This window comes from Rhinolophus ferrumequinum, chromosome X, assembly GCF_004115265.2.
Source record: "Rhinolophus ferrumequinum isolate MPI-CBG mRhiFer1 chromosome X, mRhiFer1_v1.p, whole genome shotgun sequence".
Lineage (NCBI taxonomy): Eukaryota > Metazoa > Chordata > Mammalia > Chiroptera > Rhinolophidae > Rhinolophus > Rhinolophus ferrumequinum.
In genome coordinates, this window is record NC_046284.1 from 123,616,924 (window position 1) to 123,688,393 (window position 71,470).

Sequence of the window (71,470 nt, forward strand, 5' to 3'; positions counted from 1 at the left end):
ACTGATGGGAACCCCTTTGAGCAACCCTTGTCATTGCAGAAGTCACACGTGACTTGTAGTCCTCTTTTGTTATCGGTATATATTGAGTATTACAATTAATACAGCTATTTCCTTTCTTAAAATGTGTATATACATTTTTTTTTTTGGCACTCTATCATGCAGGGTCTCAGCTTCCGCTCCCCGCATAAGAACGCAGGACATGCGGAGGCCAAAAAGGAACACCCACGGAGCCATGGATAGGGGAGTCGTACCAAGATATTCTCGCTGGCGGCTGGGTTGGAGATACAAACGCATTCATTCACCAGTACCCCAACAAGGGGTCTTCCTACACCCCAGTCTCTCTGGCCCCAGGTGAGACACAGGAAGTAGGATCCACACGTTGTGCAATCCGCCCTCCGCTTCTCTGCCTGCCAACAACCAACCAACGCAGCCGCGGCAGGTATATCAGTGGCTAATTGGCTCACTGGTCACAGCTGACGGCCAACCAGCCACAGCTGACGGCCATCTACTACCCCAGCCAGCACCTTTCCACGTGAGGCCGAGAGCCTGGAAACTGCTCTCTGGGGCTCTGTCCCCATGCACCCTCTGTATATAGCAAGTCAGATGATTAGATTTCTGTTACCATAATCAGTTTTTCCAAAGCACCCATTTACAGGATTACGTATAAAAACCTTAACATTTCATTAGGTCTACAATTGAGGAAGTTAGTTGTAACGTATGGTTTATTTCTTATGATATTCCTCCCCAAACCAGAACTTTTGACCAATTTACATTAAAAGCTTCATTTGCCCTTTATTGGAGGTGAAAGCACAAAAAGCTCTTAAACTCTCCCTGGAACTACCTAAGGAATAAAGCTACTTAAAGCTACAGATGTCTGTACCAAACTAGCTATGGACGTAAACCATCGTGTACCGTGTTTCCCCGAAAATAAGACCTAGCCGGACCATCAGCTCTAAGGCGTCTTTTGGAGCAAAAATTAACATAAGACCTGGAATTAATCAGTCCTGTAGTCAACGACACCTGCTTTCTTGTTGTCTTTGCAAATAGCTCTTTGGAACACCAGGTTGCTAAGGCCCCGTCCTGAGGTGACTTTGTCCTGTTATAAGAACATCCAAGGTTTGAGAAGACAGGCAAGGCCATTCCTCTGGGATGGCAGCTCCGGCTCCATATTAAATGGGTTCCATGTATATTATTCTGACATTGGGCAAAGTCAACTAGAATTTTTTTTTTTAATTGTAGCATTCAACCCTAAATCTCCTGGCTCAGAAAAATTGGGAAGGATTGTAGAAATCTATAATTTAAACACTTCCTCAGGCCATTCTGGCCCAGAGCCAAGTCGTAAAAACCCTGGTTTCGAGTTTTGTACAATGAAGGGTATGGATCCAATTCCTTTGATGGCACAGAATATGTCTCTATGAGGTTTCCATGTGGTTTTCAACAAAGACCTCTTAGGGAGCCTTTTCTCTTCCCAATTTCCCCTCTTGGTAAAACCAGGAATGTGACCACAGCTGGTTTAAATTCCAGTGTCTGACTTCCCGTGTTCAGTTCTCTTATGTTTCGTTGTGATGAACATGAGTCTGTTATTCATTCATCTGGTAGGACATTTTACTCCATATTTGAAAGTACCAACCCTTTTTCCTTTTCTTCTCTTTTCTTGTGTTTTATTATTGGGGACTATTAGGGCACAGTGTGTTTTCCCAGGATGTCCAGTCGTTTTTTTTGTTGTTGTTTTGTTTTTGGTTTTGTTTCAATCTAGCTGTAGGGGGCGCAGCTGAGCTCCAAGTCAAGTCCATGTTTTTCAGGCTAGTTGTGGAGGGCGCAGCTCCCTGGCCCATGTAGGAATCAAACCCGAGACCTTGGTGTTATGAGCACCCCGCTCCAACCACGGAGCCAACCGGCCGCCCCCTTTTTCTTGAGGTGCTTGAAAGGCAATGTAAGTGCAAGAAACGTTTGGCTATTTACAAACCAGGAGCAAGCACGCCTAGCATGCTATTCTGCCTCAGAAATGGATGAGGGACTACATTCCAAAGAGATTAGAAAAGTCAGTAATTATCAGGAAAAAAAAACAGTGGGGGCAAAATTTCAGTAAGACAGGTTGGGCCGTGTTTTAAAATAGAGGATGATAGCTGACATTAAAAACAGCTTTTACACCTTTTTTTTTTTCTTAAAAATAGCCCGCCATATATAAGACATTTCCTTATGGGAACAAACCATTCATTTTTCCCTGACAGGCATTCTCTCTCTCTCTCTCTCTCTCTCTCTCTCTCTCTCTCTCTCTCTCTCTCTCTCTCTCTCAATAACATAAGAGTTGAGCTCAGTGCTTTAGGAAGGTGGATTTCAAGATTGTCTTCTTGTGTGTGACCCATAGAAAACTTTCAGTCTCCACGAAAACATCCGAGCGTTGCCTGTGCAAGGGAAATGAGGAGGGCTGGCTGACCGGAGGAAGAGAATTCTTACTCAGAAAGCGGTATTCCCTTTACAATCCTTAACAGTAAAACTTTAAACTACAACCCAGGATAAAGCCAGTACAAACAGGACGACAAAAAGGAGAAGTAGAAGAGGAGGAAAGGGGAGGAGGAAAAAGGGAGGGAAGGAGGAAAGATAAAGATAAACGCAGAAAGTTCTAAGTCTAGAGTCCAGCTGTCAGGGCTCAGACCTTCATTCTGCCACCAGCTCAGGTCTGAGGAAGCCTGAGAAAAAAAACACGGAGCTGAGATCGGACCGCCAGCCGTGGTGGATGGAAATTCAGTGTTCTCCAGCCATCTATAAATGACTTGACCACCAGGATTGTGGACTATAGTGGATTTCAAGAGTGAATGAGCTGTGCACCAGGATTCTCGCCCAGGGCGATTTTGCCCCCGTGTGGCATTCAGCAAAGTGTGGAGGCAGTTTTGCTTGTCCAAAGTGGGAGTGATGTCATTCCGGTGGCAGCTGGTGGGTGGAGGCCAGGGGTGGGTTTCGGTATGGACTCCTGAGATGTCTTCCTGTTTGTCTGAACTGATGCAAACAAGAATTGCCAGGTTCTTGACGGCCTCCCCGCTTCGCGATCCCATTCCGTAGACCTGGCACAGAGTAGCAGGTATCCCTAAAGAAATGGCCCCCACGCTTCATTGCGTTCGTTTGTTAGATCCATAAAGGAATTTTGCGGCTACAACAGGGTCAGTGGTCATGTTGGGTCCGAAATCAAAATCAGGCAACATCCAGGGCAGGCAGTGTGAACATGCAAGAGGGGCTTTCCGATAAACGTCTTCACGTGATTCAACACCGAGACGCAGGCAGAAATTGCTGCTTCTTTGGACAAACACCGAATCTTGGCAAAGAACGATTTTTACCTCTGATGTTGCCTGAAATATAGGTTCCGCTACCATATGAAAAAAAAAAAAAAGGAACTGCTTAGCAAGTGAAAAAAAAAAAAACACACATGTTGATACATCGCCCGAAATGAGTTTCTATATATGTGTCATATGTGTATACTGACTGCTGTCATTATTTCTAAGGCCGGTGTCAGAGGGGACGGAGGTGGGGAGGGGCAGCTGAAATTTTCAGGGCAACGGCTTCCTGGGTTGAAGGAAAGCCAGACAATATTCCTTTGACTTGGGGAAAGGGCTGGAGAACTTCCGCCAACTTCTAAATAAAGGAGTCACTGTTTGAGGAAGAGCTGGGTGGCGTTCTCCTGCAAGGGATACATTTCGTAAACACATGCAGACCACGTCCTGGGCGGAGAGCTGGAACGGCGCTGCGAGCAGAAACCTGGGGTGGGCGTAGTGGGGGCAGGGGAGCTCCCTGTTTATTTTCTGGACAACCTAGCTTGGCTTGAGTGCACCATTGTGGATTTCAAGAGTGAATGAGCTGTGCACATGCGTGCACCGGCCAGAGACACTGTGGCTCAGAGCCAGCCCGGCCCGTCTCCTGGCAAGGACAAGACGTTTCTTCCCTTGCAGAAGCCGCCACACACTGACCTCCAGCCAGCGCAGCCCTGACAGCACGGTCATTCAGGTAAGTGGCTTTTCTTGGGTGACTGCTGAGGGGATCACGCCCATCCAGGCACACCAGGCAGCTGTCCTCAATGACGGGGCACCCTGCATCTTCCGGCAGCGGTTTACAAGAAATCGTAAGAAGGAGATGTGAAGAGAAATCACCGTAACCGAGTTGGTCCCTGGATGATCGCTAAAAGAAATGCAGCGTGGCATCAGGCAGAGGAAGGGTTTAGAGGGAGAAAACCTAACTGCGTGTGGTCTTTACAGACTTGAGAGCCTGTGCACTGGATTTTGAGGAGATGTTGGAGACTACAAAGGAAATGTGTTGGGGGCACAGCCAAACGTAGTGGTGCAGGCGGGCTGGCTGCCCTGGTCTGGACAGCTGTCTGGACACAGCCAATTCCTTCTCTCCGGCAGGGGAGGCAAAGGGTAAATGATGAGTTGTACTTCATTGGAGGTCTTTTCTTTCTCTTTTTCTGTATTTTTTTTTTAACAGGTCCCTTTATTTTTATTTTTTAATGATTTTTTTTTAAACTTTTCAGTGACAGTTGACATGCAATATTATATTAGTGTGAGGTGTACAGCATAGTGGTCAGACATTTATATAATTTAGGCAGTGATCCCCCTGACTAGCTTAGTCCCCACCTGGCACCATACACAGTTATGACCATATTATTGACTATATTCCCTGTGCTGTGTTTTACGTCCCCGTGACTATTTTGTAACTGCCAATTGTACCAATTGTGCTTCTTAATCTTTTCCCCTTTACACCCATTTCCTCAACCCCTTCCCGTCTGGCAACCATCAAAGTCTTCTCTGTAGCTATGAGTCTGTTGCTGTTTCACTTGTTTATTTTGTCCTTTAGATTCCACATATAGGTGACTTCATATGGCATTTGTCTCTCTCTGTCTGATATACGACACTCAGCACAATACCCTCCAGGTCCATCCATGTTGTCACAAATGGCAAGATTTCATTCTTTTTTACAGCCGAGCAATATTCCATTGTATATTTGAGCCCCTTCTTTTCTATCTGTTCATCCACTGTCAGACAAGAAGCTAAAGGAGTTCATCACCACCAAACCACTCTTACAAGAAATGTTCAAGGGACTTCTTTAAGAAGAAAAAAAACCCAAAATATGAATAATAATAAAATGGCAGCAACTACACAGTTATTAACAATTCTTTTAAACGTAAATGGATTAAATACTCCAATCAAAAGATAGGGAAGCTGAATGGATAAGACAACAAGACCCTTACATATGCTGCCTACAAGAGACTCACTTCAGATGGAAAGACACACAAGTAAAGGGATTTCATAAAAATGAAAATGAAAAAAAGAAAGCTGGGGTAGCAATACTTATACCAGACAAAATAGACTAAAACAAAGGCTATATATAACAAGAGACAATGAAGGACCCAGCAATCCCACTTCTGGGTATTTATCTGAAGAAACCCAAATGCAACTTCGAGGGGATATGCACACCCATATGTTCACTGCAGCATTGTTTACAGTGGCCAAGGTGTGGAGGCAGCCTGGGTGCCCATCCATGTATCTTTTTTCAATTGAGATATAATTGGCAAATAACACTGTATACATTTGATTATACAAAATGCTGCTTTGACACATTCATGTTTTCCAAGATGATTGCAACAGTTGCTTCGGCAAACACCTTTGTCATGCAACAGACTTACTGTTTATTCTGTGTGTGTGCTGAGAACAAATACCATCTAGTCTCTTGGCAACTCTGTGGTTGACAATACAGGTGGGTGACTGCAATCTGTAGGCCGTGCGTTAGATCTGCAGACCTTATTCATCTTGTCCTTGCACGTTTGCACCCGTAAACAACATGTCCCCGATTCTCCCATCACCACCCTCCCTCACCCCTGGGAGCCACCATCCTACTCTCTGCTCTTTTTCTGTATTTTTCTTATGGAATGTTTTGTCTGGTACCAACGAGCCAATCCGAAACAAAGTATGCAGCATTGTAAGAAATGAATTCCTGACTCCATTGGATGGTTAAAATGGGCTCCTTTGGGGTAGCTAAATAGATAGAATGTACCGTGTAAGAGGTAGGCCAACGATTTGATGGAATTAAACCTCACGACTTTTCAATCATGATTGAGTGTCATATGTGGAGACTTATCTCTAACCCGAACGATGCAACAATAACCAAACACCTTCCCCAGAAAAATCAGAAACACCCCATGATGTGCTTTTCCTGAAAAAAAAGTTAAGATAAATACAAAGGAAAAATCATATCTACCTTATCGTATGTTATAGATTCATAACATACAATACATGTGTCCTGTGTATTCTACAATGTAGAACACAGTATATCCTATAGAAATATATATAAATTAAAACATTCATACAGACTCCATAACAGGTCATGATTTAATATTTGTAGCCCCCCAAAAAAAATTGCAAAAAAGGAGCAAGGGAAACATAGGGTGGGTTCGTGGTGTGAAAAGGAGACGTGTCCTCCTCTGCTCATTTTTCAACACGCCACCCGAACCGTCCCCTTGTAGAAACAAGTCGGTGGTGCAGTATTGTCCGAGGTCCAGCCTCCATCACAGAAGTGCACGGCTTTCATCCACAATCTGCCCACTGCAGGGTTCCAACTCTAGGAAATTCTGGAAGAGGCAAAACTATGGTGTCCGTCAAAGGATCCACGGTTGCCAGGCATTAGGAGAGAGGGACGAACAGCGGGAGCACAGAGTATTTTAGCGTGTGACATGTGGACACGCATCAGACACGCATTGTCGTCCACTTGTCCAAACCCACAGAACGCACAACGGCAAGATGAACTGTGATGTCACCCATGCACTGGGGGTGATACAGAAAACAGACAGCCACCATCACCATGCATGAAACCAGCCATGGATACATAACCTTCCAGAAGCAAAAACTGGGCCCCACACTGGACAGCTCACACGTCAGGCACATGCGTCCCTGACACATGCAAAGTGAATGGACAGCCCACGCTGTGTCACTAGATTGGGCCCAGCTACGTCGGGGCTCGTCGTGAGTGACCCCACCTATCAGAGCTTTCCCGGCTGTGCTTGCAGTGACACACACAGTCCACCTAGTACACCTGTGCGCTGGGCTCTTCTTGCCAAGCTGTGCCCTGTCCCAGCTGCACGCACGGCTCTCAGGCTGACCACAGGCTCATCATTCTGTCCCTAAACGGAGGAGAGCACGGCTTCAGAAGGTGTGAAAAACCACCCACAATGTTTGGGCAGCTTGGGAATGAACCCCCACCATCTGGTGGCCAAGGGCTGACGTCCAGAGAATGTGAAGCACGAGGAGACATCAGGCTGGTTCAGAAGACAAGGATGGAAGCACAGCGGGGTACCTCTTCTCAAAGGGGGGCACCCTCCATCCAGCGGTCCACTCCACTGCATACACAGCCAGGCAGAGCCAGTCTGCACCGCCCCAGGGAACAGCTCAGATGGCAGAGGGTGACGCGTACAACAGGGCTGGATGTCCCCTGGCTCAGACGCGCCCCCACTGCGGAACCTGACCTCTCTTCAAACACATATGTCTCGCCCTCTCTTCTTGTTTTACGCAGGTTCTAGCATGCCACCCACTACCTCCTGACTCTTACCCCTTTCGTTTAAAATACATGCGACCTAAACAACTTGAGGTCCATTCGTCCAGTGGAATATTATTCAGCCCCAAAAAGCAACACAGTTCTGACAGATGCTCCAGCATAGGTGAACCTTGGAGACATGATGGTCAGCGCACTAAGCTGGTCCCAAAAGGGCAAAGTCTGCACGATTCCACTTACATGAGGTCCCCAGAGTCACACATTCATAGAGACAGAGAGTAGAAGGGTTGGTGCCAGCAGGAGGGGAAATGTGAGTGTTTAATGGGGGCAGATGTTCCCTTTTGCAAGATGCAAAACAGTTCTGGAGACGGATGGCGGTGATGGTCACCCAACACTGAATGTCACTGAAATGAACACTTAAAAAACGGTCAAGGCGGTAAGTGGTGTGCCATGCATTTCAGAGCAATGAAAAATCAATACCTGTCGGATACTATTTCCGATCACTATTCTTGTCGCTTAATTTTGCATCTTCTTTCTTTTATACTTGTACCTTCTCTCTGAGGGATCAAAAATTGATGGTCTGAGCACAAGCCCCACCAGTTTTCGTAAAGGAAGGTTTATTGGAAAACGGCAATGCCGATTCGTTTGTGCGTTTCCCAGCTTTCACAAGCAGCATGGAGAAGAAGCAACAAGGGCCCCCTGGGCAGAAAAGCCCCGAATATTGACCCTGTAGCCCTTGACAGACACACATTCCGTCCAGCATGTTTAAAGCCTGTTCGGTAGGGTAGCGTGTCCTTTTATGAGTTTTTAGTGGTCATTTCAAGGTTTTCTTGATCACATCAAGAGGCAATCAAAGTGTCCCTTTTGTCACATACTTACTACTTTACTTAGTGCATGAGGACATTGTCTGCTGCCTACGAGGTCGGACAATGAAGTTCGCGAACTCACCCTAGAAAAAGTGCTACATCCCTCATTGCTGGATATCACTACGGTCACCTGTGAAGCACTCACTCCCCTTGGGAAGCTGTGCACCGATGCCAGCACCTAGTCCACCCTTCAAAGCCATTTGGGAGCTCTTTTTCTGGAATGGCCATCAGAGCTGTCATCATATTACCCTTGATGTCCTGAATGTCATCAAAATGTCTTCCTTTCAGTATTTCCTTTACCTTCAGGTAAAGAAAGAAGTCATTGGGGGCCAGATCAGGTGAGTAGGGAGGGTGTTCCAATACAGTTATTTGTTTACTGGCTAAAAACTCCCTCCCAGACAGTGCCCTGTGAGCTGGTGCATTGTCGTGATAAAGAGCCATGAATTGTTGGTGAAAAGTTTAGGTCGTTTTCATCTAACATTTTCACGCAGCCTCAGCACTTCCAACTAGCCAACTTGGCTAACCGTTTGTCCAGTTGGTACAAATTCATCATGAATAATCCCCCTGATATCAAAATAGGTTAGCAACAGCATTGCAACAAGCTCGAGAACATAATTGTCAGACCTCGCATGTGATTACGGACCTGTTTGTTTCTTCCAGGAACTAAAAGGATAGAGAAGACATGGGCCGTCTGGAACATGCTTGGTAAGATAGGCGTCTGCACAGTTGTCAGCCCTCTGCGTCTGCCTCTGCATTTCTGCATGTCGGTTCCTGAGAATGTACTGATAGCCGACTGGTCTTCCTCCACTAGTCCCTGGGTACGAGTCACGGGAACTAGGCATGGCTCTCAAAGTTACTATTAGGTTGATGCGAAAGGAATTGCGGTTTACAAGATGAAAAATAATTGCAAAAACTTCAATTACTTTTGCACCAACCTAGTAGACATATTCATGCTCCTTACCTGGGGTTGTCCCAGACATTTTCAGAAGGAACTACATCTCACTCTTGCCCATCCAGATGGGCGCCAAGCCCTGCCATGGGCTAGGAGGGTGTGTGCTTTTCCAGGGAGTCCCTATTACACAGCATCCCCAGAGATGCAGGTCACACCTTAATTGCATGACCCTGGGGGTTAGGACACTACCGTCCTGGTGTTTATATGCACACCCTGGGCAGCACACGTAAGAGCATCAGTTGTTTCTAACTGGAAAAAAGAAAAAATCGCGGGTGGCCGGTTAGCTCAGTCGGTTAGAGCGTGGTGTGGATAAACACCAAAGTTGCCGGTTCGATTCCCACGTGGGCCACTGTGAGAGGTGTGCCCTCCTTAAAAACAAACAAACAAACAAAACACTGAAAAAAAATCAAATTCTAACAGTCGTCCTCCCACTCTGGCAAGGGGGCAATCATATCAAAGTGCCCTAAAATAGTGACCGTGGTGCCCACGTAGAGAAAGGACAGTGAACGAAAGGGAGCGCGGCATGAAGCGTTCTTTGGGCAGCTTGTCTTTCAGGAGCTGGCTGGCTGTGACAGCCGCTGCGTTCCTCCTGGGCGTGAGGCCCTCTGCGTGCAGCGATTTGACTGGCTCCCGTCCCAACATCCTGCTTCTCATGGCTGATGACCTCGGCATTGCAGACATCGGCTGCTACGGCAACGCCACCATCAGGCAAGCGGTTGCTCGTGGCTCGGGGGTTGTCCCCATGCACAGACAACTCGCAATGCATCTAGCCCCTGAGAGGTGCCATCCAAGCTTTCACAGAACGCTGTACAGCTCCTTTCTGCCCACAGCCCTCGTCGTGCCTTCTCCCCATGCCAGCAGGAACCCCAGCGCAAATCTATCCCACGTGTCAGCAATGATTTCATTTTTAAAAAACGATGATTGCCATTAGTACAGTTCTTCCCAACACTGTTGGGTGTAAGCCCAAGGCCAAAGCTTACCTGGCTCTGCAGACCCTCCATCTGTCAAGCCAAGAAGGCTCAAATCCACACAGACAATTCCAGCCTGTCGTCACCCCAAGAGACGGCGTGCGCTGCTGTCCTTGCAGGTCTGCCTCCCGCAGCATGAGCTCGTCTCCTGGGTCACATTCTAACTGCACTTGCAGACCCATCTCAGGACCTGTTGCACAAGCCCAGCAAATGATCTTGGATCACGCGATCATTTCTTGAACCGTTCAGAACGCCCTTGAGTTTCTCCCCATTGCCTTTTGCTCATTCATCTGAGAATGCTTTGATGGATGGATTTAAACGAGGACTGGCAGATCCCCTGTGCGTACGTAGTTGCACATAGAGAAAGGCCTGTGTGTGTTAAGGGATAAATAACTATGATCGTTCTTCCGCTCCACAGGACTCCAAATATCGACCGCCTGGCAGCCCGAGGCATCAGGCTCACCCAACACATCGCGGCGGCTTCTGTGTGCACGCCCAGCAGGGCTGCCTTCCTCACGGGCAGGTACCCCATCCGATCAGGTGTGTGTCTTCCTTCTGTCCACCTGGGATGCTGGACATTCTCCCTTCTGCTCCCCTAATACACACACTAAAGTGTGGGTTCCCCAGGCCCAGGGGAAGGGGCTGGTCTAAGTCTCCCATAGTTTTATCCATCAGATTGGAGTCAGTAAGTCATACGGCCCCATAGATACTGCGGTGAGACAGGCAGGGGTTTACCTAGTTGGTCATGTCCTCTAATGTGGACGATTGTGTAAGGAAGGAGTTGATAGACATTTTCTGGAAAGGGCAAGACAGTCAATCCTCGCGGCTTTGAGGCCCATACAAATCTCTGGACCCAGTACTCGCATGTGTTGTAACCTGAAAGCCTCTGTAGACAATACGTGCACACACGGCATGGCCGTGTCCCACTAAAACTGTATTTATGAACACTGGAATGTAAATGTCGGATCATTTCACAGGTCAGGCAATGTCCTTCTTTTTTCATTGTGTTCCCAACCGTGTAAAAACGTGCAGACAAGTCACAGAACCTTTGGATTATATCCGAGCGTTTGGTGAAATCATAAAACCACTGTTAACTCACCCTCCCTCTGTAGTTAAGTCTCTTTTTGTTTATAACCTTCACACAACAGGATAGCAAGTCTTCTCACGAACTCTTTCAATCCTTTTATTTGCTGCCGAAAATGCGATCCCCGAAGCAAAGCCGTGTCAGACGTAAATTGTCGATTTAATTTTGGCTCATGGAGAGTTTGCACCAAGCCTTCTAAATTTACAAGGCATAAGAATGATAAAAATCAGTGTGTGGTGGTAACATTTCTTTGAAACTGATTGATCGAAGGTATGGTTTCCAGCAACGGTTATCGAGTTCTCCAGTGGACTGCAGCGTCGGGAGGCTTTCCGACAAACGAGACAACTTTTGCGAAAATATTACAGGATAAAGGCTATGCCACTGGACTGATAGGTACGTACATTTCAAAGCTTTCAAACCATTACTTGTCTGTGGCGATTCTATTCAACCACAAGGTTTGGAAGTGAAGTGGGTGTGATGCAGTGGGATTTTTCCACCAGACAGAAAGCTCCAGGAATGATGGACGTGCAGGAAGCACGTTCCAACCCAGGCTGCTTGGTACAAAGCAATGCTCAAGAAATCGCAGCTTAATGAAATAGTGGGTATTTCACACAATTTGCTGATGCACCATGATAAAAAAAAAAAAAGGAACACTTTTATCTAATTTTAGCAAATTGCCGACTCTTTTCATAATGCTGTTTTCTCTCTTTTCTGAGTAGAAATGTGACGGACTGTAAGGCTTAGTACTCCCTTCGCTGCTTCTATAAATAGCATGTTTATGTTTCTATATGTCAGTGTGCCATGGCACACATACAATGAAATAACATTAAGGGCAAGCGTGTCTTGAGAGGAGACCAAGTTGTCATCATTTCCACGTTAATCACTTTTATTCACAGTACGATGTATTGGCCACCAAGAGCAAAACTAGCTGTTACCCTCAATATAAAACCCAAAAGACTCTTCATTATCATTTTTTTAAGACAGAAGAGCAGGATATCCCTTGGGAAATCACATGACGTTTTCTGGATGACAAACGCCATGGGGGTGAAAGCACACAGATCTCTTCAGCAACACTCCAGTGCATGATGACGGCCCAAAAGCTAAAGCATCTTACATTGGTTGAACGTTAAAGGTGGATTCTGTAAAATCCAGCACGACCTTCGCCAGCATTCTGGTGGATTGGCAAAATGAGGGATAATTCCAAGGTCAGGAAAACTTTTGCCCATCCTGATTCTATCAGATTGAGTTTTGGGGAGCAATCTGATGACGCTGAGCCTTCCCTAATCTCTGCTGTAGATTGCTGCAAAATCAGGTGTAGAGTGGAGTCAATAATGGGTATCGAAGATATCAGGTCCTGAACCCTGGAACCTGCAAAGTTCCAGGAGGCAGCCACCAGTCCAGAAGGAGGCAGCCACCAGTCCAGGGACGCCTGGAGCCCCCAGGAGCTGGAAGAGGCAGGAGGGACCGTCCCCTGGAGCCTCCGGGGGAGCGTGGCCCTGGAATACCATGATGGCACACTCCTGGTCTCTATGACTGTGAGAACATAAATTACTGAACATAAGCAATCAAGTTATGGTAATTTGAGACTATAGCACAGGAAACAATACACCACGTGGCGCTGCCACAAAGGGTCCCATTTCCCTGAAACAAAGAGACCAGGCTGTGGAGCCCATCACACACTACCAGCATCTCCGTGCATCCCCACCCCATTCCAGCGATGTGCCTGGAACATGACACGCACGCCATACCTACCTCCCAAGGGATGGATGTGCAGCCAACTGTCACCGTGACCTATGTCTTTGCCTTTCAGGAAAATGGCATCTGGGTCTCAACTGTGAGTCCTCCGACGATCACTGTCACCATCCACTCCACCACGGATTCGACCATTTCTACGGAATGCCGTTCTCTTTGATGGGAGATTGTGCCCAGTGGGACATGTCGGAGAAGCGTGCGGGCCTGGAGCGCAAACTCAACTTGTGCTTTCACATCGTGGCTTTTGCTGCCCTCACGCTTACCGCTGGGAAACTCACCCGCCTCCTGTCCATCTCGTGGACGCCGGTCATCGGGTCGACCATGGTGGCCATCTTGCTCTTGACGACCTCGTACTTCGTCAGCCCTCTGATTGTTCATGCGGACTGTTTTCTGATGAGAAATCACAGCATCACTGAGCAGCCCATGCACTTCCAGAGGACGACGTCTCGCTTTCTCAAGGAGGTCTCGTCCTTTGTCAGAAGGTGGGTGTCAAAGGGCCAGCGTCACCCGAGGCCTCTGTTTCACGATGAAAATGCATTCAGATTAGTCTTCTGTAACGGGTATTCGAATGGTGACATGGCCGTAGCCCAGAAAGACGTTTTTGGTAAAATGGGCCATGGACGATGTGTAGCTGAGCCCACCTTGGTCGTGTGCATTGAAACTAGGGACCACAAGTTTGCAGCTGCCTCTTCCTACGTGGGGGCCAGTCCCAATCCATTAGCACCGCAGGGCTATATTTAACTAATACATCAACATGAATCACCTCAAGAATCTTCACAGTAAATTCTAAGTAGTTTTAAACCTCTATTATCAGGATGAGATGCTTTGCTGTTAACTTCAGATTCGATGTAAATTTGAGTGACGAGGGGACTTACTCTGTCAAACCAAGAGGGACATGATGAAAAGCGACACTAAATAGAAACTGTTCCAAGCTCTCCAAGAATGTTCCAGTCAAGTGGGTGACACCACCAACCCCCACCTTACCTGGTGGCGATGAGGTTAGGATCATGTTCTAGAACATTCCGACAGAGTTCTTGAAAGAATTGCCTGACATGGGTCACGCATGAAGCTGATGATTAGCTTGCAGATTAAAAGAGGGGAGCCCGATTACGTCTAAGTCCCTTCTTGATTATACGAATTAGAATTAAATTCTATTAAATGAGAATTTAAATGTATAAAATATACATAGATTAGACCATAAAAATCACACAGAGAAAGGTGAAGATGAGGCAATGCCTAGCTAGGGGGGCACCAAACTGGATATAATAACCGAATATACATCATTTTTAACACGTGTTTTTCCATCCCAATTTCATGTCTTAAAGTTCATTGCTTGAGACCCGTTATAAAGAAAACTGAAGGTGCAATATCACTTATCCCATAAGCTACGTCTCGAGGTGGAACTATATACTGAAATGATTGCATCAATAAATGACACTCACTTGGTATTCTCTTACTTTCAGTCGTCAGAAGCACGTAGAGTTAGAAAATAATACCGTTTAGGGAAAAAGATGTACAAAATCAGCGTGGATTTTTCAAGACGGTAAAAGGAAAACATCATTCCATTAAAGATTCTCAAACACAAGAGTCACCTTTTGAACAACTTTTACACATCTGCTCCTGGTGGGTTGAGTAGCAAAGACCAATATTTGACTAAGGACATGACAATTTAGATCTCTGTTTTGTAGCACTGGGACCTCCATCTCTGTTTTGACAATAATAATTAATAATAATAATAACTCCAGCCCCGTATTTAATTTTAGAAACAAGCAAAGACCTTTCCTCCTCTTTGTCTCCTTTCTACACGTCCACACACCTCTTGTCACTACTGAGAAGTTCCTCGGTGCAAGTCTCCATGGGCTCTACGGGGACAACGTGGAGGAAATGGACTGGATGGTGGGTAAGTGCTTCTTCCAGCTAAAAACGTGATGGTCCCTCATCCAGCAGGAGGAAAAGAAATGAAGAGTGAGAAGGGGAGACTAGTCCAGATTAAAGATAGCAGGGACAGTGCTGGTATCGCAATCTCGCTAAGGGTCTAAAGTTAAGGGTCTAAAGTACCAGATCAGACAATGACATTTGCAAACTCACCCTAGAAAAAGTGCTACACACCTCATTGCTGAAAGTACAGTCACCTTTGAAGTACTCCCCTTGGGAAGCTATGCACCGATGCCAGTGCCTAGTCCACCCTTCAAAGCAATTTTGGAACTCTTTTTTTCTGGAATGGCCATCAGAGCTGTTGTATTACCCTTGATGTCCTGAATGTCATCAAAATGTCTTCCTTTCAATATTTCCTTTATCTTTAGGCAAAGAAAGAAGCCATTGGGGGACAGATCAAGTGAGTAGGGAGGGTGTTCCAATACAGTTATTTGTTTACTGGCTAAAAACTCCCTCACAGACAGTGCCGTGTGAGCTGGTGCATTGTCGTGATGCAAGAGCCATGAATTGTTGGTGAAAAGTTCAGGTCGTCTAACCTTTTTCACGCAGCCTTTTCAGCACTTCCAAAGAGTCAACTTGGTTAAGTTTTTGTCCAGTTGGTACAAATTCATAATGAATAATCCCTCCGATATCAAAAAAGGTTAGCAACATCATAGCAACAAGTTCACAAACTTAATTGTCAGACCTCGTATCACCAGGTACATCCTTACTCCATTTCTTTTGTTCATGTGGTGTTGGGCTGAGAGGGTCGGGAGCTACAGAATAATTGTAATCAGAGATTATAGATGGACATGTGCTCTTTTAAATCTTCTGAAAACATCATCTTGGAGTAAGACACGTGATTTGGATGAATTGTTGAGAAAAAATAGTGGAAGTTGGAAGACTTTTGTGCAATGATTTATTTCACATCACTTCCACCAGGGAAGGGCAAATTTACTCATCACTGCCAGTACGGTGGAAAAGATTAAAAATCATGGAAAATATGGGGTATTTAATGTGATATCAAATATTGTGTTTTTAAAATTACATTCACAATGTCCCAATTTGGGGAAAAAAATATTTCAAGTGAATAAATGTGCAGATGTATGTAATTAGTATTTATTGAATGAAAAAGACTGGAAATTTTACAAGACAGAGTTAAGAAACCCCTAATTTCATCAACTAAGGAACTCATCACTTCGCTTAAAGAATCTTTTCAATGTATTCACTTTTTCTGTCCCAATTTAAAACTCAGTCAAGCAACTGTATGATATTTTTTTCGTGAAAATTATTATCAGGATGTGAGTAGGTAGAAGAAAAGGGATTTTTAGGGAAGGAAAACTATTCTATACAATACCATAATGGTGGATACAGGACGCCACGCATTTATCAAAACCCTTACGATGCACAAAACTAAGCATGAACCCTAACGTTACGTGTGAATTTAGTTAATATAGTGGATCAATATTGGCTCACCGATTAGAACACTGATCAGCTTATCCATAAACCTAGACCTATTCCAAAAAATAAAAGCTATCAATTAAGGGGGAGGGAAATTTACCCACACATTTAAAACTCCTTGTCCAAAAGAAAACAACTAAGGAGGAATAAAATGGCCCACGAATGGATGGAACCAAAAGGAAAAACACAGAGTGAGGTGCTTGATTTAAAGCTAACTGTTTGGACGATGGTCTCCCACTTAAGTGGTCTAACACACTGATTAAAATGCAGAGATTTTCAGACTGTATAAAAAAAAAAAAAAGCAAGATCAAACCAAAAAGAAATACAGTTTTTTTTGTTTTGTTTTGTTTTTCATTTGTACCTTTTGACCACCTTCGCCTAATTCCCCCATCCCCCACCGCTGGCAGCCCTCACTCTTCTCTGTTTGTATAAGATTGTTTGGTTTTGATTTTCCATTAAGTGAGATCATATGATATTTGTCTTTCTCTGTCTGACTTATTTCAGTGAGCATAATACCCTGTGGGTCCATCCATGTTGCCAGAAGTGACAAGAAATTCCTTGTCATGGCTAAATATTATATTTCATGGCTAAATAATATTTCATGGTGTGGACATACCACCTTTTCTTTATTCATCTCTCCACCAATGGACACTTAGGTTGTTTCCACGTCTTGGCTATTGTAAATGTTGCTTCAGTGAATATGGGGGTGCAGAAATCTATTTTCTTTTGCACGATTAACTGTTTTTTGGTATTGTTACAGAACTTTTGACCATTACCACTACTTAATTTCAGAACTCTAGGAAACTTAGAAGCACCAAGGGGGACTTTTGTTCACCGAGGCACATACATTGTCCAATGGCATTTTCAGCCTCCTTCCTAAACCTGCCTGGAACCTATCCTTTTTTTCTTTTTCTATTTTCTCTCTAATCTTCTTTTGTCTCAATTTTAACCTTTTTACTATTTTGTCCTTTGTAGCATATACCCTTGCAGGTTGCCTGAAACATTTTGGAAAGAGACTGGGCCATAAAGTTATGTATCCATCTTAGATGGCGGGTGTTCAGAGTAGTACAATTCTGCCAGTCATTTCCATTACGCCGTAACATGCAAGACTCGTTTGAAGGGTTCCGAAACACTACAGGACAGCCTGAAAGTCTGGTGTAAGGTAGCCATCCAGGTGGACGGGCTCAAACACACCGATTTCTTGCAGGAAGGGTCCTTGACTCTTTGGACACAGAAGGTCTCACCAATAGGACCCTCGTTTATTTCACGTCAGATCATGGAGGATCTTTAGAGTCTCAACTGGGAAACAAGCAGTATGGTGGCTGGAACGGGATCTATCGAGGTAAGCGCGACAGTCCCAGAGTTGTGTCTACGGTCTTCCCTGTAATTCCCAACCCTTACTGCTGGAATGGGGCCATCCACCTCAAGAGACACGGGGAAGGGTTGGTCACCAGAGGGGAGGGTGGTGGGTGGCTGGGTGAGAAAGGGGAAGGATTAGGAAGTACAAATGGACAGTTACGAAATAGTCACGGGGATGTGAAGTACAGCACAGGGAATATAGTCCATAATATTATAACTCTGTAGAGTGCCAGGTGGAGACTAGACTTATTGGGGGAATCACTTAGTAAGTTATATACATGTCTAACCACTATGCACTCTGAAATCAACATGAAATAATATGGAATGTCAACTATAGCTGAAAACAAAAATACATAATTGAAAAAAAAAATTAATCCAAAGACAGAGAGAATGCTACTGACCCAAGGCGGCTTCTTTAATCAAGGGCAGAAAGTACCATTTGCCAAGCTCCGATGTGAATTTTTCTTTTTTGCACAACTCACTGTTTTTCAGTATATTCACAGAATGTTTGACCATCACCGCTACTTGATTTTAGACCATTTCCATCACCTTGAAAAGAAACGCAGACATCCGTTTGCAGTTACTAGTCATTGCACCCACCTTCAGCAACTACTTGTCTCTCTTCATTGTTTCCCCATTCGAACCTTTCATGTAAATGGAATCATACGACATGGGGTCCTTTGCAACTACCTTTTCACTCAGAATGATGTTTTCTGGGTTCATCCATGGTGTAGCCTGTTTCTGCGCTTCCTCCTTTTTTAATGGCTCAGCAGTATTTCATTGTTTGGATGGAGCACATTCTGTTTATCCACCCACCTGCTGACAGACTCAGGTTTGCACGTCACGTTTGGGTAGTGCATTCGGGAAATCGGCCATCTGTGGTGGCCACTTACATTCAAACTAGGATTTTATTGATGACAGACACATCATGATTTGATGTCTTGCAAAGTTAAAAACAAGTAGAAAGTTTAAATCATCTATGAGAAGCAAGCATTTCTGGTTTTTAATCACATTCTTTTCTGTTCTTGTTTAAACCCAGGTGGCAAAGGCATGGGCGGCTGGGAAGGTGGGATCCGAGTCCCGGGAATCGTCTGCTGGCCTGGGGTGCTCCCGGCCGGCCGAGTGATCCAGGAGCCCACCAGCCTGATGGATGTCTTCCCCACGGTGGTGCAGCTGGCGGGCGGCCAGGTGCCCCAAGACAGGTAGACAACAGCCCAAGGAAAGCAATTCCGTTTTGCATAGAGACAAACATGTACAGGAATTGTCACTGTCACCTTCGCAGGGCATAAAGCATCCATGAAATCAATCTCTGGAGACAGAGAATGCCTTATTTCCCTTTTCCTGATTCTTAAGTCGGGCCCATTTCATTCTAAGGGCGATTGTCATGGGAAAAATCTAGCAATTTATCACAAGAAATTACTTTTTGATCCAGTGTGGTCCAAACTTTTTATATGATTCCAGTTTTTCTGGTCTTAAAAACAGATAGAAAATTTGGGGGAAAAATAGAAAGTAAAACAATATCATAATCTAAACAGCCTAGAGATGAATATGTGTATGTTACATATATATTATACATATTTATTTTATATAGTCTTTATATATACACAGGGTGCAATAAATGTATACACACTTTAAGAAAGGAAAAAACTGTTATTAAAATTGTAATACTCAATATACACGGATAACAAAAGATGAATACAAGTCACGTTTGACTTCTGCAATTACAAGAGGTGATCAAAGTGGTTCCCATCAGCGTAATTTTAAGTTTTTTCCTTTCTTAAAATGTATATACACTTTTTTACACCATTATTACATATTATTTGTATGTACTTATCTATTATGTGTATATACTTATATATATATATAAACCTTTATATATTTATATATATAAATCTTTATATGTTTATATATATTTATATGCATATAAATATATATATATATAAATCTTTGTGAGTAGACAAGAAATTTAATGGATTCATGGTATTTTCTTTCAACCACCCTCTTATGGGAAGCTGTCACCCCATTAGCCTTGTTTCCTTTTTTTTTTTTTAATAGTGTTTTGTCATTTACTCCGTCATAATTATGTCCTTAGTAAAAACCCCTAGAAGTTGAATCTCTCGTTTAAAGAGTGCGGCTGTTTATAGCTAGATCTCTTCAGACATTTTGTCAAATTGTTTTGTAGAAATTGCTACCATCCATAGGTGTCTATTTTTAAAACTCAGAGAACTAAATTTAAATTATGCATGTGCATATGTGGTTTATTATCTGTGTGAATTGTGCACGTGTGTGCTGTAATTTCCATTGCTTCTCATTAGAGAGGTTGAATATATCATTTGAACATTTCACACCTTTACATTGTCCTGTTTTCTCTCATTGGATTTCATATCTCTGGTGGCTGCGTTTATTTTTCCCCCCTAATTGGCTGTTTTTTAAATTTAATTTATAATATTTCATGTGTTTTAAAAATGAAAATTTGTCTGTCCGGTATCCTGCAAATGTGTTTCACTAAAAAGTAAAATAAATTCAGCCACATGGTGTTGATTGGTTTTATAGATATATATCAACATGATTTATAATAAATGCATACATATGTGTGTGTATACAAATATATGTATTTGGAAGTGAAATGATATGTATATATGTATATACACACATATACTTTATTACATTATATATATTACATACATAAATATATAATAAAATAATATAAATATATATGCAGCATATATCTATATTACATACAATATATTAATACATATATATGTATTGTATATGTATAATACCTAATAATGTATTATACATTGTATATACAATATATATTCTTTTATTTTTTTCATCACAACTCTGTGGGCAACTGTAAAAAAAATGTATCATCGGTATTTATGATTGAATTTTGACACACCAGATCCTGAAAAGTGTTCAAAACTAATTTCAGGAACATTAGAAAGGGTCACCGCAGTTTCCCATGGAGGCGTTTCGCTGCCATCCGACGGTGCACAAAGTTAGGGATCCAGTGTCATTGACGCGTATTTGTAGCACAGGATTTCCACGTAGTGAGTGGTGGGCGAGGAACAAAGTAACACGGAATCACGGACACGTTTCCCATCCTGGAGCAAGTGACCGTGTAACTGGGAAATAAACCGTGTGGGAAGGTCTGTGGCTACCCATCAAACGCATGGATGTAGGCTGTGTCCTGAGAAGGGTGGCAGCAATGGCACTGGAATGTCAACACCTGCGCCCTGGACACTCTTTGGTGAGTGGGGAAGAGAAGAAGCAACGCCGGTGCCCCACACTCTGCAGACAACGAAATGGCTCAAAGTCCCATCGAAGGGGACCCAGATTCCAGAATGGCTAAAGCCCTCCCCGGTACGAGAGCAAAACGACGTTCCAATGATTCGGTAGCTTATTTTCACATCCATACCAAGCTTGGGTGGACAGTCACTTAAGCTGAACAGGCTGGTCCTCAAGGAGCTTTTAGGCAATGTCTGCAGGTGGGTACGTTGCCTAAGCTTGAATGCTCACTCGTGCCATGTTCCAGCCTGACTCCGTGTTCCCATCTGCAGGGTGATCGATGGCCGGGACCTGCTACCGTTGCTGCTGGGCAAAGCGCAGCACTCAGACCATGAGTTCCTACTGCATTACTGTGAGAACTTACTGCACGCAGTCCGGTGGCACCAAAGGGACAGTGAGTAGGCTGGGTGATGGAGCCCCTTCCAGCTGTCAATCATCTCACCTGGGAAAGGAGTTATTCCTACGGTTTCGGCATACCTTGGGGGATTTTCTATGCTTCTCTGCCTCCCACAGTGATGTGAAGTGCAACTTCTGTCACACACACACACACACACACACACACACACACACACGCACGCACGTTGCGGCCTGTCTCTTACTTTGCAGGTCTGCTCTCTCAATCTAGCTTGCTTTCCCCGTGCCTTAACCACCTTAGCTTAATGCCACAATTTCATCTTCATTGGAAAAGGATGGGTCCTGGTGACAGCCCTCTCCTGGGGGTCCTCCCTCGGAGGAGAGATGGCTCTGCTCTGTACCCCTTCTTCTAAGGACACTGATTGCATCGTGGGGGCCCTGCCCTCATGACCTCATCTCACCCTAAGCACTTCCCCACCTCTTATCACCATCCCATTGGGGGTCTAGAATTTTCACACCGATACTCTACTGTGTGGATGGGCCCCACTGTGTCCGTCCATTCATCACTCGATGGACATTCGCTTCTGGCCACTGGGACCCACACTGCCCTTGAGCCGAGCGTCCTCTTTCTCTGTGCCAACCCCCGGCGGTTCTCGCCTTCCCAGGAGGAGCTGTATGGAAGGTCCACTACGTGACCCCGCGGTTCCACCCAGACGGAGCCGGTGCCTGCTACGGGAAGATGGTGTGCCCCTGCTCTGGGGACAAGGTGATCCATCATGAGCCGCCTTTGCTTTTTGACCTCTCGAGAGACCCTTCGGAGGCCCACGCGCTCACGCCCGCCACAGAGCCCTTGTTCTATGAGGTGATGGAGAGAGTGGCTCAGGCAGTGAAGGAGCACCGCCGGACACTCAGCCTGGTTCCGCTGCAGCTGGACGGGTCGGACAACAGCTGGAAGCCATGGCTGCAGCCCTGCTGCGGCCCGTTTCCCCTCTGCTGGTGCGACCAGGAAAGCGACTCACAGTAGTCACCGACTGGGAAACGGGGACACGGGGTCCCTGAGGTCTGGATTTGACTCACTGGGGGGGAAATAAAACTCCACTGTGAACTTCAGTCATCCATTTGTGCGGCATTGAATCATTCTGCCAGTTCTAAAGACAAAGGGACAAAGAAGCAGCCGTCATGTCCAAATGCCATTAAATAAAATGCACTATGGACCGGCCGGCCGGGCCACACAGCAGGGAAGTGGGGTTTCTTGTCAAAGCCCCCCATTCCCACCTGGCAAAGGCTGTTCTGTCCCCACAGAGTGCCCAACCCACGAGGGAAGCAGTTTCTATGTTATAGGCATTGGCAGACACCAAGGGGACTAACGGGTCCTGATACAGCATGACTGGGACCATGTTAAAACGCATGGGTTCATCATTTTCAACAGACGAGGACAGGGCATGTTTCCAGTGGGAACTATTTCCAAGTGATAGTCCCTAATGATCTGGGCAAACTCAGAATTTGGGACACGTGCTGGATACTCAACATTCTTGCTCGCTCTCTGTTAGGACATCACTGCATGTCCAGCTCCCTTGCCCCTGGCTTTGCACTTGATCTGCCCAGGACGGGGTACCAGCAGGAGAGTGAGATGGAGATTCTATACCAGACCCTTGCCCCCAACCCGCTCTGTCCCTACACAATACACACACACACACACACACACACACACACACACACACACACACTTAGTGGTAGGGCAGGCCGTAACAGAGGACCCCAGCCTGGGCAAACAACAGACATTTCTCTCTCCCAGTCCTGGAGGCTGGAGCCTGAGGTCCAGGTGTCCCAGGGCTGGTCCCCCCTGAGGCCTCCCTCCTGGGCGTGTGGACGGCCGTCTGCTTCCCGTGTCCTCACACGGTCGTCCCTCTGTGTTCTCATCTCCTCTTCTGATAAGGACACAGTCCTAATGGATCAGGGCCCACCCCAGGGACCTCATGTTACCTTAATCCCCTTTACAGACCTGTCTGCAAGTACAGTCACATTCTGAGGTCCTGGGGGTCAGGGCTCCAATGTGTGAACTTGGAGGGACACAATTCAATCCATTGCACATTCTCTGCTGGGGGCTGGGAGAGAGGTCTTGGCTTTCCAACAGTTCTTTCTGTCTCCAGATGCAAGTAACACTTCTCTCCCTCCCAGCTCTCCAAACCCAGGGCTGCGACAAGTCACCTTGACCCTTGTTACAGACCCAAAGACATTCTCCTCAAACCATCCCATGCCAGGTGACAGAGAAACTCCAGCCTCCAGGACACACAGCGGCTCACCTGTCAGCCAGAGCCACATCCATCTCTGCCTAATTCTGCCTGGAGTCGATTCCCCTTTGGGGTAAAGAAAGGGATGATGATACAGCATCACCCCAGACCCCAGCTCCCTGCCCACAGCCATGGTTTCTCGAACACGGACGCAGCTCTTTCAGCCAGCCGTGCCCTGAATATCTGTCCCCCTGACCCCCTTCTGACCTGTTCAGAATAAGCTGTGCCTGGTCCCCTCAACTCCCAGGGCCATTCACACCCTTGTCCCTAATGGTTTTGAAGCCACCAGTGTCCCCATGTTCTTAAAGTCAGTTCACACCCATAGGATCAGGTTCATCCTCCCTCCCTACCCCTACAAGCTCCCCCAAAGAGAACCTGTGGGGTACCAGCTCCCACCGCCCCACCCCCCTCTGCCACTCCTAAACACTCACGACAGCCCGTGCTTTGTTCCCATACCTTGCCCAAGACTCCCCAAGGCTCTGCAGTTTGGAGGAACCTTGCTTCTGTCCAATGTAGAATTTCATCATAGGGTCAAATCTGGACTCCGTCCCTGCCAGCCTCCATACCGAGCTCTACGTCTGGGCTCCTGGCGTCCTCCCTCCGGCCTCAACTTGCACCATCCGTGTGGTATTGGCTGCAACCCAGCTGCAAAGTCCTGCACCTGGGAGCCGGGGACGGCAGGGCAACAGGACAAGCAATGAAGAATGCCTAGGAATTAATGCGGGTATACCGTCACCCCAATAAGTGTAAGCAGACGAAATCTGCCAACCAAACCGCAAAGGTGTTTTCTCCCAATAGAAACTCCAGCCCCATTTCTAGGGATGCGAACTCAGGGGACTTAGGGTGGACCTCCAGACTCTGGGTTTTCAACAAACGGCCCCAGGGGTCTCAGAGAGGCCCATCCCACACCCCAGACTTTCGGTAAGCACCATTCCCAGTGACCATCTGGTAAAAATGCAAGACTGAACTGGAAAGGTAAAGAGAGAACTCCTTTCAGGGCAGCTCAGGGGGACCAGGACCTGGGTATGACCACCAGGCAGACCCCAGTGACCTGTGGGTGAGAGTCCAACCAGGCTAGTTCGCATTTACCATCCCCACCACCAGCACCAGCACCACCACCCCGCGGCCACAGGGTAGAGATCTGGCATCCTGGTTGCTTGATTGCACCAGGCAACTCCCAAGACGCTGAGTGAGACGGAGAAAGGGACCTCACCAGACCCAGCCGGGATGAATCAGCTCCTCCTGTTTTCCAGTCTCCCGGGCTGCCCGCCCCACCCCCACCCCAGTCGCTTGGAACCAGGGAAAACCTGTTTCTAAAACTAATTCTCTGAGGCTCCAGATTAATGGGATTAGGGCAGGAGGGGCCCCACCCCGCAGATCCCGCCGCTCTGTGGGCGGTCCGGGCATAGAGCGCCCAGGGCAAGGTCCTGCGCGTCCAGCCTGCACTCGCCATGGGACCCAGGATGCACAGGGAACGTGCTGCCCCCGCCGCCAGGTGCGCGGGACCCCGGGAAGCAGCCCCCACTCGAGCTTGGAGTTGGGGACACGGGGTGGGGGAAGTAGAGAGGGGGCCCAGGGTGAGCGTGGGCCTCCCGGAAAGCCCGGCTGTGCTTCCGGGCTTCACCAGAACGCAGCTGTAGGCCGGTTTTGTCCCAGAGGCGGGACAAAGGAGCTGGAATGGGGAAGATGCCCCCACGCGGTAAAGGGAAGGAGAGGTGGAGAAAGGAAGACAGAGAACGGAAAGGATGGAGGAAAAAGGGAGAAAGTAAGAGAAAGGAGGAGGGGAAGTAAAACGGCCTGGCTGGGTACTCCCCCCAACTTTCTAAGACACGCCCCGTGGCCCCCTCCGCGCACCCTCAGGAGCGCGGCCTCGACGTCCCTCCACCGCGCCCCACCCCCACCCCAAGACACATCCTGTCCCGCCTGTGTCCCCCCACCCCCAACGCGCTGCACTCTCCAAGACACGCCCCGTTCGCCCCCCTGGCTGTCGCACTAGGGCTCAATCGGGGGACGTGGCCGGCACAGGGGACCGTGCTGAAGACCCCGGGACACGTTTCAGCCGGGATCAGCGCCACCCAGGCCTCGCGTCCCCTCGGGTTACGGGGCTGGGAGAGCACGGGGCCCGCCCCTTCCGCTCCAAGTCCCTTTACGCTCGCGCGCTCCTGTGCGCTCCTGTGCGCTCTTGCTGTTCCCGGCAACCAGCCTTTCAAACTGGTGCAGTAACTATGCGATCAGAACAGCTGAGCTGTATCTCCGGGTAGTGTCAGGGGTACTTTTAATCTCCCATTTATCCTTTTCAACTGTAAATGCCGCCTCCGCCCAGAGCCTCCCTCCTCCGCCGCGGTTATGGCGCCGCCGGAACTCCGGGGACCGGGGCGGAAGGCGCGGCCAGGCCTCTCGGCCCCGGGACGCGGCGGCGTCCGCCCTGAACGGCAGCGCTCAACCTCGTCGCCTTCCCGTTAGTGAGCTTTTATCTGAAGTGGCGTAAATTACAATGTGAGGGGAAGGAGGGGCCCAGATGAAAAAAGAAACCTAACTCTGGCACACCGAGCTAACTTAGGTGTTCTGCAGTGAGTGTTAATTGTGCAAGCAATCGGAACAAAGGAATCTACAGGCCATCCCTTGTTGAACCCTAATTTAGTGGAAATGCATAGCCCTGCCCAGCAAACGGGTTGGAAGTGCTGACTTTTCATTCCAAAGTATACACCTTTATTTCTGCCTTTTGGTTTTTTCTCCAGGAACAGCCTGTCAGTTCTACTCATTGTGTGTTTGCTTCTAAGGACTTGCGAATTAAAAGCAGCCAGTGCCTTTAAACCAAATATTCTACTGATAATGGCAGACGACCTTGGCATTGGGGATCTTGGTTGCTATGGGAACGATACACTGAGGTACAGTGCGCTGGTGGAGGGGCTGGTGGCGCTGGTGGTGCTCCTGCGGTGTGTGAGTGTCTGTGTGTATTTGGCTGAAGGATGCATTCAAAATGTGCCTGTACAAAGCAAGGAATTCCTCAGTGCCTCAGATGTCAACACCAAAAAAGTTATTTTTGGACAGGAAAAGAGAGTCCTACACCTTTCAAACAGCATAGAACCCTGGTGGGTGGGTGTATGTTTCTTTTGGCTGCCTTAACAAGGGACCACTCACACTGGGTGGCTTAAAACAACAGGAACTCATCGTCCCCCAGTCCTGGAGACCAGGAGTCTGCCCTCAAGGTGTCCCAGGGCCACGCTCCCTCCGGAGGCCCCAGGGGACGGTCCCTCCTGCCCCTTCCAGCTCCTGGGGGCTCCAGGCGTCCCTGAGCTGGTGGCCGCCTCCCTCCCATCTCTGCCTCTGTCTCCATGTGGCGTCCCCTCTCTGTCTGTGTCCCTGCTCTTCTGTCTCTGATGAGGACACTGTCATTGGGTTCAGGACCCCCTGATCCAGGACGACTTCATCTCAGATCCTTTACTCCAAACCATCCTTCACATTTGTCTAAGAGTCATTCAGACTCTTCTAGCACAGAGGCCATTTTCCCCTCGTAAGGTCGTCCCATGGCAGTTGTTCCAGCAACCACGCTGTTCAAAAACGCAGAAGTATGCTGGGCACGCTTTTGCGTTCTAAATCAGGGGCCCGCAGTGGGCCCTCTTTTCGGTAAAGGGCCACCCAAGGTCTGTGTGGCCTGTCCTTCTTTCCTTTCTATTTTCCCCAACTTTTCAAAAGTGTAGAAACGATTCTGAACTCCAGAGGGACTTTTAAAAAAATAGACCGAGAACTAGAGTTGGCCATAGATTGCGTGTATCCATGCAGTATCCTGCAGCAACACACATGATCTCAGCTGGAAAGCTGGCCGTCGGGGTTCCTACTTTGTAAGGGGGTGTCCCAGTCTAGTTTTTGATGTCTGACTGCTGACAGCTTTGAACCCACAGCCCTCCCTCTCCCCTTGGTGACCCACACCTGGACAAACTGAAAAGAAAACCCAGGTGTTCTGTCCTTTGGTGCTGGTGGGGGCTTCAAACCACACCAATGCCCGTGAGATCCCATCCTTCTCCGGCTCCAAACCACACTGTTGGAGAGGTGGCTCCCTGCCCCTGCAGGGGACCCAAACCTAAGTAATTCTAAAACCTGGTGATGGTTTAGAAGTATGACCCAGCCCATCCCGACGCCTCCCACACGGGCGTCTCCTGCTGGATGCACGCGCCCTTTCCTGAGAGTGACACATATGTGCTTTGCTCAGGACGCCAAATATCGACCGACTGGCAGAGGAAGGCGTGAGGCTCACCCAGCACCTGGCGGCCGCCCCGCTCTGTACCCCCAGCAGGGCTGCCTTCCTCACGGGGAGACACTCTCTCCGATCAGGTAGGTGTTGAGCAGACAACTGAGAAAAGGCCACGTCCGTGTCACGCGATGGTTGTCCTTAATCGTCGGTTGAGATACAAGGAAAGTGGTAAAAACATAATCTGGGGTTTCGTCATCCTACAGTTACATAAATACTGTGTTTTATGTATTCATACCAAAAGAAAGAGAAAAAAAAGTTGTGCTCATTGGGAATTCAGAAGGCGGAAGCTGTCCTGGGGTAGCTGGTTATGTTTGATGTTTTGTTGATTGGTTTAAATATTTGCATCAATATCGATGTGAAGTCAGGATTTCAGACGGGCTCTGGGTGGGTGGGGGGCTGAGTAATGCATCCCCCCCCAAAGATGCCACATTGTAATGCCCAGAATGAATGCGAATGCAGGTGTCCTTATGTGGCAGAGGGGAATTTGAAGACGTGATCAAGTTTAGGACCTGGAGGTGGGGACGTTATCCTGGATTATCCAGGTGGCCACAATGTCGTCACCTGGTAGAAGCTAGTAGCAAATAACCCCCCCACAGAAAATTTGTGACAACCGAAAATGACTCCATGCATTGCCAAGTTCCCTGGAGGGCAGAATCACCTTTGGTTGACAATCAGTATGGTAAATAGATGATAGATAGATAGATAGATAGATAGATAGATAGATAGATAGATAGATAGATAGATTAGATAGATTAGATAGATAGATTAGATAGATCGATTAGATAGATAGACAGACAGACAGACAGACAGATAGATAGATAGATAGATAGATAGATAGAAGGTAAATAGATAAACAGACCCCTGCAAAGTCGCAACATTTGTCACCCTCTGCACTGCTGACATTTGGGCTGGATGATTCTCTGTGGTGGCATTCTGGGCCACTGTACGGTTTTTCCACCTACGAGATGCTAGTGGCACTCCTTCCCAGTTGTGACAACTCAAAACGATTCTTGGTATTGCCAAGTGTCCCCCGGGGGCGGGGGTGGGGGGTGCAGAGTCATTCCCGGCTGAGAGGCCACTGCATCCCCCTGAAACCGAACGCTTCCTGTCTGGTCCACTCCACAGGCATGGAAGCCAGTGACGGATACCGGGCGCTTCAGTGGAACGCTGGCTCCGGCGGGCTCCCTGAGAATGAGACCACATTTGCAAGAATCCTGCAGCGGGAAGGTTACGCAACAGGCCTCATAGGTACGGCTCATGCCAGTCGGTCACCTTGAATATCAGCGATCACAAGAACCTGTATTCCTACAAAGGGAAGAGGGGATGTGTCAGAACCACAGTCTGGTGCCCGATCCATCAGACTTCTCTCTCGGCTTGTTTCCAATGTCGGAATGTTTGTCATTGACAAGTACATTCAGCATCTTGCTAGATTCACCTCTTTCGTTCCCTGGCCAGATCAATCTCCTCTCCTGATTTATCAGAAACTTGTCTAGAAACAGTCTTACCCCAAATGGCCACATACTACCTCGGAACCCTCAGAGTTCAAGGTCACTGGCTTGGTTTGCGTAGCAAGCTCAGGGAAGGGTCCCAAGGTCCCTCATTGTAAAGGAGGGTTGGCGGGGGTCCACAAGCCCACCTTTAGCCTGAGGAGCTCACCAGGAGGACTCCCAGAGCATACCATCATTGTCACAGCCGTGCCACACTACAGGGAACAGATACAGAGAAAATCAGCAAAGGGAACAGCACATGGGGTGACATCTGCAGGAGACCTGCCACAAGCTTCCAGAGTCTTCTCCCAGGGGAGTCACAAGGATGTGTTAATTTTTCCAGCAACACCTTGTGACATGTGACGTGTCATCACCAGAGAAACTACTTAGAGAGCGACCCAGGGCTTCTCCTGGGAGCCGGTCCCGTGGGCACCCACTGCCTGGCCCCTAGCCAGACTCATGTCCCAGAAGGGAGGGAGGTGTTCAGCGTGAACCACTGTTGGTGCAGACAGTTTGGGCATATCATTGAGGGGGTGACCTGAACCCTCTGGATAGTCAGTTCACAGACACTAGCCAAGGGACAAGCTCGCAGGATGGCTTTTCTAAGGATGGCAGCATCAGGCTGCTGGTTTACCTGTTACCAGCACAGAAAGGGAGGGAGAGGTGCCCACCTGCCATGGACCAGACTCTCTGCTTGTCACGTGCTTGTCGCTGCTTCTATTCCTTGTTCAGCCTGCGGGTTTAGAAGTAGGAACCCCACCTGACACGCTAGAAATGGATGCCAAAGGATGAGTTGGTCTGTGCCAACACCACGGTCATGGTATAACTGAGTCGGATCTGTGGGGTCTCTTTTATAACGGGCACTAATGTCATCACTCTGTCTTTTGGCAGTTTAATTTGCAGGCCTCCGGCACCACACCTAAGAGAGTTCACAACAGCCCACATGACCTAATTCCTCCCAAAAGCCCCACCTCCTAATACCATCACATTGGGTGTTAGCATTCAACATATGAATTTGGGGGGGACACAAGCATTCACTCCATAGCATCTCCCATCTCCAGTGACTTTCTGAAGGACTTTTTACACATCTGCAATCTCATCTTTATTTCTCTCTTCAGTCCCAAGAAGGATCGACTAGATCATTACATTACCAACTCACTACTGTTGGGTCAATATGTCAGACCTCGTAGCCTTCCTTAAATGTCCTATTCTGTGAGCAGAGTTTTTTTTAAAAACTGGATACGTGGATTTATTTGTGTGTTTACCAGAATTGGCAGGCCTGTGTACCCGTTCCTTATGTAAGTCTTTCTTTCTTTTTTCTTTAATTAGAAATATTGGGGAACAGTGTGTTTTTCCAGGACCCATCAGCTTCATGTCAATTCGTTTTCAATCTAGTTGTGGAGGGCATAGCTCACTGGCCCATGTGGGAATCGAACCGGCAACCTTGGTGTTATGAGCACCACACTCCAACCACTGAGCCAACCAGCCACCCAGAGTCTTTATTTCTTGGTCCTCGCACTCGATCTGTATTTGGAAAAGGCTCTTCACGTTCCAAGTGGTAGAAAACCTTTGAGGCGGGAGATCCATTTGCATCGTTTTCTTTACCCTACCTCTTTATTTTCATTTTCTTAAATGTGAACAGGGCACTAAAGGTAGGTCTCTGGGTTTGGAACTAGAACACACTCCTGCAGGTTTTGAAGACATCGTGTGAGAGGTGGGAGGGAAGAGGGGGAGCGGAGACCTGGTGTATCGTCTGCACGTGGAGGTAAGGTCTATCAGTAGGTCGGAACCTTATTTATTCTGTTTTGTGCCTCAGAGTAAGCTGCCTGAGGGTCTGGGGCACGTTACATAAAAGTGCCACGGACAATCCAGTTCTTTGGACATCGTCCTGCAATTTAACATGTTGGGTTCCTCGTGTTCCATCTCTGTGACATTGTTATAACAGTCATTGCTTTTGGGGGGAAAAAATCTGTAAGAGCTTCTTGATTAGTCGTGAGTGGAGACAGACAGTTACTTTCGCTGTCATAAGATTATTCAAGAGCCACCTCCCCTTTTCAAGTGGTTTGCTTTTAGGTAAAAAAAGAAAAAAAAATCAGTCAATGATATTTTGTGAATTATGTAATAGCCAGAATCATGTCGGCTTGCGAGCTTGTGATCCTCCACACTCCAGAAAATCTTAACTGTGAATCATTTTATAATTATCATTATGTTGAAACGTTCACCAGTATTCACGAACGGTGATCTATCCATTTAAACGCCAGTATCAAACTCACTTTATTCCTTCCTTTTTTCAAATGTCCATTACATTTCTTTTCTGTTTCAAATTTCCATTATATTCCTTTTATATTGCAAATGTTGCTGTTGCATACTTTCTTTTTTTTTTTTAATTAAAGTTTACTGGGGTGACAGTTGTCAGTAAAGTTACATAGGTTTCAGGTGTACAATTCTGTAATACATCATCTATAAATCCCATTGTGTGTTCACCACCCAGAGTCAGTTCTCCTTCCATCACCATGTATTTGATCCCCTTTACCCTCATCTACCACCCTCCTCCCCACTCATACTTTCGTTTCCATGAGAACATCCAAATTATCCTGCGAAGGTGATTTGTATCCTATCCGACAGACTACCTCCAAGGTACGTTCTTGTCTTAACTTTTCGCTTTTATCTTCAGGAAAGTGGCACCAGGGCGTAAACTGTGAATCCCGCACGGACCACTGCCACCACCCACTCAACCACGGGTTCGACTATTTCTACGGCATGCCTTTCACCCTTGTCAACGACTGTCACCCAGGCCGGCCCCCGGAAGTGGACGCGTCCCTGAGAGCACAGCTCTGTCACTACACCCAGCTCATGGCGCTGGGAATTCTGACGCTTGCTGCTGGCAGAACCTGTGGGTTCGTCTCCGTTTCCTGGAAAGCAGTGATGGGTCTGGCCTGCCTGGTCTTTCTGTTTTTCGTCTCCTGGTACAGCAGCTTTGGATTTGTGGGTCGTTGGAATTGTATCCTGATGAGAAACCATGACATCATGGAACAGCCCATGGTTTTGGAGGGAACGGCCCATCGTCTGCTAAAGGAAGCTATTTCCTATATTGAAAGGTAATTAAATGATCATGGTTTTCCCCTTCTTTATTTTTTTTATTTATTTTTCAACTACAATTGACATATAATATTATATACAGTGGTACGTCGGTTTTCTAACATCTCCGTTGACGATCATTTCGGTTTACAAACGCCGTACATTTTATGGATCTCTGGTATGATGAGATAGTAAAATTCATGCTAAATTTGCAGTTTTAGGGGTTGATTTTAAAGGTCTGGAACGGATTAATCCATTTTGCGTTACTTTCTATGGGAAAACCGTGCCTCGGTTTTCGAATGTTTCAGAACTCGAACGGTCTTCCGGAACGGATTACGTTCGAAAACCGAGGTACCACTGTACTCGTTTCAGGTGTACAGCATAGTGGTTAGACATTTATATACCTTATGAAGTGATCCCCCCGGTAAGTCTAGTCCCCACCTGGCACCATGCACAGTTATTACCATATTATTGACTATATTCCCTGTGCTGTACTTTACATCCCCGTGACTATTTTGTAGCTGCCAATTTGTATTTCTTCATCCCTTCCCCTATTTCACCCAACCTTTTAACCCCCTTCCATCTAGCAACCATTAGTTTTTCTCTGTGAGTCTATTTCTGTCTTGTTTGTTCATTTGTTCTGTTCTTTAAATGCCACATATAAGTGAGATTATATGGTATTTGTCTTTCTCTGTCTAGCTTCTCTCACTCAGCATAATACCCTCTAGGTCCATCCATGTTGCGGCAAATGGTAAGATTTCATTCTCTTTATCGCCACGTAATATTCCATTGTATAAATGCACCACAGTTTCTTTATCCAGTCGTCTATTGATGGGCATTTCAGTTGTTTGCTTATCTTGGCTATTGTGAACAGTGCTGCAGCAAACATAGGGGTTTGCATATCTTTTCAAATCAGTGTTTTGGATTTCTTCAGATAAATACCCAGGAGTGGAATTGCTGGGTCTTATGGTCGTTCTATTTTTAATTTTTTGAGGACCCTCCATACTGATTTCCATAGTGGCTGCACCCGTTTGCAATCCTAACAGTGCACTAGGGTTCCCTTTTCTGCACATCCTCGCCAGCACTTGCTGTTTGGTGATTTACTGATGATAGCCATTTTGACTGGGGTGAGGCGGTATCTCCTTGCGGTTTTTATTTGCTTTTCTCTGATGATTACTGAGGTTGAGCATTTTTTCATGTGTTTGTTGCCCATGTTAAACCATCCCATTTTAAAGAGGAAATGCGTTTTCAGAGCCTCTGAGTCTCTTTTTCATCTTTGGGATTCTATACACTGGCCTTCTCAGCAGATGGGTCTGAAGAATTCAGCCTTGTAGAGGGATGGGTTTCCAGGACTCGGGTGTCTGCTGCAACGTCATGGATCATGTGTTGCTGACACGAATGCCGTTATGTTTGAAGGTTGTTTTTTTTTGCTTTCAGAAACAAGGACAGGCCATTCCTGCTCTTCGTTTCTTTGTTGCATGTACACATCCCCCTGGTAACCACAAAAGAGTTCCTTGGGAAGAGTCAGCATGGCTTATATGGTGACAATGTGGAAGAAATGGACTGGCTCATCGGTGAGCTGGGGCACCCCTGACCATTACTGACTGTTGGGCCCCCTGTGACAGTAAGCAGTGCGTTGGCCATCTCACTGTGAACCAGGTTGCAGAACAATAGGAAGAGGGAGGAAATTCTTCCATGTCCTGTATGTGCTCGTGTAGTGTTTCCAATTTCTTAAGTCTCCTTCTGCACAGAAACGGTCCTCCCACCAAGTCCATCGTTTAAAGCCCTCGGGAGACATTACGGAAAGTGAAGCAATGTTGATATTTTTCAAAATCGCTTTCCTTCTCTGGCCTGGAGACAGCCTGGAGAGAACCAAGGAGATTGTAGACTCTTAAAAAAGAAACTGTAGGCATGAAAATCCTTGCAGTAGAGGATGGCATGTGGCAACCCCTCAGAGATGCTCCCGGTCCTGGATTCCTCCTGCATGAGACATCCCTGGGACACCCACATTCTCACCAGGTCCCCATCCACATGCATTTATCGTTATGGACATCTGTGCACATGCATCCATAGTGTGTTCAAAAGACCTGCCAGCTTTATGTGTTTTCCGTATTATTGCTATCTTTGTAAGCAGGTCTCTGAACCCTACCGTAGGAGACGAATGATGTATGCCTTCACACTTTGTGATTTCATTCATCACCGTGGCCTCCTGGAGACTGGGGTCCCTTTTTAGCAAGGGGTGACGTACATCGAAAGGGGGAACCGTGTGTGTTCGCTGATGCTAGCTTACTCACGTTGCCTGAAACGTTCCGTTTTGCGTACAGGCAGAATTCTGAATGCCCTTGAGGAACGTGGCCTGACAAACACCACGTTCACATACTTCACCTCTGACCACGGAGGACATCTAGAGGCAAGAAGTGAACACGGCCAGCTGGGCGGATGGAATGGCATCTATAGAGGTAAGACCGATGGACCCTGGGGTTAGAGGACAGACTCGTGACAAGCACATGGGTCCCAGCAGTGAAGGGTGCAGACCGGGTGGACATTGGAAAGAGTGGACTCTTTCAAAGGGCGTTTCTTGAGCATCTATTATAGACCACCTTCTGCCTGCCTAGTTGCCACGATAGAGAGAGGAAGACCCATGCCTTCCCCTTAAAGGTTTGCATTTTAAAAGAAGAAACAGATGTACAAATAAATAATTAAGAAGGGATTCGGAAGTACAAATTGGTAGTAACAAAAGAGTCATGGGGATGTAAAGCACAGCACAGGGAATATACTTAATAATATTTTAAGAACTGTGTATGGTGCCAAGTGGGGACTAGACTTATCAGGAGATCACATCATAACTTAGATAAACGTCTAACCACTATGCTGTACACCTGAGACTAATGTAAAATAATACTGGATGTGAACTATAATTTTTTTAAAACATTGTCATAGGCTATATAGAACCACATATGGAATATAGTCAATAATATTCTAATAACTGTGTGTGGTGCCAGGTGGGGACTAGACTAACTGGGGAGAATCACTTCGTAAGTTATATATAGATGTCTAACCACCATGCTATACACCTGAAACAAATAATAATAATAAAAGAAAGATAAAAATGTATTGCGCACTTACCGAAAAAAAATAAAAAAGCATTAGTGGGGCAGTGTGTGTAGGACCTTTGTATTCCAGTAGATCCTGTCCCATTTAGGGAGTCACACCTTTATATTACAGCTATTTTTTTAAACTCTGACACACTTGATCGTGTGAGTCACAAATTCCATCCTAGTGAGTCCCACCTGTGGAAACGCACCTGTAAAAAACCCCCATCAACACTTGGGGTGCTTCTGCAGTCAATTCCGAGAGGAGCCAGGACACTGAGTCCCGACGCACACGCTGCCGGCCGAGGTGGGACGGGGGGTCGTTCTGCCCGCTCGTTTCAGCTCTCAGACGGTGAACATGTCCCCTCCCTGGTGTATGCAGGCTGGACGATCTCCTGGACAGCCCTAACAGTGCCCTTTGCTTACAGGTGGCAAAGGCATGGGCGGCTGGGAAGGTGGGATCCGAGTCCCGGGAATCGTCCGCTGGCCTGGGGTGCTCCCGGCCGGCCGGGTGATCCAGGAGCCCACCAGCCTGATGGATGTCTTCCCCACGGTGGTGCAGCTGGCGGGCGGCCAGGTGCCCCAAGACAGGTACACATACGAGAAGACCACCTGCTCCCTGACGCCTGAGACCTCTTCCCTTCTCTCTTTCACATTTAGGGGGGAAAACACTACAAGGACATAGGGACACTGAGAATATTCTCCCGTCCTCAGATGCAGGGGACAATAACCACCTACAATAACCATCTTCAGGAAAGCATAGGTTTAAATAAAAGATTGGGTCACGCCGCCCATTTGTGCACTTTTGGGCAAACAGCAGAGCTCAGCATACCAAGCAGGAGATTGAATCATTGGAAGGCGATGCATTGAAAAACCTCTCCCTGGAATTAAAATGCCATCGTGCCTCCAAGTGGATGGAGCTACAAAGATATGACTTAAAAATGGCATTCACCTCGAAAACAGCCAAAGCATCTCTAACATAGGACAAGAAACAGAAACAGAAGTCAGTGTTTTGATAATGAGTTGCTTTGATTCCACTTACAGGACCAAACAAATACTCCAGTGTGAGGGATAATATACAACAGCAGGGATCCTGTCCCCAGCTTTTCATCACAGGAAAGCATTTTCTTTGTGTTCCATCAGGGTTCTCCAGAGAACCTATAATATATATACAGTCTGTGTGTGTGTGTGTGTGTGTAAAATAAGACATTTATTTTAAGGTCATACAGTTGTGGAAGCTGGCAACTTGAAATCCATATGTCAGGCCAGCAGGGTGGAAACTCAGGCAGAATTTGTCTTACAGTCTTCAGGCAGAATTCTGTCTCATCTGGGAAAGCTCAGGCTTTGCTGGGAACAGCCTTCAACAGCTCGTACAAAGCCCACCTTCACTGATGGCGGGTCTGGTCTCGCCAGGGTCTGTGGATTGCACATACCGTGTTTCCCCCAAAATAAGACCGGGTCTTATATAATTTTTGCTCCAAAAGATGCATCAGGGCTTATGTTCGGGGATGTCCTCCTGAAAAATCATGCTAGGGCTTCTTTTCCTTTGAGGTCTTATTTTCAGGGAAACACAGTACAAAGTACCTGAATGATAACACCCAGACTAGGGTTTCGGCAGACCCCTGGGCGTCCTTACCCAGCCAAGTAGACACGTGAATCCGAACCATCCCAATTATAGCGTAATTTTCGGTAGCACCACAGGCTTCAAGTGCTGTAGAGCTGTAAGGACAAGTCCTACATTCGGTTCAGATTAAGGGGTTTTTGAAATTACAAGTTCTTTAGAAGGAAGGACCTCGGGTCACGTTCCCTTGGCCAGCTCTTGTATACACGCAACAACGTCCCTGGGAGTCTGTTAAGATTTACAAGGTTTCTGCAGCCCCAGCTCTCCACCGGGAGGCATGGGCAGTCCAGCTGGAACTTGAGACTTTGTGTTAACATCTGAGGTCAGAATGGGGTGTGTGTCTGTTGATGTAATGCTGCATCTCAGACAACCCTGAAACTCAGTCACTTTGTGTCTTAAAACACCGATAGGTATGTAGGTCAGCACCTGGCAGCCTGGTGAGTGCTCAGGGAGCCACGTAATCTCTGAGCCACGTGCCATTAGGTGGGGCTCCTGCAGAGTGCAATCTGGTGCCAGGTGCACACGAAGCGCAGGGGGTCTTGGTGTGACTCCTTCCTCTGGTCTCTTCACTGAGTCAGGGTGATGGATGGTCATAGCCTGCTGCCCTTGCTGCAAGAAGCTGATGAGCACTCGGCACACGACTTCCTCTTTCACTACTGCGGGAAGTACCTTCATGCGGCACGCTGGCATGACAAGCACAGTGAGTACACACCTTCCCCTCGACGCTGGGGGGCTCATGTGAGCATGCTTCTCCAGGGACGCAGAACTGAGGGGAGGGTTGGGTGGGGGGATGCATGTGTGAGTGGATGGATGGATGATGGACAGATGGGTGGGTGGATGGATGGGTGGATGGTGGATGGATGGATGGATGGATGGATGACGGATGGATGGTGGATGGATGGATGATGGATGGACAGATGGGTGGGTGGGTGGCTGGATGGATGGTGGACGGATGGATGGATGGATGGGTGAGTGGGTGGATGGATGGACGGATGGATGGTGGATGGATGGATGATGGATGGACAGATGGGTGGGTGGGTGGATGGATGGATGGTGGATGGATGGATGGATGGATGGATGGTGGACGGATGGATGGGTGGGTGGATGGATGTATGATGGATGGACAGATGGGTGGGTTGGTGGATGGGTGGATGGTGGATGGATGATGGATGGATGGATGGATGGATGATGGATGGATGGATGGATGGATGGATGGATGATGGATGGATGGATGGATGATGGATGGATGGATGGATGGATGGATGGTGGATGGATGGATGGATGGACGGCTGGTTGATGGACGGGGTGGATGTGTGGGTGGGTGGATGGATGATGGACGGATGCGTGGATGGATAGGTATAGAGATAGACTGATGATAGACAGACAGATAGATATAGAGGTGGGTGGATGGATAGGTAGATGATAGATGGTGAATAGATGATAGAAAATCACATAGATCAATAGATAATAGCTATATAGACAGGAAGAAGATAGATTTGATGGATAAATGGTAGGTAGGTAGGTGATGATAGATAAATAGATAGATAGATAGATAGATAGATAGATAGATAGATAGATAGATAGATAGATCGATCGATCATAGATGATAGAAAATTACATTGGTAATTAGATGATGGCTATGTAGACAAGAAGATGATAGATTAAATAGGTGAATGTAGACAGGTGATAGATGGATAGATAGGTTGATCGATAAAAGATATGTACCTAGCTAGCTAGGTAGATGGTAGGCAGCTGGACAGGAAAATTATAAATTAAATAGATTAGATAGGTAGGTGATAGATAGGCAGAAGTGAAAGATAGATGTGGGTAGATGGATGGTTGGATGGATGGATGGTTGGATGGATGGAGAGATTTTAAAGAACTGCCTCACGTGGCTGTGAGGGCTGGCAAGTGTGAAATCTGCAGGGCGGATACCCAGGCAGTGAAGAGCTGATGCCGCCATCTTGAGTCTGAAGGCTGGACGCTCCGGCAGAATTTGTGTGCTGTGGTCTGGAGGCAGAATTCCTTCCTCTCTGGGGAACCTCGGCCTTTTTTCTCTTCTGTCCTCAACCGATTGGGTGAGGCCCACCCCAGGAGGCTGAGCAATCTACTTCACTGCAAGCCTACCTGCTTCGATGGTAAACTCATCTTAAAAAAAATGCCTTCATGGTGACGTCTAGACTACTGTTTGAGCACTTATCTGGGGACCATGTCCTAGCCATGTTGTTGACACCTGAAATTCACCATCACGAAGCACATCCCTTTCTTCCAGAGAAGAGTCACTCAGTAGAATCACGCAGAGGGTGACGGCTGGTGCTGGCCGTGTTTGCAGGGGAAGGCACATGCCAGCTGCGCTCCGTGCTCTGATCGACTTTATTATCTGCCACGTACCCAAACGAACCCCTAGAGGACATAGCAGGACTTCTGCCAGTCGTGCTATTGCCAGGTGCTCCTCGCTTCTGTTTGCAGACGTAAGAGGGGGGCACTCAACAATTGAAACACAGGCAAGGGGCACGCATATTCTAACGGCATCTGTGGTTCTGATCCCCACACGGCCACAGTGAGCCCTTCTGGACGAGTCCCTTTGCTGCTCTGTGCCTGGAGCACACGTGTACACACATGGACACGTGCACAGCCCCCCCCATGTGACAATGCTAGTAACACCTGTGCACGACCCACCCTGCCTTCTCCCTTCTCTTTCTCTGTCCTGTGGCGTGTGCGTGATCGTTCCCCAGTGCTGGTACCTGGGTCAGGTGTTTACCATCGTTCAGGTTTCTGCTCCCCTGACCACCTCCCTGTTTGCATTCAGGTGGAAGACTCTGGAAGGTCCATTACATGACTCCACAGTTCCACCCCGAGGGAGCTGGGGCCTGCTACGGCCGAGGCGTGTGCCCCTGTTCTGGGGACGGAGTGACCCAGCACAGCCCCCCTTTGCTGTTTGACCTCTCCAAGGATCCTTCCGAGGCACGGCCCCTCTCCCCCGGCACTGAGCCCCTGTACCAGGCGGTGATCGCCACGGTGGGCGAGGCGGTGAGGAACCACAGGAAGACGCTGAGTCCCGTCCCCCAGCAGTTTTCACTGAGCAACATCCTGTGGAAGCCGTGGCTGCAGCCGTGCTGTGGGACCTTCCCCTTCTGCTCTTGCAGCCAGGACGGAGACCACAGTGAGACATGACGTCCCATCGTCCGGGTGGCTGCCGTCACAAAGACAGGACCGAACACGGGCTGGCGAGGACGTGGCGGAAAGGGAGCTCTGTCCTGCCCTGTCGGTGGGCACGTAAATGGGTGCAGCCACTATGGGAAACAGTAGGGAGGGTCCTCAGAAAATTAGCACTACGTTATGACCCAGCAATTCCACTTCTGGGTATTTATCTGAAGAACTCCAGAACCCCGATTTTGAAAAGATAGATGCACCCCTGTGTTCATTGCAGCCTTATTCACAATAGGCAAGATATGGAAGCAACCTAAGTGTCCATCAATGGATGCTGGGATACAGAAGAGATGCAGACATGACGGCTTAGAACAGGTGATGAGTTAACAGGTTAAATCAATGGGGATCATGTGACCGTGTGTGTGTGTATGTCAAATCTAATACGCCCTACATACATACAACTTCATTTGTCAATTATACCCCCATAAATCTGGAAAACACAGTTCTCCAAAGACAGGGACCATGACAGGGGACCCAAGCAAGAGCGACAAGAGTCCACACAAATCTATCATGCGGTCCTGGCTTACGTTCCCCTTTCTCCAGGAGCATATCCTGGGGGGTCGCTTTTCTCATCTCTGTACGTGCACATAGACAAAAATCGAACACAAAACTGTAAAACAGTAAACAGACTTGAACGCCCGTCTTGTCTGTTTTCTCAAAAACCCCAACTTGCACCACACCTGTAGAACCTCGGCCACAGACGGACGTGCTCCCAATTTAGAGGTTCCAGCTGGCTTTTAAACATCTGGAATTCCCGCAGAAAACCTGCTTTGGGGCTTTCTTTCCTTTTTTTTTTTTTTTGTCTTTTTCACATCCTTTAAAGCGCTCTTGTATGCTCCCGTCCGTTTTGAGTCAGATCTCTTTCCTCTCGGAGCTCTGTTAAGTATTTAACGTTTGCAGCCTTTCATTTTACATGTTTCTCGGGGAATGTGCCCCACGCTGATTCTGGGGAAAGCTTGTGTGAAGCAGGTGGGAGGGGAGCGGGGGCACTGCCCACAGACCCAAAGAGGAAGGACGCACTGTTTAGCCCCACGTCTGCTCAGCAGGGACCCAGCCATGCATGGGGGACACAGCTGATCTAAGACTGCACTGACCAAGCTCTGTCTCTGTCTGAAAGACCTGCACACCTGCTCCTAGACTCTTGGCCAAGATGAGGGCAGAGCATTTACGACAGGTTAAAGTTCACTTCATGTTTGCAACTCGCCCGACAGGTTAGAGAGGCGAAGTGACAACAGCAGCACAACCCCTCCCCTGCAGTGTCTGCTTTCAGAGGCCTTGAAACCCAGCTTCCTCCCACAGCTGGCGGTGCTCAGCCTGCAGACTCACAAATGGGGAGCTTTGCACGGGCTGTTTCTGAACCCCGCTCCTTCTTTCTCTCCCTGGGGAAATCTACGGAAAGATCCAAACGGGGATGACGTTGCAGAACACTCAGCTTTGACTGGTCCCATCTGTCCGCCTGTTAAACATGCGGTGAAGTGTTCAACACACAGGGCTGTGCTCATGTGACAAGAACGATTTAGCTTTATCTCACACCAGGCACAAAAGCGAACCAAAACTTTTCAGACACCTAAACATAAGCAATAAAAATCTACAAAACATTCCAAACAAAACTTGGGAGAAAATCATTGTCATCTTGAGTTAGGAAGGGATTTTTTTGTTTTAGATAAGTCACCAGAAAAGCCTGCTCTATGACAAAAAAAAAAAAAAAAAAAAGATAAGAGATCATCAGATATCCAAGCATTTGTACTTCAAAGAACACCGTTAAGAAAATGAAAAGCTGCAGACTTATTTATCTTTTTACTTTACTTTTAAAATAGATTGCATTTTATCCTTTTATGTTTACATTTGCCAACGAGTACGACTGTATAATAAGAGAAATGATCTAAGAACTAGACAGGACACATGAATAAACGTTTTCCTGAAGATACAAATGGCCAACAAGCACATGAAAAGATGCTCAGGACCCTCGTCACCAGGGAAAAGCAAATGGCAACCACGATGAGATGCCACCTCCCACAGGGACGGCAGGAATAAAAGGACGGACAGTGAGGAAACCAGAACCCTCTGACCTTGGTGATGGGGGACAGAAGGGAGCAGCCCCTTTGGAAAACAGTCTGGCCATTACTCGACATAAACCAGAACGTTCCCACACGACTCAGCTATTCCGCGCCTCGGTGCACGTGCAAGAGACATGGAAACGTGCATGTGCACGAAAGTGCGTCCAGGTACGTTCACGGCGGGACTGCCCAAGTGCCGAAACAACCCAAGTGTCTACTGACAGGTGAGTGGGTACACAAAATATCCATCCAACGGGTGTTATTACCTGTCACGGCTCCCATTTAGTAATGTCCTGTTACATATTATATTACACGCTAATTCACTGTATCTTGTATTTATGTGGTTGTGTTACATTAGTGATCTGTGATTGTATCAATTGTATGTTAATATTGTACCAATGTAGTTGTATATCATTTATAATGTTACTATACATTGTTACTATTGTAGTAATGTAGTTGTATATTATATTCATGTTATTGTGTATTATATTGGTAATTAACTATACTGTAGCAATGTGGTTGTATGTTAATGTTACTGTATATTAATTATGTCAACTAACTGTAGTAATGTAGTTGTATATTATATTAATAACGTTATGTATTATAGTAATTATGTTAACTATTTTAGTAATGAAGTTGTATATTAGTTTCATTATATATTATATTAATTATATGTTAATTAACTATATTATACTAATGTAGTTGTATATTATATTAATTTTACTATATATTATAGTAATTATGTTAACTATATTGTTATGTAGTCGTATATTATACTAATGTTATTATATATTACATTAATATGTTAATTAACTGTTATATTAATGTACATTATATTAATATTATATATTATATTAATATGTTAAACTGTTATTAATGTAGTCGTATATTATAATAATATGTTATTATATATTATTTACATGTTAATTGTTATATTAATGTAGTTGTGTATTATATTAATGTTATATATTATATAAGGTAGTCATATATTATACTAATGTTATTATAGATTCCTTAAATGTTAATATAGTTAATTAACTATATTAATATAGTTGTGTATTATATTAATGTTATTAAAAAGGAAGCTCTGACACACGCTGCAACGTGTTCGGACCTCAGAAGAAGAAAAAAAAACCCTCACGCTCAGTGAAAGAAGCCAGATACGAGCGTCCGCGTATGATTACACTTACATGAGGTGTCCAGAAAAGGTAAATCTGTACAGACAGAGACAAGGTTACAGGTCGTCAGGGGCTGGGGTGGGGTGTAGGGATTGACCCTAAACGGACATGAAACATCCTGCTGGAGAAATGGAAGTGTCCGAAATCAAGACGGTGCGGACGCTTGGCACCACTCGCTAAATTTACTGAAAATCATTGACTTGTACACTTTCCGCAGGCGCATTTCATGACATGTAAATGAAAGTTGTTTGTAAAAAATCCAGTAGGCTTTTCCATAGCTCATCACAAGAGCCTTTTTTTTTTTTTTTCTTGCTGCAGGCTCTACACCGGGCAAAGGCTGATGTTGAAATTACCAGCTTTTTTGAGTTTTGGGGGAAAGACACTGCCCGGTTTGTCCTAAGTGAAGGAGAACCAGGCCAGTGCAGAAAGCACAATCTGTGCGTCTTTAACATAGAAAATAAAAAACGGAAGTCTGCATTTTCCATGCTGTAAGAGGAATAGCGCTTTGTAACCAAGGTCTCATTATCACAACAGAGCAAAAACATTCCTTTTTTTAGCTTTTTTTACATTTTTCATGACAGTGGACATTCAGTATTAGCATCAGGTGTACGGCGTGGTGGTCAGACATTTACAGACCTTACGAAGTGACCCTCCCGAAAAACGAAAAGAATCCCAAAGGTCTAGGCTGGGTACTGAGCTGTCTTCCTGTCTCCTCAACCGGAACCAGAAATCAGTTAGCTACACGATAAAAGGTGCCAGATAATGGGTCTACCTTTTGGCTCCGAGAACCGACAGCCACCCAAGAGAGAGTCTTCTGAGACGAGCTGAGTCTGCCTCTGATAACTTAACCTTGCAATGCGCTGGGTCTATGATAAATATCACAGGACAGACAAACAAAACACCCTTTCTGCAGCTGTCGTTAACACTGTCCCACGTACACTACAGATGTGGTCAGGTCAGGCCTTCAGTGACAATTTTGTGAACTGTCCTTCAAATGACTGACCCCTTACACTTGCAGAAATATGCCTGATCAAGCCCTGCTAGTCTGCAGGTGACGAACAAGCCATCCGCTGTGTGATATTCCATCGGTCCATGCAACCAGTGACGGACACTTGGGTGGTTTCATTTTCACGTTTCTAATCCAAACCGACAACAACAACAAAATTACCTTCTTATCAAACGTGCATTGCCGTAGGATGTGGCGTGTCCATCCCTCCACCACGGCTCTGTTAACAAAAATCAAGCCTCCTGATTGTCCTTAGGAATGCCCTCCCGAGAAACACAACGAGTTGGGGATTTCATAGCTAGACGAGAGGAAGACAGAAAATTAATTATAAACATTTTTCTCACAGGAGCACGGAGGCCGAGAAGTCGCAGGATATGCCCTTGGCAAGTTGGAGACTCAGGGGAGCCAATGCTGAGTCCGAGTCTGACGCTGAAGGCAGCATACGACTCAGGTCCCAGCCCGAGGACCCACAGGCAGAGACAGAGTGTTTTCTTTCTCAGCCTTTTCGTCTATTCAGGCCTTTGACTGGGCGAGGCCCCCCCACACCGAGGATGGACATCTGTGGCTTCAGGGTGAAAACAAAAACGCCCGAGGATCGAGTCCTGGATCCATTGCAGGCGCTGTTCTCAGTGCCTTACAGATCACCGCCCTTTCATTCTCCCAACATGGGCGTATCCTGTGTGAGCCCGTGGGTCAGGGGCTGGCCCCATGTCGCCACGAGTGTGCGAAAAAGGCCACAGCCTGCTCTCCTTGAAGGACGGTGATGAGGAACGTGGTCGTGGACTTTCTTCTTCCTTCTGCTCTGCCATCTCTTCCGAGGCTTCCACTAATGGCACCCAATACTACTTATGGGTCTCCCTTCCCCACCAGGGACAAGGTGGGATGGTAGAGCAACATGTCGTGTCCTCCCCAACCAGAGGCGCCCAAGGGGGACCCAGGCTGGGCTCACCATGGGTGCTTCCCGGTTCCAGATTGAGAAAAGCCCTGCCCGCTTCCTGTCTTGTCTCTTGAACCGTCTCTCGTCACTTTATCGCTGCAGGACCCCCCATGCTCACCACACATGCATGCTTTTGCTTAAGCAACCCAGGTGAGTTTTCGTTGCCAGCAAACAGATCCCCAAGGGAGACAGAAGTCAGGTTTCCACTGGGGAACCAAACCCCTCGCTGTCTTCTCAGAGCACTGCAAACACCAAATACTACATTTGTATATCAAAGGTCAGCCTACTTAACAGAGGCTGTCAGATCCCAGGAGCAGAGGCTGGGGACACTTCCAGATAGGGGGCGGGCTATTCTTCCCCCAAGGAGAGAACCTGAACAGATTTTCACTGGACGTTGTAGGTGACAGCCTTTGGAATGGATGGAAGGGACAGAAACCTGGCCCAACTCAGGAGGTGCTGTTGGCGGGGGCCACAGGCAATGGCCATTCCCCAGTCACAACCTGCAATACTGCTGTGCGGCCAAACTCACCAAGCCTCTGGGGAATCCCTGGACAGAGGACACTGTCTTTTCTGATTCCACATGGTCTATGTACGGGCACGATGACCAGACAGGGCCCGCTGCCAGCCACCAATACTCAGCTTCTCCCCCGCCGCCCCCACACACACCCAGATACACTCAAACAAGACTCGCTCTTTCCAGACGCTCTGCTCTACATTCTGGTTGGCCTTTGTTCCTTTGTTCCATCCCCCTCTGATCCACTTCAACGGAATAAACACACTCGAATGCAAGCTAACTAAGCAGTGTGTCCCGGGACAAAAAGTCAATGTCTGCGTTCTTTGGACAGGGGCCAAGGAACGACGTCACATGGGCTGAAATCAGGCCAGGAGGCCGTCAGGAGGAAAGGGTTCCAAGAAAGAGAAGAGGGTGGAAATTGAGCCAGGCAAGTCTGGGAAATACTCGAGTGTATGTTAGCAGGTTCTGTTCTCAGTATTACCTGCAGCATTTCCGGGTCTCAGCATTAAAGACGCTCAGAGGTACACAGCCACACATGGGGCTTGTAACCAAGCTCAGACCCCCTGCTATTCTCTTGAGGATGTCGTTTTCCTTTTCCCACCGCGGATTTGACTATGATAATTGAACTGCTGGTTCCCTCTGATCACAAATTGGTTAACAATTACATTGGAGCTACGTTGGTAATACTTCTGGTACTTTGTTTCATTTCAGTTTTTTGCTACTAAGCTGCAAAGAAAATATGTTTTATCTGCAAAGCATATTTCACACACTAGGTATGCTTGCAGCTGCGGCAATGTGTTTCAACGGGTTGTGTGTGCCAAGAAACACAGTCCCATTTTGTTTCTTAGCATGAGGGAAACCGCTGGTAGACAAGCCACCCCATTTATAACAACCTAAGGCACTGTTCTGATTTGTACCAATGGCACCAAACTCTAAAGAACAGAGGTCGATAAAATGAGAAAGGACAGCTTGTCTGCTTTGCCTAAATCAGGAGTGGTGGCCGGAAGGGTCCCCATCACTGAAACTCATTTGCATTAAAAGCATTCAAGTACCAGACGATGGTGTCAGCAGGATGTGAGTGACTCAGGGGTGTGAAAGTCCTATACTTTGTTCCTCTAAAGCTATCTACCTTAATCCACCCGGCCAAGTCAATTTACCTAAAAATGCTTGTCCTCCCGATGCCATTTCCTCCTGCCAAAAATATTTCAATAGTATTTCTAGAACAATAAAATGGGGTTTGTTTTGTTTGTTTTTTAAAAACCCTTTCTATATACCAGCACACCAGTGATAGTACAGGCCAAATCACATCTCTCAGAGACCCAACTTACATAATTCTGTAGACCTGACATGACATAACATAGATCCTGGCACTGGCATCATTTAGGAAATAACAGTATTATACCTCTTACAGATGTCATTCGGAAGCTATTGAAATGTTCTTGAACTTCTCATGTATTGATTTAAAACATGTCACAGTGCCTGGCAGAGAGGTCAATAACCAAGGGATGGATGGATGAATAGATGATGTATAGATGATGGATGATGGATAGATGATGGATGGATGGATGATGGATAGATGGATGGATGGATGGATGGATGGAAGGATGATGGATGGATGGATGGATGGGTGATGGATGGATGGATGGATGGATGGATGGATGATGGATGGATGGATGATGGATGGATGGATGGATGGGTGATGGATGGATGGATGGATGGATGGATGATGGATGGATGGATGATGGATGGATGGATGGATGATGGATGGATGGATGATGGATGGATGGATGGATGGGTGATGGATGGATGGATGGATGGATGGATGATGGATGGATGATGGATGGATGGATGGATGGATGGATGGATGCTTGGAAAATGTGCAGCTTCCCTAATTCTATACATTTTACTGCTAATGGCAATTCTTAAAAAAAAAAAAAAAAAAAAAAAAAAAAAAAAACCTTGGTAATTTACATTTACTGTAGGAGAAAGGCAGCCACATCCCTTGCCTCTATCAAATACAAATATTATTCTGATCTCTCAAATGCACGGACATACCAGTAGGGAAACCACACTGCTGTTGTAAAATTTTAATTCAAATGCGTCAGCGTCCATCCAAAGGTGACGACAGACACTGCAAAGTACCACAGGTGTCCATGTTGGATGTGTACCTTCAGCCAGTGACCCACTGCCCATACACACAAATGTTCTCCCCCTGAGAGGCTGAACCAGACTCAAATATTTATCATCTGGGGTCCTTCCCTCTCAAGGATGCCAGTCTCAGGCGTCTGGTTTCATCGCCCAACCCCAGAGCACAGAACACCAATGTTCTTTGTCTGCCACAAATTTTTGGCTTTCCTCTGATGGTCCACCACCACCCCACCTGACCCACCAGCGGCTATGTCCCCATCGCTATTTTCAGGGAACCCCTGCAGGGGCATATGTGTGTGAGACACCAACCAAGACGTCAGATCATCAACCACCTGGATGTAACGAGAAATAACACGTCCCTAAGACATATCTTGCCCAAGCCAATTCCACACCTGAATGCCATAAATTCAACCCAGATGCTCCTGGCCAAGCTAACTTGCTTCAGGTAATGAAAATGTGGCCCAACACTGCCACTGAATTTTAACAGAGCCCTCTCACCTTCTTCCAAACCTGTGTCTAATTCGTGCATGGTTTTCTGCCATACGTGCATGATAAAACCACCATTCAAACTTTCTTTAAACAAACAAAACAAGATCGCATTCTGTTCTGTGTGGTACAATGCTGTCCATTTTTAATTATGATTGTGGTGGCCACAAAGAGCACGTATGTCCCAATGTGCTGCATCCAATCACAAAATGAAGAGGAGGCTTTCTCATGGAAGGCAGTGTCCAATCTCATAGAAAACAGCATCCCTGCAAAAGAGCTGAGTTGAAATGGCTCAGACCACAGTGACTCAATGGCTATTGAGAACTGAGGTAGTGAGACCCAGTGAAGAGAAGTCGAGTGCAACGGACCTCCAATGGTTTCGCCTCCAAAACAAAAGAGCCCCTCCCCTCCAGATCCTGTTAGGAACGAGCTGTCACCAGAAGCCACTCGGATTCAACCTTGGTTCTGTTAAACCAGCAGCTTCGAGCAGTTCAGGAGAGGTTCCGTTTCCCACGCCAGCTAGAATTTTTCTTCCAGACACCTGTGGCGTTCCCCAAATTGGGTGTCTGTCAATGGCAGTTGGAAGTCCTATTGGGTTTTTGCAGAAGAGAAATGACAGCCATGTCACGTCTCAGCTATGCTTCGCAACGTGTAAAAAGAGAGGCACATTTACGCTGTCTGAGCGTTTCCCGAAGGAAAGGATTTTTCCTGGTCCTTGAGGCTCCCCAAGGTCCTGAACACATCATACTAGAGTTGTTAGCTTAGGGACAGAAGAAAATGTGCTGTGACGTTCAACCCCATATAGGATAGACACAGTGACACCTGTCAAGGCTGTTCTCAAGGGTCTACGAGAAGCTTCTTCCTGCTGCCTTCTGCTGACACGGTGAGAGGAAGGAGCGACCTGTCAGAGAAGTCGAGAAGGTGTGGGTGGGTGGAGCAGCCGGGGGGGCTGCAAGCTGAGGCACTCCAGGTGGTGATCCATAAATAAGCATAAATAGAGGCACGTAGTTGAACGGCTTTTCCCCTTTGGAAGGACTGGAGGGCTGTCCATACAACCCAGCATCACAGAGCTGAGCTCCACGCGACGGAAACGCACACGCTACTGCAGAAACCGGTCCAGCTTCTCCTGAATGCGGGCAAAAGCGTCCTTCCCCATGTAATCGATGCGACCCTCTTCCCACTGCCGCCTCTCTTCCTCAGGGCTCAGCTCCATGACCTTTTCCTCTATGGAAATCTCGGAAACGGAGATAGCCAGGTTGACCTAGGGAATACAAGCCAGCAGGAGACGTTGTGGAAGCTGCCAGCGGACAGCGTCACACGCCCATGGCAGCCATTTGGTTCGGCCATCGCTTCTGCAAAGGGACCTCAGGTCTCAGCGGGAGCGTTCCCAGGGCTAGTCGGGACTGCTTTTCTTCAGAACAAAGTATAAATCGTAATGTAACAAACACAAAACATTAAAAAAACAAAACTGATAATCTTTTAAGAAGTTTTCTTTTTTGCCTACGTTTTTTTTTTTGAAATGTGATAAACTGTAATTGTACATGTGTTCACTTTTTCCTAAGAATCGCTTTAATTTCTAGCCACTAAACCATGTCACACACACACACACACACACACACACACACACACCTATGATTTAATACTTTCACCCACCAAAACCTCAATGTTTTGTAACAGTATATACAGAGGATGCCAAAAAAAAAAAAAGTATACACATTTTAAGCAAGAAAAAAATCTGTATTAAAATTGTAATTCTCAATATATACCAATAACAAAAGATGAATACAAGTCATGTGTACATATTTTTTTGGCACCCCTGCTATAATCAAACAATGACAAAAAAAAATCCCATTCTTCAAACTTCGTGAAATAAAGAAAATGTTCAACTTGTGTAAATAAATCCTAGAGTATTCTGGGCTTCGCAGCAATGTCTCTTAAGTAGTAATTTAAGTAGCTTCCTTCTTGCAATGGCAGAGTTTCTACCTTCTTAAAAGATACGTGTGAGAGAATACAGAAACACACAAATGTGGGAGCACAGAAACACACACACATGCACACTTGTGTGTGGCACTCAAATCGGGCAACAAAACTAATAAAGACACTTACTTTAAACGTTCCTTATCAAAGTTCAGGAAAAGACTTTCAAACATACACATGTGGACATCTGGCTTTTCCTCACTCAGTTTTTCTGTAAGACACTTGCTTTCTTGATGGATAAGTGACAGGGGATCTCGAGACTCCTAATTGGCAAGGTGGTTTCTCCTTTTCTTCCTTCTCCTGAATTCCTAAACCTTGCCTGTTTTAAAGATCTCATGGGGAAAGAGATCAAAGACATTATTTGAGCTTGCTGTTCTTAGTCTTCAGGAAAAACATTCTGTTTCGCTTGTGAGATACTTTTTCTCGGGGTAGTTCTCCCCAACCCCTTCTTACCATTCCACCTATAAGTCTTCAAGAGCCCACATTAGAATAGGACACATGAGACAGTGACCAGGGGTGACAGATGAGCATTCAGGAAGGGTGTAACGGTATAGAGATGGAGCAAAAGGAAAGCAAAGTTGCCTAAGCAAAATACGAAACAGGGAATTATAACGTTAACCTTCACCTATCAAGAACTAGAATAATTTAATATTAGTGAAATACTAATCCAATTCTGGAAAGATTAGTTAGCCGGGGCTTGAGGTATTCAGAAGTATTAAGTATGAGAATAAGAGTGGTATGTAAACCTCAACAGTATTCCATAAAATATTATTCCGTAAATTCAGTCACAGCAGTGGCACTTTTTACTGACATTTACTTAAATCCTCGCTCCCACAGGTAGAAGCTCATGCTTAGATGAATCTTGCACTGGGTTCCTTCCTAGTGCTCCCTGATATTCTACTCTCTCAGAAGATTGTAAGCTTTCTAACTGTTCCATGTACATAACGCCAAAATTACTTAAGCCCGCTGTGCTTAAATAGATAGGGGAATACAGATGTAATGTAATAAAATATGTGCTTTTGTTGAATTATAAATGAATACTATTGTAATAACATATTCTTCATTTATCACAATGCTTTCCATTCTATTCTTTCTATTCTAAATGCCGAACTATAACAGTAAAATGTAAAACCAAAGAAATATTATGAATGTAAAGAGTTATATCTATTAAGAGTAAATTCAATGCCTTGTAAAGACTCAATAAAAGTGAGTCATTTTGAAAAGTTGCTGTCCAATTAGTGTTCACGGCAATGGTAAAAATTGGGAGGAAAGTTTTAAACATTGAAAGGCTGCACTCAAATCGCTCTATAGGTGTCATTAATTCCTGTTTCACTTTAAAAATCCAAAACTGTAAATCAGAAAGATGCAATTTCTGTATTCCATGATGCCATTTTGAGTATTTGTTTCACACCAGAAAGAAGACATTAGCCCACTCATGCTCTAGGAAACCATAAATGAATGGACTTGTATATATTTTAAGTCAAGATAAAATGTTTAGGCTATATTTTTATGTTTTTTTGTTTTGTTTCATTTTGTTCTATGATCTCCTAATGTAAATTGGCTTTGTTTTTGGTGTGAACCAAGCAATTCTGGGTCATCTTTGGGTCCCAACTACATGGAGTAGGATTGCTGCTGTTGAGTTGTCTTTTTTTTTTTTTTCTTTTTGAAATTTGAAAATGAATGCATTTATGTAGTTGCTTTACGTAATTGCATTGTTTTGCTTTGGGGCAGGGAGGGAATGAATGGTACTATAATGCTGGAGGATATTTTGTAGTATTAGGTGGGTGCAAAAGTAATTGTGGTTTTTGCAATTATTTTTAACCTTTTAAACCGCAATGACTTTTGCCTCAACCTAAGACCCAGGAAATAATGCATAGGTGGTGGGAGTGTAACAGAGATAAGTGATGAGACAGCCTTCAGAACCAATATATAACTGTCAAAACAGCCATAAATAGCTAAGTGGGGGTTTTTGGAAGGTTGGTTTTTTTTGCATTTAACTTTTTGAATTTAATAATGTTTTCATGTAATAAAATATTGCAATAATACTGCACAACGTTTTTTGAATTGAACCCAAATTGTAGTGATATTCTGTAGGAATTAGTGAAAATAAAGTTATTTAACATAAACTAAAACTTATAACATGATTTCTAGCACAAATTCACAGTATTATTGGAGTTCATCAAGGTTTTCATCAAGGATGCAGTAGTCCGAGCTCCTTCTTTCTACTCCAAATTATACTATTTAATTCTAAATTTTTATAAAAGGCATAATGAATGTGCTAACCTGCAGATGACTTTCAACAGATTCTACTTTTCCTAGGAAAACTGGGTAGCTAAAAGAGTCATTACCTATTCATCTCTTTTTAAATGCCCTAACGCATTTTAGAAAGAGATGAGAAGGAGAAATATTAAATTCCGTACTCAAAATTAAGAATTTTTACATTAAAGCTATCGTGTAACTTTCATTCATTTAATATTTATAAAGCTTGATTTTTGTCACAGATTGACTTTCTAAAACAACAAAACACACGTGGTAGTAATCATTCATACACACACACACTCATACACCACACACATACACACATACGCAGACACTGAACGGACTCACTTATTTCCCAGATACTAAGCGTCAGTGGGAAGGGTGCTGGACACCAGGTACTTGCAATTTCTATGTCTGGGTACACAGTACTCTCTCTGATTATTTGCTTAAATGGTTTTAAAGGGTTTTTACGTTGAAGGCTCAGCTCTCTCTAGTCAACTCCCGCATATTTTACCCAAACATAGCCGTCCTCTATGGGAAGGAAATTGTCAAGAGCAGAAAATGATGTTTTCCAGGACAGCAGTTTGATGAGGGTTCAATAACTTCCTGGGCACTAAAAATTTCTGGAATTAGTGGGATCCGTGGTGCCCCATCCCACACCACTGCTCAGCAGGAAACAGTGTGGTAATTGCATCATCCATGAGGCAGGAGGCTGTCGGTATCAGACAAAACGGCAATGCCCCTCGATTTTATCTACCGTGTTTCCCCGAAAATAAGACCTAGCCGGACCATCAGCTCTAATGAGTCTTTTGGGGCAAAAATTATACCGGTTTTTATATTCATTTTCCTCCAAAAGATGCATTAGAGCTGATGGTCTAGCTAGGCCTTATTTTCAGGGAAACACGATAACAGGGTTGTGCACAAAATACTAAACAGGTAATCTGCAGTATAGGGAAGACACACCAAGAAAGAAATGGCAATGCACGCCCGGTCAGCAAACAAACAACTGGCTTGTAAGCCTGTTTCCTGGCTGCTCACAACACCCCCGTCACGGGACGTCACCCCACACACATGCATCGCTCCAGGAGGCAGGAGGTTTTGGGTGCCATCCTGAGATGGTGGTAGGCCTGGACCGAAAGCACTCACTTGGGTTTCTTCCAGACTAGTCTCCCATCTAATGTCCAGCCCCCAGCTCTGTCAGGTGGGCACCTCCGTTTCCATCTCATGGACACTAAGAGAAGGCAATGAACTCAACTGCCATCCCACACCTGCCACACGGCCGAGCTGTCCACAGTAGGCATGTCAATATAACCACGGTACCACGTGACCCACTAATAACCATACATCCAGTTGGTGCAGTCCCCAAGTCATTATTCGGGGGCTGACGGTGACAAAGGGACAAGCTCATGCTGGACACGCTAACCAGCCAAGTTTCGGAAGGAACCCTGTCACCCAGAGCTCCAGAAATCCATTCAAACTAGATATAGCACTTGGCATTGAGTGACAAACACATTCACGTGTTCTCCCACAGTAAATTCTGGTAAAGGCATCAGGCAAACTCAAGTATTCACCATCTAGCAGGTCATATTCCAAATAGAGGGAATGGTTGCGTCTTCCCTCACCACAGATTTCTAGATTAAGAGCTAACCCCACAGTGGGGCAGGCAGGTGGTGAGGTAAAGTGGAACCCACATGAACGGGCACAGTGCCCTTATCGCAGGGACCCCTGGGAGGTGTCATTAGACCATCGTTACCGAAAAATTAGCAATCACTTTCATGGAATGCACCCAAGGCGAGAATGAGGTTTGAGACCTATCTATACGAGGAAGGCCAGGAGAAGGCATCGTGCATTTCATCCCGAAAGAAGGAATATGTCCTTTTTTCAACCCTAAACAAGGAATCATAGCCTGCTCGATTTGAAGCACACCGTTCACCCCCGCCCGTCCATTTTCCAGCTTTTAGAGAATGGATCATTTTAGACAATGGATCACTGGGCATTCGTTTCCATGCTGTCTAGGAAAAAAAGAAAGCACAGCCCCTCAAGGTCAATTAACTTTCATGGAACAGCTTTTAAAAAAGGCATGCTTGTTAAGGCGGGGAAAGAGTGGACCGAGCACCCAGGAAAAAGCTGGAGAGAAGAGAGACGGATTGCAGCCACTGGGAGAAGCAGGTGAGTTCTATTTCAACAAAGTGAGGCTGGAAATCAAGGTAACAACGGCTGGTGCGTGCATGCAGCCAGCCCCCGTGAGAGTGGAAGCACCCAGCACAGCCGCTGGGCTAGCAAAGGATCGAGGAACCACCTGCAATGCATCTTGAGGCCTGGGGTCCCTGGTGACATCCACAGGGGGCTCCTGGCTTAGTTCCACCGACTTCTCAGACGGGCCACCTTCTCTCTTATCCACTGGCTGCTAGAAACATAACCATCCCATCGTTAGTCTGCGGCGAGCTTCAGAGAATGGCAACCTTAACCAGAATGACAGAGAACCCTTTCTCCCTGGGGGAAGTAAAATCAAACAGCCGGGTCGTGCAAGACAGCCTTTTCTGTGGAGGCTACGAAAGCTGTTCTTCATCATCCCGAGCTGCCCACCGTTTCTTACATAAGATGTGATGTGATAAGTTCTTACGCAGCGATGGGTCCAAGTTAACTTTTCAGAGCGGGGTTCAATTAGCTCACACCCAGGACCTAAGGGACATGTTACTAAGATCGTCTCTCAGTGAGAGTAGAAGCGTCTGCCTGGGGTCGATCTTCTGCGGAAGAAGGCTAACAGGAGCCCAGATTCAAAAAGGTACAATCAGGGGTGAAAAACAAAAAAAAAAAGAAGAAAAAAGAAAAAACATGATCCTTCGTTACTGATATGAAACGTGGCTCCAGAGTTGTGGTGACCTATTTTCTTAAAAAAATTAATAAGACACATATACCATATTGGGGTTGTGTCTTTTTCTTTTCCCGTTCTTCCCAAAGCAAGATAGAAGAGAATGACCGAAGGTCCAACAGAAAACAGGCACGGAGGGCGGCGGGAATCTGAATAGACCATCAGATCCCTTCTCCACCCGGATAATAAACACAGTATGTCATCGCAACGTGTTCCTGGCGGGGAGAACCACTCAGAAAGGTCATGGGATGAAGAAGAAATACATGGGACGTTAGGTTTGGCGGTCAGGGTCCACAGACCCACCGCGATGACCATGAGCACCGAGAGAGACGTGTGGGGGTCAGAAGTTTAAATGAGGTGTACCGAGCTGGGCGGGGTCTCTGTGAAGTCTGCGAATTGGGGGGAAGTTGGCGACAATGGCTTGTACATGCCTCCAGCGGACGTCTCAATGTCAGGCCAACCTACCATCTGTTATAAAGAAAAAGAGCAAAAGCCGGTTAGGAACAAACCTTCATGCACATCGACGCAGTTTCCCAGAATACACTCCGTCTATTTTTTTTTTCCTGCCTCCGTGACGAACGTTCGGGTCGACAGGGGCGAGGTCTGGGGCAGAGAGCGCGGAGCTCACCAACGTCTGCATCTGCGTCTTCGTCTTGGGCTCACCCCCAACTCTGTGTCCTGGTCTCCCTGCGTCTGAGTGGGGCTTTGGGACGAATTCTTCCCCGTGACACTGAGGACATATGATGAGTCACCAGCTCAGTGCTCAGTACTGAGTACTGAGTACTGAGTACTGAGGCAGGCTACACGCTTCCTATGCTCTTCCCAGTCACCACAGTCAGGTAGGGAGCAAGGTCCCCCCAGCCTACTTCAGTTGGGGTTCCACAAGGAGATGAAACCCTACAGGCAACGATTCGTGTGACCATTTTTCTCAACACTCCCAAGAACGGTACAGAGCTAAGACCATCCCAGACGTGTAGGAGACACCGAAGGGATTGTGTACAATGGCTGGCTTCAGCACGAGAGCCTAATTGTCTCTCAAGGAGCCAGAGAACAATGATGAAGACCTTGGATGCCTGGATGACTCTGTGGAGCAGAGAACACCTTTGCCCCCAGCCGACAGCAACACAGACAAGCCAAGGACCCTGACCGCGCGGGGGCTGTTTGTGACAGCAGCTGACGCACTCGGGCTCAGGAAGGAAGCCTCTGACCCCAGGATGGACTCCACACAAGTCCAAGGCTCCAGCGAGGAACCCAATCAGTATGAACCACAGAGACTAGAGAACGTGGACGTGTCCGCCCGTCCTCACTGCAAACACACTGCAGAAATCGTGTGGCTGGGCATCCTCATAGACTGTCTGTCCATCTAGGCAGACCTGAGCCTCTCTCCTGGAAATGCACAGTGTCTGGGCCACAGTCGCAGAGAGGCTGTCCCAGTAAGTTGACAACAGGTGGAAGTTGGCAAGTCATAGACCCAGCTCCTGAATTCCTGGTCCCACCGTTCCCGTGTTGCAGACAGTCCAGTTCATTCCTGTATTAAGTGAGGCACGGATTTATGCACTGAAAGGGCAGTCATCGAGAGCCAGGTGTGAAGACTGAAGCGTGGTCTACACGGCATGGCACTGATGAGCCAAGTAAAGATTTAACAGGAGCGGGCTTGTAAGCTGGCAGGGGTAAGCTAAACATTAACCGCTTGGCTCCGACTCCCCTGGCGAGCACTGCACCTGCAGGCTGACAAGCGCCTTACATCCATCGTAGATGGAAACAGAACGGTTCCCAATCGCAACGGCCACCCCCTGCAAGCTGACATCCATCACAGATGGGAAGAGCACAGTTCCCAGGACAAGACAATTGTAACGGCAGCCCCGCTGCAAGCTGACAAGCACCCTACATCCTGCATGGAAAAATATAAAACCCCAGCACTCCTCGTTGGCACAGCTGTCCCCATCGGGCTCTGTCCTGGCAAAACTTCCCTCCGCCAGAACTCTCTCTCTCTCTCTCTCTCTCTCTCTCTCTCTCTCTCTCTCTCTCTCTCTCTCTCTCTGACTTTCAATAAATCTTTCCTTACTCTTATAGAATTTCGGAAATGCTTTTACGTTCTGCAAACAACCAGACCAGGGGTTAATTCTATGCTAAGACAGGCATAAGACCCAGGACCAGGCAGCTTACTGTCAAGGGAGAGAGCCGGATATTTGATAAATACCGGCTCTAAAACGACAAGCCGTGAGAAATTCTATGAAGGAAAATTATGGAGAATCAGGTGCAGCTTTATCATGGTCCTATCGACCTTGGCGGAAACGGGGTAGGACTCCTGAAGGAGCTACATCGGAAATGAAGTGTGAGCAGGAACAGAACTCAATGATGGGAGAATGACTGGAAATGAGGTGAGACAAAGAACACACTGAGAAAAAATAAACGGGGCAGCATGTGCAAAGGTTCTGAGACACAGGGAAAGGAGAACTGTAAGAAACCGAAATAAATTTGTGATAAAAACTTGACAGCCCCCAAAGTCATCATTGGTGAAATTCAGTAAAAAGAAACACTTAAAACATAGACGATAACGTAGTAATCACAAACCTGCCTTTTTTTAAAAAAATTTTGATTGTTTCTAACTCATACACTTGAAAGTGAAAGTGACAATAGGAGCTCCTTCTTCCAGAGCTCGATTATGTCTGTAAAATCCATAAATAAACTGGAGTTCTAGTAACAGTGGCATAAGTCAAAATGATAAAGTCACCCAAAATGTGAAAGACCAGGGTCATAGCATTTCCACTTTATCAGGCGCTCACCCCTGCTGCCTGAATGACATTCAAAGCTTGTGACGTATTATTCCTCTACATCCTCACGACAACTCTGTGAGGGAGACAGCTTGATCCCCACTCTTCCTGCTGAAAAGTTTCATTTTCAGACAGGGACACCTGTCACCCATGCCAGAGGTCGCAAGTGAGGCAGGACGATTTGAAGTCACACCTCTTTGACCAACCTCCAAGCCCTCTTCAGCCCAATGCAACCTACATCAGGAAGGTATCTGAGGTCTCCATGATCTACAACAACGTTTAGCGGGCAAATGATGGATGAGATGAGTGTACTACCATCAAAATATGCATCCCGTGAAAATAAACCATTTCCTTACCGCATCAGGGTTGCTGAGCGGAATGGTCTAGATTGAGATCCTGACATCCAGAAGACAAAGGAGCTGGATAAATTACCTACGCTCACTGAGACTCAGTTTATTTAATAATACATAGCACAGACATTTGTTCTGATGGACAAATGAAGCAACTGGCCCAGCAAACAGTAGATGCTGAAAAAAGATTAGTCAAATAGAATTAGGGAAAATGTCAATTCTGTCCCCTCAGTTTCTCTCAGCAAAGAACCCATCAACAGATTCCATCTGGGCCATCACGAAATGATAGCCTTCGTTCATTTAGCTCAGGGTTATATATCTGATAAGAAATGGTGAAAGAGTACAGCTTCCCAGCTTGTCTTCTGCAGACACGTTAGAATCTCACAAATTTAACTTAAGCAGGGACAGAAGTGCAGTCCCCTCAGGCTAACATTTGTGAACAAGACCCACAGGCTGACTTAAAAACAATGAACCTTAACAACTGAAATATAAGCTGAAAAATTAATAATACACATTCCACTACTCTTGCTAGCAACAGATAGGTACGTCCTTCTTTACATATCATGTGGAAAGCACAGAGAAAATTCTGACACAAGAATGTAACAACAGTCTGGTGCAAATCCAGCCTTTCCGATCACTGTTGGCAGCTTTACAAATGTACGTATATAAAATGTGACTTTGGCGAATTCCATTTATTTTTATCTGTAGATAATAATGGTTTCACTGATTCATCTCCCTAGCGAGCTGAAATTTGGGTCACCTTGAAAGAAAAGACTCCAGAACTGAAAACAATTCAGAGGATTCTTGGCTCAAAGGAGAGAGAGGCCGAAGGATGAGGTGAAGCTTAAACACAAAAGGACTGTGAGTCTGGAAAGAGGAATGTTGAGAGAGGACATCACCAAGCCAGATTACAGACACAGAAGGCCCACGTACATGACCCAAGGAAACAAATTTAGAACAAACAAAAGGGAACCACCTCTTTGCATTATGGAATATCATCTTGCAAAAGTTAGTACTGCCAGCGGTGGTGGAAACGAAAAACATAAATAGAGGAATCTGTTTAGGAACCCAAAAGGAAAATTTTTTTGACTTTCTGCAATTTGTGAACTTACTTGTTTCATATTAAGCTCCTGCTGAAAAACAACTAAAAAGATTGAACCCAATATATAGGTAACTAAGAGGTGAGAGCTGAGAACCGGAGCAGACATTTCAGCTGAGAACCCCATGAATGATCAGGTATCCAGGAGGGATTCTCTAAACACCACAAACTTTCATTTCGATGCCACTGAAAGGGGAACCAGAAATAGACCAGCCTTCGCAAACACAGAAGCCCAATTTCACACCAACTCACCTTCTGACAGGGAGTGGGCAACAACAGCGCTATGAAACTTCCTGCCCGAGAAGAGAAGAGAAGAGAAGAGAAGAGAAGAGAAGAGAAGAGAAGAGAAGAGAAGAGAAGAGAAGAGAAGAGAAGAGAAGAGAAGAGAAGAGAAGAAAGAAATGCTTTCTGGATTATGATAATATGATTCAGACTTCGAATTCTCTCTGCCATTTTTCCATTACACAATTTCTTGCACGCACTCAAAAATTAACTAACGTACAGAAAGATGAGACCACATGAGTGAAAATAAAGAGGAAACAAAATCAAGCCACAAGCACAGATGCACATGAAACCCAGATATGTGATTTATGGGGCACAGACTATAAATTGTAAAAAGGGGCAAGTTGGAGAGTTTCAATGGAGTAGTGAACCTCTCCCCTTAAAAATGTGTTTATTTGAACTAAAAGAACAATAACTGAAAGGAAGTGGGTTCAACAACTGACTAGACACAGTCAAAGAGAAGATCAGTTAATTGGAAGATAGCCCAGTAGACTGAAGCATGGAGAGAAAGCTGGGAGGAAAGTACGGAGAAGTACCATGATACATGGGACATGGTGAAAAGTCCTACTATACATGTGACTAGAAACACAAAAGAATAGGGGAACGGGAGGAGGATGAGGGAGAGACAGAGAGACAGAGAGAGAGAATGGGCAGAAGGAATACAGTTGCAAGAAATGCTACCAAGCCCAACTAAGGTAAACACAAAAAACTATATAATAATCCCACAGCTATTATTATAAAACTCGTAAGAACCAAAGCCCAAGAGAAACATTTTAAAAGCAGTAAAAGCAAAAAGACGTATTACCTCCAAGTGTACCCCGTTTCCCAGAAATAAGACCTAGCCGGACAACCAGCCCTACTGCGTCCTTTGGAGCAAAAATTAATATAAGACCTGGCATTATAGTATATTATATTACATTACATTACATTATATAAGACCCGGGATTAGATTAGATTAGATTAGACTGAATTAGATTATAGATCCAGTCTTATATTGTAGTAAAAAACAAAGATCATATTAATTTTTGCTCCAAAAGACACAGTAGACCTGATTGTCTGGCTGGGTCTTATTTTCGGGGAAACACAGTATAAACATAAGATTGGAAGATGAATTCTCAGAGGAATAATGGAAATCAGATTATACCATTACATTGCTGTTGTAAAATAATCACCAAGTGAGAATTCTATTCCCAGTGAAATATGGCCCAAAATGAAGGTAAAATGAAGGCATGTTCAGGTACACAAACGGAGGGAATCCTTCGGCACTAAGTGTGAACTAGAGTAAATAATAAAGGGAGTTCTATGAGAAGAAGAAAATTATTACTGATAGAAAAGATGAAAAAAGGAATAAAATTCAGATGACATTCTACATCTAAATGAAGTCTGATCTTATAAAACAGCTATAGAATTAAAATACACAACAGCACACAATGTGGGAGCGAGATGGATACCAATAAAAGCTTTCTGGATTCTGCTATCATCAGGAAGTGGCAAAGTACCATATTTATTACAATATATTGAGTTAAAAATGAAAATTGGACTCTCCAGATAAATATTTAAAAATAATCAAGGTACTACAAAACTGACATGTCAATACGAGGTCTGATAATTCAGTTCATGAACTCATCCTAGAAAAAGTGCTAATACCTCACTGCTGAATATCACTACGGTCACCTTCAAAGGACACCCCTTGGGAAGCTATGCACCAATGCCAGTGCCTAGTCTACCCTTCAAAGCAATGTTGGAACTTTTTTTCTGGAATGGCCATCAGAGCTGTTGTCGTATTACCCTTGGTGTCCTGAATGTCATCAAAATTTCTTCCTTTCAGTATTTCCTTTATCTTCGGGTAAAGAAAGAAGCTACTGGGAGCCAGGTCAGGTGAGCAGGGAGGGTGTCCCAATACAGTTATTTGTTTACTGGCTAAAAACTCCCTCACAGACAGTGTCATGTGAGCTGGTGCATTGTCGTGATGCAAGAGCCATGAACTGTTGGGGAAACGTTCAGGTCCTCTAACTTTTTCACGCAGCCTTTGCAGCACTTCCAAATAGTAAACTCGGTTAACTGTGTGTCCAGTTGGTACAATTTATAAGGAATAATCCCTCTGATATCAAAAAAGGTGAGCAACATCGTTGCAACAAGTTCGCGTACTTAATTGTCAGACCTTGTAGAGGCTAAAACAGAATAACTAAAAATACATGATTCATCCAAAAGATTAGAAAAGAGAGAAAAAGAATCTTGAAACCAGTATAATGAGTAGCAAACCAAGACATAGATTTAAGCGTAAATATACCGGTAATTATATTAAATGTCAACAAACTACCCACATTAAAAGCCAAAATGTGCTTGACTAAACAGAAAAACAAAACCCAATTCAAAGTTTCTTAAAGAGTTACACCTTATGCGTAAGAACTCAGAAAGGTTGATAGAAAACATATGGAACAAGATATACCATATAAATAGTAACCAAAACAAAGCTTTAAGACAATAAACTTCAGTAGAAACATTTTGTAACAATAAGACCAGTCTGTGAAGGACATATAGTAACTTTCAACAGTGCTTTGCTTACAGCTTTGTTGAAGTACAATTTGCATCCTGTAAGGTGACCATAACTAAATTGTACCATTTGGAGAATTCTGACAGATGCATACCTGTGTGAACCCATCACCACCATCAAGATAGGAAACACATCCGTCACCCCTAAAAATTTCCTCAATAGTTTCTCCCTCTTATCCCCCAACACTGCCAAAGAAACACTCACCTTTTCATCGCTGTAGATTATTTCACATTTTCTATAATTTTATGTAAATAGACTCATACAGTTCATTTTAAGAAATTAACTAGTGTTTCCCTTAGATATGGTGTAATTATGTATGCAGAATAACTGCAAGAATCTAGACAGAATCTTAGAATTATTAACATGCAAAAATTGAGCAATGTCACCAGATCCAAAACTCCAATGTACCGAGAGCAAACAGCAAGAAACTTAACTTTTTAAATGATGCTATTTATAACAATCTCAGAAACCATCAGAAACTACGAATAAGCCTAATAAAATACATACAAGGGCTCCTACCAAAAAAATTAACATGATTGGGAGAAATTAAGAGACCTAAATGTAGAAATGTATGAAATTCATAGATTGGAAGACCCAATACTTTGAAGATATTAATCCTCGTACAACTGATCTATAAAATCAATACAATCCTAGCCAAAATTCCACAAGATTTCTTTTTTCCAAGACAATCCTAATATTCATATGGAAACTTAAAGAGGCTACAAGAGGCAGGGGAAGGAGACCGAATTTGAAAGACCTGCATGACTCATAAGGAGACTTATTTGAAAGTCACAGTAAACCTAGTACTGTTATTGGTGCCAAAATTTAAAAAGAAAAGGAACAGAGAATCCGAAAATAGACCCACCCACCTACGGACACCTGACTGATGGCCTAGGAAAGATGAGAAAGCAGCAGGAAATAATAATTGTGTCATAACCCATGGTAAGTTAACTATAGGTCCACGTGTAACAACAATGGAAGTTGACTCCAAACTTACTCATCCCGGAATAGAGATTTCAGGTGGATTCTAGACTTACAGGGGAAAAGTAGGAACAATAAAACTTCTGGAAAACATCCAAGGTGATTATGTTCGTGACCTTGGTGTAGAGGCAGGTTTCCTAAACAGTGAACAAAACATACCACTCGTAAAGGAAACAGTCCTATAGTTAGGCACTTGTATTCATCAAAGGATGCCATCCAGGGATTGAAAAGCCAAGCGACATAGCAGGAAAAAGTACTTGCTACACTACTGAGAAAAGAACTTGTATCTGGAATATATACACATCATTAAGGCGCTAACCTTTAAAAAAAAGGAAAGAAGGGAGAAAAAAAATTTTCAAAACATTTGAAGGGGCACTTCCTTTACACACAAGCATAATAAGCATGTAAAAACAAGTTCAATTTCTTTAGTCACCTCAATCCCGCAGACTTAAAACCACAAGGACATTTCTTTCTTGTTTTATGGCTGAGTAACATCCCACAGAATATATGTACCACCTCTTCTTTATCCATTTGTCTATCGGTGGACATTATGCTGAGTGAAATAAGTCAGAGCGAGAGAGAGACAAATACCACAGGATCTCACTTAGGTGTGGAATCTAAAGAACAAAATAAACGAGCAAACAGAACAGAAACAGACTCACAGATATAGAGACCATTTTGATGGTTGCCAGATGGGAAGGAAGTTGGGGGCCGGGTGGAAAAGGGGGAGGGATTAGGAAGCACAAACTGGCAGTGACAAAGTAGTCGCGGGGATGTAAAGTACAGCACAGGGATTACAGTCAATAATATTATGGTAATCACTGTGTGTGGTGCCAGGTGGGGACTAGACTTATTGGGGGGGTCACTGCATAAATTATATAAATGTCTCACCACTATGCTGTACACCTGAAACTAAGTAATATTGTATGTCAATTGTAATTGAAACATAATTTTAAAAAAAAAAAAAGCAAAGGGGACATCCCACGTGCTCTGTGGTCTGTTTTCGGATTCTCTATTCCTGTGTTTTATTTTTCTCCTTTTACATTGACCTTGGAATGTTATCATACTTCCCCAGGTTACTGTAACCACGAAGCAACCGGGGACCTCCATACCCTTCCAGGGGCCCGACCACTTGGAAAATCCTCGGCAGAATCTACCAAAACATCAGGGTACACAGAGGACTCTTTGATCTAGCAGCCCACCATTGGGTGTAACCCACCGTGTTTCCCCGAAAATAAGACCTACTGGACCATCAACTCTAATGCGTCTTTTGGTGCAAAACTTAATGTAAGATCTGGTCTTATTTTACTATAAGACTGGGTCTTTAATATAATATACTATAATACAATACAATATAATGCCGGGTCTTATATTAATTTTTGCTCCAAAAGATACATTAGAGCTGATTGTCTGACTAGGTCTTATTTTTGGGGAAACAAGGTAGACACAGGGAAAGAAAACACCCCTGTTCCTAGCAGTGCTATGTGTGCCAGCCCAATCTGTGAAGGGTCCGTCCACAGAAGATTCAGTCCACACACAGTGTCTTCGGACCATTCAGTGACATGCAACCCACGAGAACGAACGGGCTGTGGATTCTTTCAGCAAGATGGATGGGTCTCACAAACACCTCAAGCGAAAGAGGCCAGACTCATATCCACAGACCAGGGCATTTCATTTATAAGGAGCTGAAAAGCACACATACAAGTCAGCCACAGCAGTGAGAGTCAGGACAGCATTTCCTGGTGACGGAGAGCGGTCAGGGGTCCTCTGGGCAGGGGGGACTTTCTGGGTCTGGATGCTGGCTTTGGGGTGGTTTTTTTTTCACTCTGCGAAGATTCATCAAGATATATACTTACTATGTGTGCCCTGGTTTGCATGTATGTAATTGTTCAACAGGAGGCTTTACGAAAAATAAGATGTACTTTGAACAAAAGTTTAAAAAAAAAAGAATAACTTAAAAATTTTTTAAAAAATGAAGGGTAAAGAACCCAGAGCCAGTAATTCAACAAGTGGCCAATAGGTGGCAGTGATGGTACATAATTCATTCCAGAGCGGCCCTGGAGTGCGAGATATTGAAATACCCCGCAGATTCCGTAAAAGAAATCCCCCCCCCCCCCCCCGTTAAGAAAGTGTCACGACCTCACTGGCTTTGAGAGACCCAAGCTCATGATAAAGTAGCCAAGCGATAGAGATTTTCCTTAAAGTCCATCATCCCAACCCATTACTGACAGACGGTAGAAGGCGAAAGTGGGATAGAGGGGAAGTGGGGATAAAGCGTGGGATGACTGGTGAAGCCGACACTCCCAAATCCTTTTTCTTGGTTTTATTCCACTTATTCCATCAAGGTTTTAAATATCTGTGTTCTGGGCTGCAAACAGGACATCCCAGGTGCTTGGGGTTGGGTCTAGGTTCACTTCTTTAAATGGCATCGGTTCTGCCTGCAGCCTTTCCGCCACAGCTGCCCATATCGGGATCTATCTTCTCTCGTCGTGGGAAATATGTCAGAGGAGCTCACAGGACTCTGTCCCCTGAGCGCCTTCACGTCCCAGGTGTCCACCTGGACCCAGAGAAATGAGCTGTGCCCGGTGTTGGGAGCCGGGTCCCCCCTCCTTTCTCTGGGACCCTCACAGACATCACCCCGCCGTCATTAAACATTTCAGGAGACAGGCCCCCTTGCTTTCTTCCGCTGAACCACTAGCCCGCTGTGTCTGCATGCCCCAGGGATTCTCTCTGCCCCTGACACTTTCATATGTACTGAAGCTCCATCTATCTTCGGAGGGATCCTTGTGAAATCGAACGGTCTGCTCCACATTTCATGCAAATGCCCGTTTTTCTTAAAAACCCCGTTGCAGGTGTACTGGCTCCTGGCGGCAGAAGCCGGACTGTTTCTGGCCGCAACATAACAAACACCCTGAGCTCACACGATGCTCACGTTCCCAGACCTCGTAGGAGCCTTGTATTTCTAACTTCCACGAGGCTCTTTGTGGGGCCAGATCCAGGCTCCGGAGAGCAGCGTCCGTCAGAGGAAAGAACAATGAGGAAAAGCTGCTTTGCTACGATCTCCATCTTCACCAGGCGAAGCTGAGGGTCTTCTCACCTTGTTTGGGTTGGTGGGAAATCACACCTCAAAAGTTACGAAAGCAAGAAGCTGCCGGGACATCATTTCTTCCACGTTACAGGGCATGGCAGGGTACCTTCCACAGACACATTTGCTAACGTGCAAACGGTGGTTTATAATCAACGGGAACCAGCTCTCCCAAAGGCGGGGCAAAGGAGCCAAAAAAATGTGGATTCTCCTCAATGCCCTCTCCAGATCCATGCCCGGGCTACGAGATAATAATTCTAGTGACAAACTAAGGGACCCATAGTGTGTTTCAATGTGAGCATTTGACAGAAACAAATCTTTACACAGTGGACATTCATCCAGGGTGCTCGCTCGGAAACCAGGATGGAGAAATGACAGCCTCCTCACATGTTGTTTTGTTTTCGTGCCGCAAACAAGGTGAGCTTTTATTTTTCTCCTAGGGGAGAATTGTGCAGATCCAGCCTCCACAGAAACGAGCAGATGTGTCAACGTTAATCTATACAAGTCAGATCAAGTCGGGGGTTGTGCTGACAACAGCTGTCAGAATGCACAGCCGCGTGCCCTGAAAGTTGTGGGACACCCCCTGCCTCCCCAATACCCAGGTGAGACTCACCACCCGTTCTCAATGTGGGCATGAGTGTCCTGTAACAAACGACCACCAACTGGGTGGCTGAAAACACTACAGACTGATTATGTCATCGTTCTGGACATCAGAAGACCAAGCTGGGACTCCCGGGGCTGCAACCCAGGGGGAGGCAGCGCGGGTCCCTTCAGGAGGCCCCAGCCAGCACAAGACGCGTTCTCTGGCCTTCCCTAGTGAGAGGACACCAAGCCAAGCTGGATAACCCAGAGCCTCTCCCCATCTCACGGCCCTTCATGTTTTTATAATTTACATTTCAGCTGCAGTTGGCATACAATATTATATTTGTTCCAGGGGTTCAACACGGTGGTGAGACATCTCTATCCTTTATGAAGCTCCCCCCTCACCCTGATTCAATGTCCTTACCTGAATCACACCTCAAACAAAGTCCCTGTGTCCACATTCGGTGACATTTACAGGTTCTGGGACGCAGACATGTTGGGGGCGGCTATTACTGGGTCGACCACAATGTGTAATGGCAGCATGATGTACATAAACGCAGGACCCGCAACGCCAGGAGAGACTGAAGACGGGCACCTGACCTCCCTGCACCCCTCCCCGGGACCCCCAGAGGCAGGCTCTCTGCTCCCCGTCACAGGGGAGCCAACGTCTGATTGTCCATCACACCTGTGTGGGGCGCAGGTACTTACGTCTTCCAAACGGCCTGCTCCGGGTGATGGTGGCGTCTCATCCACGACCACAGTCGGCTCCAAAGGGTCCTCAGCATTCCAAGACTGGCTGGACCCCGTCGCTGAATGTGCACACGGCTCCCTGGCACCAGGCACTGAATGTGCACACTGCCCCTCGGCACTGTGAGCTGAATTTGCACACGGCACGCCCACGCCATGGCTGCAAGCCTACACACAAACACGGACACACTGAGTCAGTCCCCATTACACCTTTGCAAGCCTCTGGCGGCCCTTGGGGCCCCAGCACCCTTCCCATCCTCTGTGTGGCCAGTGCTTTCCACCCCAACCGTCTGTATTTGTCAAATGTAAGCTCACTGAATGAATGCCACATGGATTTGTGAAACTGGTCCCAAGAACCAGTGAATGTCATGAGCAGGCCGTGCACAGAGCCAGGAGCTCTGAAAACAAGAGCGAGGGGTCCCATACCCCGTGGCCAACACAGGCAACCCCCGGGCTCCTGGTGACACGACAACTCACAAAGTGACCTGTGATAAAACAGACAGGGTGACAAGTGGCCCTTGAGAAAGCTGTGGCCTCTGGTGAGAAGGGTCACCCAGCACACGCTTCCGAGACGGCCGTCAGGGTGTTATTTCTCAGAACCAGTGGACTCTGACTCTTACTTTCTTTTCCACACAATGTGATGCCCACACGCTCCCCACGGGAAACTCAGTGTCAGCGCCGTGCATACGAACAAAGCGACACTCGTGTCAAATGGTCAGAGAAAAGCTCAGTCAGCCCTGAAGAGCAGCCCCGAGCACCACCAAACAGAAACCACAGTCAGCGCTAAAATACGGACTTTGTCCCCATTTCCCAAGCAATGCGTTTTTAACCCCAACGTATCGGTAAAGGGCTCCTTAAAAACGGATCAAGAACGAGTTCCCTGGGACCTAATGCCAGAAGGTCTTTTGCAGGCAAAATGTATGCCGATTGGATCGAGGGCACACATGTCACGAGTCGGACCATGGATGCTTATCATTCCATTTTTTTAAAAAAAAATGAAATTGGTGTCGGTCGACCATTTTTAAAGACCCTCTTCGGAAGCCTCTCTCCCCTGCAGTGTCACGTGATGATTTAAAGTGGAAAACGTGTCCTCAAACGACACGGTCACCTGTCATCATCACCACTTATCCACGAGTGGCTTTCTCTGAGGAGGGCGGCTCATTTAAATAATTTAGAATTTTGCATTATTTATGCATCTGCTCTCTATGATCATAGCAACACTTCCGCTCGTCAAGCAGTCACTGTTTTGAGCCACCAAAACAAAAATAAAAATATATTTATACACACACACACACACAAACACACACACACACATATGGTCGCCTGTCTCTTCACCCTCCTTCTTCACGAAATACAATACGTGGAGACAGAAGGGGTGGTATTTGCAGAAAATATACTCAGTGTTGTTCGTGGAGAGTTTATCTCCGTTTTCGAATCTTGCTTTTTTTTTTTAATTTTTAATTAAAGTACAGTTGGCATGAAATATCATGTTTGTTTCAGGTGTACAACATACAGAATCCATAGTTAGGTAACGTAGGATGCAATCTCCACAATAGGTTCTAGGACCCATCTGTCACCGTGGGAAACTATGATGCTATAATTGACTCTATTCTCAATTGCTGGCTTATTCATCTTTTCAATGTTTAATGAAAGTATAGTCAGCAGACAATATTATGTTAGTCTCAGGTGTATGACAGCGTGAACTGACATTTATACTATAACTTAGGGTGCGATCACCACGATACGTCCAGTACCCATCTGTCACCGTGTGAAGCTGTGATATTATTAACTCTATTTTCAACTTTCGACTTCCAAGGGAGTCTCCCTCTTACCGTGTGTCCTGGGAACGTGCTTTCGTCCTCGTCGTGGACGCTTCCATAAAGAGGCAGGATGCTTTGGTGGTAGATGGTCCACCAGAGGTTCAGGAAGGTCATCTGCTGCTCGGGGACTAAGCTGGAGCCCTCCTTTGAAACTGAGCCCGTCTGGGGATTGTAGGTGTAGTTCCACGGCTTTGTGGACCCCAGAAAGTGGACCACCTTCGCACTGGAACCGAACCTGAGCAGGAAACACGAAGGATTCTGTCCCCAACTTGGAAGTGACGAGACACACACAGAAAGCAGCCAACAGCCATGAGACGCGTCAAAGACAGCAGCACGTTACTACGTACGTGTCCCGTGGGTTATTGACCACCATGGAATTACTGCTAGGTTCACTTGCACCCATTTTGCATAAAGAAAATTAAAAAAAGAAAGAAATCAATGGTGTCTAGTACCCCCTGACACTATACATAGTTATTACAACATTACTGACTGTATTTCCTATGACTGTTTTGTAACTACCGATTTGTACTTCTTAACCCCGTCCCCTTTTACACCCAGTAGACTAATCGGGGGGAATCACTTTGTAAAATGTCTAACCTCTGTGCTGTACACCTGAAACTAATATAAAATAATGTTGAACGTCAACTATAATTGAAAAAGAAAAAAGAAAGTCAGAACTAAAGCAAACGCAACCAGCCCCTAACAGGAAATTAGACATTAGTGAGGGAGGCATTTTTAGATACAGAGGTTTCCAATTACCGCTCAAAAAGAAAAGAGAAAAAGAAGAAAAACCAATGTTGGGAGTATTTCATACTTTCTATAGACCAAGAAACACAATCATTATATTGGATTCATCCCCAAAACAGGAAAAATAAATCAAGAGTCTTATAAAAACTGCCCGTACGAGAGTGCAAATCATTATCTCCTTAAAACAGGGACAAAAGAAAAACAAAAAATAAAAACCCTTTTATAATAGCAACTAACACAGCTGCAAACCAGCAAACTGACTTCTTTTCAAGATTGCGAATTTTCCCCTCTCAGCTTTTTAATTTTTTTTCCATTATCACCACTGCCGTCACCCAGGAAACTTTTCAGACATATTTTTGCCGCCAGTGTTGCTTTCCCATGAAATTTTAACATCAGATTGGTACTGTGGACCAATGTTCCGTATGTGCTTTACATATTAAAAAGGATATGTTT

At 45.8% G+C, this 71,470-nt stretch overlaps 3 protein-coding genes and 1 long non-coding RNA gene across 12 annotated transcripts in view; 2 read left to right on the plus strand and 2 right to left on the minus strand.

Annotated features, from left to right (window-relative positions):
• The first annotated feature begins 3,696 nt into the window (after nt 1-3,696).
• On the plus strand, nt 3,697-23,191 carry ARSL (arylsulfatase L). Its single transcript, XM_033117869.1, has 11 exons — nt 3,697-3,996; nt 9,057-9,101; nt 9,892-10,056; nt 10,735-10,856; nt 11,671-11,793; nt 13,211-13,634; nt 14,916-15,052; nt 17,735-17,869; nt 18,926-19,088; nt 21,450-21,571; nt 22,197-23,191. The coding sequence occupies exons 2-11, from the start codon at nt 9,079-9,081 to the stop codon at nt 22,553-22,555; spliced, it is 1,773 nt and encodes a 590-aa protein (XP_032973760.1). The 5' UTR covers nt 3,697-3,996; nt 9,057-9,078; the 3' UTR covers nt 22,556-23,191.
• A 257-nt stretch (nt 23,192-23,448) lies between these two features.
• Nucleotides 23,449-24,907, minus strand: LOC117029212 (uncharacterized). Its single transcript, XR_004424194.1, has 3 exons — nt 24,279-24,907; nt 23,835-23,888; nt 23,449-23,636 (listed from the first exon to the last, which is right to left on the minus strand). It is a non-coding gene; the product is annotated as an uncharacterized LOC117029212 (long non-coding RNA).
• Nucleotides 24,908-25,161: 254 nt separating this feature from the next.
• On the plus strand, nt 25,162-41,197 carry ARSD (arylsulfatase D). 6 transcript variants are annotated; one of them, XM_033117431.1, is made up of 10 exons: nt 25,162-25,317; nt 26,561-26,710; nt 28,033-28,154; nt 29,200-29,322; nt 32,236-32,659; nt 34,077-34,213; nt 34,964-35,098; nt 36,160-36,322; nt 37,931-38,052; nt 40,162-41,197. In XM_033117431.1, the coding sequence occupies exons 1-10, from the start codon at nt 25,274-25,276 to the stop codon at nt 40,524-40,526; spliced, it is 1,785 nt and encodes a 594-aa protein (XP_032973322.1). In that variant the 5' UTR covers nt 25,162-25,273; the 3' UTR covers nt 40,527-41,197. The 6 variants fall into 6 exon arrangements, with proteins under 6 accessions (XP_032973322.1, XP_032973630.1, XP_032973485.1 ...); XM_033117739.1 differs by lacking the exon at nt 40,162-41,197 and adding an exon at nt 39,279-40,051; XM_033117594.1 differs by lacking the exon at nt 25,162-25,317 and adding an exon at nt 25,357-25,587.
• A 7,134-nt stretch (nt 41,198-48,331) lies between these two features.
• GYG2 (glycogenin 2) overlaps nt 48,332-71,470 on the minus strand; it is a 34,360-nt gene continuing 11,221 nt past the window's right edge. For 2 of the 4 annotated variants that reach the window (XM_033117994.1, XM_033118146.1), the window contains exons 6-10: nt 70,283-70,505; nt 68,412-68,618; nt 56,360-56,464; nt 55,424-55,531; nt 48,332-50,149 (exon numbers count right to left, since the gene is read on the minus strand). In XM_033117994.1, coding sequence (XP_032973885.1) covers nt 49,988-50,149; nt 55,424-55,531; nt 56,360-56,464; nt 68,412-68,618; nt 70,283-70,505 — 805 coding nt within the window. In that variant the 3' untranslated portion in view covers nt 48,332-49,987. The remainder of the gene's footprint in view (nt 50,150-55,423; nt 55,532-56,359; nt 56,465-68,411; nt 68,619-70,282; nt 70,506-71,470) is intronic. The other 2 variants (XM_033118065.1, XM_033118230.1) reach the window with 2 other exon arrangements.

What these genes read in the sequence shown, in the direction of transcription:
- ARSL (XM_033117869.1), top strand. Translation starts at nt 9,079, where the DNA reads ATGGGCCGTCTGGAACATGCTTG. An exon ending in TACGGCAACGCCACCATCAG is followed by an intron (nt 10,057 to 10,734) that starts GCAAGCGGTTGC and finishes TCCGCTCCACAG; the next exon opens with GACTCCAAATATCGACCGCC. An exon ending in CTGGAACGGGATCTATCGAG is followed by an intron (nt 17,870 to 18,925) that starts GTAAGCGCGACA and finishes GTTTAAACCCAG; the next exon opens with GTGGCAAAGGCATGGGCGGC.
- ARSD (XM_033117431.1), top strand. Translation starts at nt 25,274, where the DNA reads ATGGGACCCAGGATGCACAGGGAACGTGCTGCCCCCGCCGCCAG. An exon ending in GGCCAGGTGCCCCAAGACAG is followed by an intron (nt 36,323 to 37,930) that starts GTACACATACGA and finishes TCACTGAGTCAG; the next exon opens with GGTGATGGATGGTCATAGCC. An exon ending in ACGCTGGCATGACAAGCACA is followed by an intron (nt 38,053 to 40,161) that starts GTGAGTACACAC and finishes GTTTGCATTCAG; the next exon opens with GTGGAAGACTCTGGAAGGTC.